This window comes from Mytilus trossulus, chromosome 5 (assembly GCF_036588685.1).
Source record: "Mytilus trossulus isolate FHL-02 chromosome 5, PNRI_Mtr1.1.1.hap1, whole genome shotgun sequence".
In the NCBI taxonomy this organism is placed as follows: Eukaryota; Metazoa; Mollusca; class Bivalvia; order Mytilida; family Mytilidae; genus Mytilus; species Mytilus trossulus.
In genome coordinates this window covers 60,389,321-60,461,409 of record NC_086377.1, presented here as the reverse complement: position 1 = coordinate 60,461,409, position 72,089 = coordinate 60,389,321, and the positions used below count along the sequence as shown (strand labels likewise).

Genomic DNA, 72,089 nt, shown 5'->3' with positions numbered 1-72,089 from the left:
AGGGTGAAGATGACACATGACAATGAATCCCGCCGTACATCCATCAATCTAGGATGAAGATGACACGTGACAATGAATCCCGCCGTACATCCATCAATCTAGGATGAACATGACACGTGACAATGAATCCCGCCGTACATCCATCAATCTAGGATAAAGATGACACGTGACAATGAATCCCGCCGTACATCCATCAATCTAGGATGAAGATGACACGTGGCAATGAATCCCGCCGTACATCCATCAATCTAGGATGAAGATGACACGTGACAATGAATCCCGCCGTACATCCATCAATCTAGGATGAAGATGACACGTGACAATGAATCCCGCCGTACATCCATCAATCTAGGATGAAGATGACACGTGACAATGAATCCCGCCGTACATCCATCAATCTAGGATGAAGATGACACGTGACAATGAATCCCGCCGTACATCCATCAATCTAGGATGAAAATGACACGTGGCAATGAATACCGCCGTACATCCATCAATCTAGGATGAAGATGACACGTGACAATGAATCCCGCCGTACATCCATCAATCTAGGATGAAGATGACACGTGACAATGAATCCCGCCGTACATCCATCAATCTAGGATGAAGATGACACGTGACAATGAATCCCGCCGTACATCCATCAATCTAGGATGAAGATGACACGTGACAATGATATTCCAACATAATCTCAAATAATCACAGAAAGAGAGACATTTTAAAACGGATACTTTTTTTCTAAATAATAAAAGAATTCTATCTTTTCATTGACTTAACAAAACATTACTTCCTATTTAATAAACGTAAAAAGCAAAATACTTGTACTTATAACTTTCAGAGTTAATGCAAAGTACGTGTACTTATAAATAACTTTCAGAGTTAATGCAAGGTACGTGTGCACATAGTTTTTAGAGTGATATATTTATTTTTTAGGAACAGAAAGCTCAATCCCTTAGATCTCGTTATCAATAATGAGATGTGAAATTGTTGTTGATTGTTTTTGTCTTTAGACATGTAAGATTTGCTAAGAAAATAAGGAGAAATAGTTGATAATATGCTGTGTATGGCCTTGTTTTACGTTGTTGTCCTTTGTGGTTAGCTGCTGTCTCTTTTTGGTAGTCGTTTATTAGATCTCCTTGTTTTTTTATTGGTATTGTAAAAAAAAAATTCTGATAGCTTTATTTTTTATTGATTTATTTGAAATAACATATGTAAAAAATGTTTTATTTCTCCAAATTCTAATAGTTTATCAGCTTAGTTCGTGTCAACCTTCATATAAGTGTGTTGAATAAAGTTCAATAAAAGTCAAATACATTTTAAGATGGTATCATGTTTTTGTTATTCTGAATTGGAATATTTATATTTTTATTGATCAATAGCTGGAAAAGAAAGCAAACTCAAATCCATTTTAAACAGATCTCTTAAAAGGCAAACAAATAAAAATCCCTGTTCAGCTTTAACACATTGCAATATTTTGGAACTGTATATAATTCATAGTTGCAGTGTTAACATTAGCATTCCCATCGTAAACAAATGAAAATTCTTAAAGTGTAGATTCCCTTTATTTTTCATAGAACCTAGTAAGGTAGGCCCTTTACAAAAACCAGTAGAGCTTCATAAAATAGATATAGGAAGATGTGGTATGAGTGTCAGTGAGACAACTCTCCATGCAAGTCACAATTTATAAAAGTAAACCATTACAAGGTCAAGGTACGGTCTAGGCTCACACCGAACATCAAGTTATAAATGACTCCTAACAAAAATAAACTAGTGTAAAACCATTCAAACGGGAATTTAAGACAATGTCACTGTGCTCTAACATGCCTAATTCACAATTGGTCTTCAGCAGTTGATTCATCAGGAATGCCACTGTGTTCTTACATGCCAGAATCACAAACGGTATTTAGCAAACGATAAATCGGAAAATGTTACTGTGTTTTAACATGCCTTAATTTGAAACGTTCTTCAGCAGATGATAAATCGGACAATGTCATTGTGTTCTAACATGTTAAACCCCGCCGTTTTTTTTGCGCCTGTCCCAAGCAAGGAGCCTCTGGCCTTTGTTAGTCTTGTATTATTATTTGTTTTAGTTTCTTGTGTACAATTTGGAGTTTAGTATGGCGTTAAAAATCACTGAACTAGTATGCATATTTGTTTAGGGGCTAGCTGAAGGACGCCCCAAAGTGCGGAAATTTCTCGCTGCATTGAAGACCTGTTAGTGACCTTCTGCTTTTGTCTGTTCTATGGTCGGGTTGTTGTCTCTTTGATACATTCCACAACAGTTGTTCTTTTCATATCTAACCCTCTTACTTCCAGTTATTTTTCAAGGTTGTATTTTGTGTGCCAGAAAATACGACAGCTCTACGTCTGTGACGTTAGATGTCCAACAGGTACATCATTCGATATGTGAAGTCATACTTTGCCAGTTACTTTTTGAACCCATTGATGAAATATATAACCATGTTTGATCTTTATACTTTCATTTAAAAATATACAGAACTGAAAAGAGGCTTGCATAAATTAAAACCTGAACATGTGTGTCCCTCCTGCATAGTCGGTGTGGAAACATGTGTCATGCGGCAGCAAGAGGGTTTAACCAAACAATGCGTTTATGTAAATGCAGCATACAGAAATTTACCAGGCCACCCTTAAAATTCTTTTGTTGCCTAACTATGCCTTGTAGATATACTCATCATAGATCAGGATTCAATTTTGAATTAACGCAAGACGCGCGTTTCGTCTACAAGACTTATCAGTGTCGCTCGAATCCAAAAAAGTTAAAAGGGCTAAATAAATGACGAAGTTAATCTTCTTGCTGCCGACGGTTTTTCAAGGTTGCATTTCATATGCCGGAAAATACGACAGCTCAACGTCTGTGACGTAACATGCCAAACAACAACGTCATTCGATATATGACGTCACGACATAATGACCGTGACATTTGGGACCCATAAAAAAACATAACACTGTTTAATCTTCTGTCTTTTAATTGAAATAGATACAACATTTATGAGAAGTTTGCATAAATTTGAACCTGGACATGTATGTTCCCCCCGGCATTGCCGGTTTAGACAAATGTTCCCTCCGGCAGCAAGAGGGTTAAAGAACATGGACTAAAAGTTTTGCCAAATACAGCTAAGGCTATCGATCCCTGAGGTAGAAAAGCCTTATTATTTCAAAAATTTTAAACTTTTGTAAACAGTTAATTTATAAATATGACCATATTAATGATAATTCATGTCAGCACAGAAGTGCTGACTACTGGGCTGGTGATAACCTTGGTGAAGTAAAACTCAACCAGCAGTGGTATCGACCCAGTGGTTGTAAGTAACCTCATCATAGATACCAGGATTACATTTTGAGTTAACGCCAGACGTCGGATTGGGAAGGTAGTGAGGGATTTTTTTATTATGCCATCATCATAAGATGGATGTTTCAGACAAGAAAACGAAATTAGAGCAGGAAAAATCCTCAAACAATATTACAACCAATTTTTGTCATTATTTTTTCTTTGGGAAGGGGCAGCATTTTTATGTGTATAGGTGCCCAGTGGCGAATACAGGGGAAGTTGGGTTCGGGGTTGGAACTCCCACTTTTTTTGGGCCGAACAATGCATTAGAATGGGGAGATATCGTTGGAACTCCTCTTTTGTCCTGAGTTGTGACCCCTCCCTCCTTTTTGGCTCACCTGACCGAACGGCCAAGTGAGCTTTTCTCATCACTTGGCGTCCGTCGTCCGACGTCCATCGTCGTCGTCGTCGTCGTCCGTCGTTAGCTTTTACAAAAATCTTCTCCTCTGAAACTACTGGGCTAAATTAAACCAAACTTAGCCACAATCATCATTGGGGTATCTAGTTTAAAATGTGTCCGGTGACCCGGCCAACCATCCGAGATGGCCGCCATGGCTAAAAATAGAACATAGGTGTAAAATGCAGTTTTTGGCTTATAACTCAAAAACCAAAGCATTTAGAGCAAATCTGACAGGGGTAAAACTGTTTATCAGGTCAAAATCTATCTGCCCTGAAATTTTCAGATGAATCGGACAACCCATTGTTGGGTTGCTGCCCCTGATTTGGTAATGTTAAGGAAATGTTGCTGTTTTTGGTTATTATCTTGAATATTATAATAGATAGAGATAAACTGTAAACAGCAATAATCTTAAGCAAAGTAAGATTTACAAATAAGTCAACATGACCAAAATGGTCAGTTGGCCCCTTTAGGAGTTATTGCCCTTTATAGTCAATGTTTAACCATTTTTCGTAAATCTTAGTAATCTTTTACAAAAATCTTCTCCTCTGAATCTAGTGGGCCAAATTAAACCAAACTTGGCCACAATCATCTTTGGGGTATTTTGTTTAAAAAAATGTGTCCGATGACCCGGCAATCCAACCAAGATGGCTGCCATGGCTAAAAATAGAACATAGGTGTAAAATGAAGTTTTTTGCTTATTACTCAAAAACCAAAGCATTTAGAGCAAATCTTAGGATCAGCTTAGGAAAATGGTTTATCAGGTGAAGATCTATCTGCCTTGAAATTTTCAGATGGATCGGACAACCTGTTGTTAGGTTGCTGCCCCTGAATTCGTAATTTTAAGGAAATTTTGTCGTTTTAGGTAATATTATTTTGAATACTATTTTAGATAGAGAAAAACTGTAAAGAGCAATAATGTACAGCAAAGTGATACCTTAAAATAAGTCAACATGACCAAAATGGTCAATTGACCCCCTAAGGAGTTATTGTCCTTAATAGTCAACTTTTAACAATTTTCATAAAATTTGTAAATTTTAACTAACATTTTCCACAGGTAAATCTTCAGGACCTGATAAAATCTTAAATGAAATTATTAAATTCAGTATGCTGTTACACTTAAATCTTTTACAAAACTTTTCAATGCTATACTAAAATCTGGATGCTATCCTAAACTATGGGAAAAATCATATATTATTCCAATTCATAAATCAGGAGACAAATATGATTTTAATAATTATAGAGGAATTGCTCTCATAAGCTGTTTGTCAAAAGTATTTAGTGCATTGTTAAATAATAGACTAAATAAACATATGGAATCCAAATATAACCACTCACAGTTTGGATTTCGAGAGAATCATAGAACTTCTGATAGCTTATTTATTCTTAAATCTATTATAAATAAATACCTTCATAAAAATAAAAAGAAAATATATATTTGCTTCATAGACTTTAAAAAAGCCTTTGACTCTGTTTGGCGGCTAGGACTAATGTATAAATTGTGTAAACTAGGAGTTGGTAAACACATCTTTAACATTATTAAAGCACAATTCGATCATACTCTTGGTTCTTTCAAACATAGGAACTCAGAGTCTAAACATTTTAGTATAGATAAAGGTGTAAGACAAGGAGATTCTTTAAGCTCCACTTTATTTAATATTTTTATTAATGACTTAAGTCAGATATTTGAAAAGCCAAACTCTACCCCTGTAAAACTTATAAATTCAGACACAGGAAGTCTTCTATTTGCAGATGACTTAATCATATTATCAGAGAGCGAAAACGGTCTGCAAAATAGTTTAAATAATCTCTCTGAGTATTGTGATAAATGGCAATTAACAGTTAATACAAAAAAATCTAAAACCATGATACTACAAAATAACCCAAGTAAAATAAATAAACCCTTTTTGAAATTTAAAGGAAAATACCTTGATAAAGTATATGAATATAAATACCTTGGATGTGTTATAACATCTAATGGCAGTCTAACTAGTTGTAGTTCAGATCTTGCAAAAAGAGCAAGAAAAGTTTTATTTGCTATTAACTCTTACTCATCAGGCTTTGGACAACTTCCTGTGAGAGTGTCTTGCAACCTTTTTGAAACTTTGGTCAAACCTATTTTAACATATAATAGTGAAATATGCTATATGGACACTTATATTCAATTTTATAGAGCTAAACTCCGAGCTAACAAAAATAGCTTAACACCAGTTGCTATTCATTTTATTGATAAAACTGTTTTAGAAAAAATCCAGCTACATTTTATAAAACAAGTACTGGGGACAAAAAGAAGCTCAACAAATCTAGCTGTTAGAAATGAACTAGGACTTTTGCCATTAGAAACGTTCATAAAAACCCAAACTATGATGTACCTATCTAGATTAAATAATGAAAATCTAAACCCACTTCTTAATGAAGCCTTTACATTAACTAAAAGTTTAGATACCAAAGGAACATACTCTTGGTATACTTTTGCAAAAAATGTGTCACAAGATATAAATATTGACATTAAACTTATTGAGGAAACTAAAACTTTAAAACAGACTAAAATGTTAAAACCCCAATTAAAAAAAAGTTATATCAACTATTATCAAACTCTTATTGATGATAAAATAAATAACTTAAATGAAAATAATAAAATATATCTATATAAATTTCTTAAATCTAATATAAATAACCAAATGCAATACTACCTATCACACCCAAGTAAAGAGACAAGAAAAATGTTAACCAAATTTAGAATAAGCGAACATTGTCTCTTCATAGAAACTGGACGATATACCAAAATACCACGAAATGAAGGAAAATGTAAAATATGTAATATCTTAGACGATGAATTTCATTTTTTCTTCAACTGTAAAATAAATAAAAATATAAGAGAAATCTTTCTAAAATATTATATACAAAAATATATAAATTTTAATACACTTAATTTTACTGATAAACTCGTGATAATACTTAATCCATCAACACCAAATGATGTAAAAGCAGTTGTTTCTATTATTAAAGAGTCATTAGAACTGAGGAAAGGAGAACAGTAACTGTTTTTATCATATTTCTTATAATATTGTCGAGTTTTCATTATGTTTCATTATGTTTGTTTGTCAGTGTATTTGCCACAACCAAAATTAGTTTTTGTATGTTTTGCAAATAAAGATATACTAAAACTACCTGGCCAAGCTCATTATAGATAGAGATAATTGTTAGCAGCAAGAATGTACAGTAAAGTAATATGTACAAACACATTACCATCACAAAAACACAAAGTTGTCATGAATCCATCTGCGTCCTTTGTTTAATATTCACATAGACCAAGGTGAGCGACACAGGCTCTTTAGAGCCTCTAGTTTAAATTTGCTGGATCCGCCCATGAGTACTGTAGGTAACATCAAACAATCTGCATTTTTTTCTGGACCTTAGTGCAAAGAGTAACATTTTATAAAACAGCTTTTGAGAAAATTAGGAAATATTTTAACCAGGTATTAGTTAAGCGAGAATCAGAACTGTCATAAACTTACACTAAAAACTTGAAAAAGTGTCAAATTTTACAACGTGTACATGTACTACCTATCACACCAAAGTAAAGAGACAAGAAAAATGTTAACCAAATTGAGAATAAGCGAACATTGTCTCTTCATAGAAACTGGACGATCTACCAAAATACCACGAAATGAAAGAAAATGTAAAATATGTAATATCTTAGACGATGAATTTCATTTTTTCTTCAACTGTAAAATAAATAAAAATATAAGAGAAATCTTTCTAAAATATTATATACAAAAATATATAAATTTTAATACACTTAATTTTACTGATAAACTCGTGATAATACTTAATCCATCAACACCAAATGATGTAAAAGCAGTTGTTTCTATTATTAAAGAGTCATTAGAACTGAGGATAGGAGAACAGTAACTGTTTTTATCATATTTCTTATAATATTGTCGAGTTTTCATTATGTTTCATTATGTTTGTTTGTCAATGTATTTGCCACAACCAAAATTGGTTTTTGTATGTTTTGCAAATAAAGATATACTAAAACTACTGGGCCAAGTTCATTATAGATAGAGATAATTGTTAGCAGCAAGAATGTGCAGTAAAGTAATATGTACAAACACATTACCATCACTAAAACACAAAGTTGTCATGAATCCATCTGCGTCCTTTGTTTAATATTCACATAGACCAAGGTGAGTGACACAGGCTCTTTAGAGCCTCTAGTTTAAATTTGCTGGATCCGCCCCTGAGTACTGTAGGTAACATCAAACAATCTGCATTTTTTTCTGGACCTTAGTGCAAAGAGTAACATTTTATAAAACAGCTTTTGAGAAAATTAGGAAATATTTTAACCAGGTATTAGTTAAGCGAGAATCAGAACTGTCATAAACTTACACTAAAAACTTGAAAAAGTGTCAAATTTTACAACGTGTACATGTACTACCTATCACACCAAAGTAAAGAGACAAGAAAAATGTTAACCAAATTGAGAATAAGCGAACATTGTCTCTTCATAGAAACTGGACGATCTACCAAAATACCACGAAATGAAAGAAAATGTAAAATATGTAATATCTTAGACGATGAATTTCATTTTTTCTTCAACTGTAAAATAAATAAAAATATAAGAGAAATCTTTCTAAAATATTATATACAAAAATATATAAATTTTAATACACTTAATTTTACTGATAAACTCGTGATAATACTTAATCCATCAACACCAAATGATGTAAAAGCAGTTGTTTCTTTTATTAAAGAGTCATTAGAACTGAGGAAAGGAGGACAGTAACTGTTTTTATCATATTTCTTATAATATTGTCGAGTTTTCATTATGTTTCATTATGTTTGTTTGTCAATGTATTTGCCACAACCAAAATTGGTTTTTGTATGTTTTGCAAATAAAGATATACTAAAACTACTGGGCCAAGTTCATTATAGATAGAGATAATTGTTAGCAGCAAGAATGTGCAGTAAAGTAATATGTACAAACACATTACCATCACTAAAACACAAAGTTGTCATGAATCCATCTGCGTCCTTTGTTTAATATTCACATAGACCAAGGTGAGCGACACAGGCTCTTTAGAGCCTCTAGTTTAAATTTGCTGGATCCGCCCCTGAGTACTGTAGGTAACATCAAACAATCTGCATTTTTTCTGGACCTTAGTGCAAAGCGTAACATTTTATAAAACAGCTTTTGAGAAAATTAGGAAATATTTTAACCAGGTATTAGTTAAGCGAGAATCAGAACTGTCATAAACTTACACTAAAAACTTGAAAACGTGTCAAATTTTACAACATGTACAATATTGTTTGATTTTACTTACAAAATGTTGAGATAATCTAGAAAGACAAATACACTCACCATAGATACCAGAATTAAATTTTGTAATCCGCCAAACACTCGTTTCGTCTACAAAAAGACTCACTAGTGACGCTTGAATCGAAAAAAGTAAAAAAGGCCAAATAAAGACAAAGCATCAACGGTCATGTTGGACGAAAAACGAGAAACAAGAAGCATCACGGTAAATCTTGCACAATTGCAGCGTACGTAGCTTATGTCAATTATACAACTTATGCAAAAGAAGAGCAAAATACACCAGAGGGACAGACAACTTGGTTTAATTAAAACATTCGTAATACAGAACCGACACTCAATTTGTTTGATAAAGGTATATCATTCAATGACACTTAAAACTTTAAAAATACCCATGTCCTTTTCTTGTGTCATATACAAACATTGAAATATAACATTTCTAGTAAATGTAGGTAAACACAAGAAAGATTCACAGTTTATCATCGCAAAATATAACCTCCTCTTGTAAAGGTTACCATCGTTTTTGTTTTGTTTTAGCATGTACAAATTCGCCTTTTTTAAATGTAAAAGACTAAGGGTAATCTCATTATTCGTACACAAAAATTAAAATAAAGTAACATAAAATTGAGAAAGGAAATAGGGAATGTGTCAAAGCGACAACAACCCGACCATAGAGCAGCCGAAGGCCACCAATGGGTCTTCAATGTAGCGAGAAACTCCCGCACCAGTAGATATCCTTTAACTGGCCCCTTTCAAAATATGTATGATAGTACAGTGATAATGGACGTCATACTAAACTCAGAATTATACACAAGAAACTAAAACATTAATCATCATACAAGACTAACAAAGGCCAGAGGCTCCTGACTTGGGACAGTCGCAAAACTGCGGCGGGGTAGAACATGTTTATGATATCGCAACCCTCTCCCTATACGTAGAAAAGAAAACGCAAAACAATACGAACATTAAAAATCAGTTCAAGAGAAGGCCGAGTCTGATGTCAGAAGATGTAACAACAGGACAAAAATAAAATGACAATAATACATAAATAATAACAGACTACTAGCAGTTAACATGATTAACTGACATGCCAGCTACAGACCTCAATTAAACTGATTGAAATATCATGTCTATTATTATGATGTATGGTTACTCAGTGTTATAATTCTTCTCTCAAAAACAGAAAACTTAATCATTCAACAAAGCATGGTCGGAAGAACATAGTGTACATTTTATTTAATACTGAGTTTGTCAAAGGGAATTAATATCAGAGAAAGCAAGGTAATGGCAATAGCTAAATTTTGTTCTTTCTAAGGATAAGATGCTATAAAAATGTTCATCACATCTGTATGGAAAGATGATTCTCCGTTTTGATTTTGAATAATTTGGAAATTTTGCAGACATCTTCAATAAGACATTTGCAATTCTGCAAGCCATGAATATTTTTTCGATCATGTTATATAAATTCACATTACTACTTTAACATTCGAAGAATATAAACACTAAGTAACATAACAAATATGATGACAAAGGAGAACCAATCAGACTTTAACCTAACAATACACAAGTTAAAAAAAAACAAATCTCTGGATAGTTTTTTGTTGTATTGTATTCAATGATTTTTGACATGAACGTTTTGATTTCCAAAGAAAATTGGACTACAATGATGTTATCGTTCTCTTTTATTTTGAGCCAAAGTGTGAAGTTTTGCTATACTTTATAAATATACTCTTTTTGACTGCTTTAAAAATTATGCAGATGAAATTAAAAATGTTTAAATATATCAATGAATTCATTGTGGCCTGAATGATAAATATGAATTTAATGAATATGAACATAAATCACATGTATAAAATTATTACACGACAATACATGAACGAAAAATTCAGGGAATTGTGCAAATGATGATACAAGCATGAAAATTACCACAAAGCATCATTATTATATACTTTTTAAGAAATAACTGCTGGCCATTAAAAAAAAGATTTTTTCAAGATGACCACGGCCATTTTCTAAAATGGCTGTTTTCTTCAGTTTGAAAATACTGATTTTTCTGGAAATTTGTTCTTCGAACTTCTTTTAGTTAAAACCAATTATCATGTTTTGGCAGCTACTTTTCTTACATAACATATTTATCAAAAGTGAATATTTGACATATCCAGTATTTGCGCATGCGCGAAAATGTTACAAAATTATTTTAAGAACATTTGAACTATTTACTATATGTTTAGTGTTTTTGGATTTCTAATGATATTATGAATTAGTTTAATAACATTTTTCAAGGTTATGATACACATGTGTTTAACATTTATGCGCATGTTTAACATTTATGCGCACGTGCAAACTATTTATAGATATCAAGAGCTATTTGCATGCACTACCAGGCAATTCTCAGGTATTCGATGGATAAGGCGAAAATGTGGTGAATCCCGGAGAAACATCAATTGTAACTGCAGCTCAGGCACTTTTAGAAATGCCTAAGCAAATTCACTGGGAATGGGCTGATTTGTACAGAGAAGATACGTTTCTCGTCATGTTTGGTGGATTGCACATTAAAATGAACTCTGGTGATATATTGCGTGATAGGTGATGGACATGTTGTCTTACTGAAGCCAATATTGCAAAACAAAGAACGGCACATTGTTTATGTAAGTTCAAATGTACCAAGGACTAGACAGGCACATCAGACAACTGCATGGGTTTTGCTTGAACTGTTTATTTCGGATTATGAAAGCTTAACTCAAAATATATAACTATGTCATGACTCTGAGACGTCCAATGATTTAAAAGACTGGTGTAAAGAAATAGAGTCATCTCGATCACAGTTTCATTCCTGGCGTTCGATTATAAAATAAGAACTTCTTCTGATATTGCTTTTATGCTCATTTCATGGGTCAGGTTTCGTACTTTATAAACAGTCCATTTAAAGCATGATAGAGTATTGTTTCAGGTCTTGATTGTGTAAATTAAGTTACCGACCATCTCCAAGATATGACTTCCCTTCCTGAACATCACCCACAGGTGGCTATGGAATTTCACTGTACGTAAGACCAGCAATTTTTTTTCGTATACCACAATCAATCAGACACAAAAGCAGAATAATGCAATTATGAAGGGCGATGTTGGTGCTCTAGGATTAACCGAATTTAGACAAATTGATGGTAGCTGGACCAGGAGTCTGTATACTAGAGGATGAATTTGTAAGATATTGTGGTTCGGGTCATTCTATAACAGATGAACGACCTAATGAAGACTCTACGAAAACACAAAAAAGATACCTTTAAACACCTTTAAAGGCTTTGGAAAGTGATGAACGAGTTAAGAAATTTATTTCTAGAAGAGTCGTCAGATTTGTAAAAAACAAATTACTCCATTAATAAATCGTGGAACAGGTAAGATATGTAAATAAACTCCAAGATATTGGTTCAAACAATACGAAGATCGTTTAAAGCAAATGCAGAACGAAGGCGAACCTGTTTTTTATAACCAAATAAAAAATAACAACTTCCCATTTGTGGCCGCTATATGAAACTGGAAACGTCTTTGTCTAAATCAAAGCTAGAGAACCTTAAAAGTGTGAAACTTTTCTAGAATTTTATTTTTTGTCACAGTAGACAGTTTTACTTGGAATATTTCTTTATCCATAAAACCAACTGATCCTTCGTCTTTATCTCAGGATGTTTCTTGAAATAGAGGTAGTAAATCGCTGCAAATGGGTTTACTTGAAACATTCTGCAATTTGCTGATCCAAATTCGGACGCATTTATCGTTGGTGGGGCAATAAAATAGTTAATTCCAGGTCACAAAGTTGGGCAAAAATATTTGATGATTATGCAAATGATGTCATACTGTCTTACATTTAATGTTGCATCGATAAGTATTCAAGAGAAGATATTGTATTTGATGAATTGATGAACTAAATGAATTATTAAAAGACTGTGACAAGTCAAAGGCAAGGTTTTTGAGCCAGTTGGATAGGTGTTGGTTCTGGTAGAACACCATGGGTTAGGGGTAGTTTTCTCTGTGAAGATGACAACTAAACGAAATTGTTCACGTTTTTTGCTGATCATGACATAATTGCTTCTTAAGAGACTAATAAAAATGCGTATGTTACTCATGGTGAAAATATTCTTTGCAATTTCAATAAGGATACTTCATATCTACCCCTTGTTATCATGAAGAAGCAGATACACGTATGTTTGTCCATGTTCGGCATGATTATGAGAAGTGTTGTAAAATGTAATTTTAGGTTGTACTGACACAGATGTAATAGTATCGAGAATAGCAGCAATTGCAAAACTAGGTAGAACACATTGTGGATAGGTTATGGAAGAAATAAAGACTTTTGATGGCTTCCTGTACGTGACATATCAAATGCGTTTGGTCCTTGTGTAGCTGCTCTTGATTTTGTCTATGCATTCAGTGGATATGACACTTTGTCGAATTGTAGTGGGAAGAGAAAGAGCTCACCTTGGCTAACAATGGAAGATTTTCCAGATGTAAAGGTATTGTTTTTGACTTACGTATTAAGCGAGGCACAATGTGAATTGTTTGCCAGGAGGCAGCGGCATTGTGATTCAATTCCCCCTACAAGATGTTATTTTTCAGAGCACACCACAAGAGAAGTAAATCAAGGGAGGGGTGTTGGGCTCAGCCTGATTCATGTATTCGACAGGTACATTTACCAAGTCATGAACACTGGGGTTGGATGAAAGAAAAAATCAATGACAGTTTGAAACCGAAATTGACTTCTTTGATTGCCGTTGCATCCTCACGTGTCAGAAACTTTTGCAATGAGGAGACAAAAATCCAGATGTGTTGATGACTGTAAATGATACCGTTCTGGCCTTCCTTGTACGGGTTATTGTATAGTCAAAAGTAAAAACACAAAAATACTGAACTCCGAGGAAAATTCAAAAAGGAAAATCAAAAATCGAAAGGCAAAATCAAAAGTCCAAACACATCAAACGAATGGATAACAACTGTCATATTCCTAACTTGGTACAGGCATTTTCTTATGTAGAAAATGGTGGATTGAACCTGGTTTAATAGCTAGCTAAACCTCTCACTTGTATGACAGTCGCATCAAATTCCATTACATTGTCAACGATGTATGAACAAAACAAACATACTCAAAGAGTAAAAATGTCAAAAATAGGGGTACAGCAGTCAATATTGTTTTATTATCTAAATATCACTATAAAAACAACAAATGTAACGAAGAAGCACAAAATGGCATACATCAAATTTAACATACTCATTTTGCTTTTCTTCAACTGTCAGATAATTATAATATAAGCAACCTGTCTTCCTAACCAAACTAGGCATTTAAACTTAACAAAGAGTGTTATAACTTGTTAAGTTGATGGAAATTATAAAAATATTTTCTACGTTTTTGCCTCCAATTTGGAACTGAAAATCACGATTTTTCTTCATTTATGTGTTGTTTTGTCGTAGGTATGAACTATTTTTAATGTTTTATCATTACTTATATTGGATTATACCTATATCACATCTTTCAAGGATTTACATCCCTTGTGAAATTGCTTGAAAGTATAAAAATTGAAATTTTTGACTTTTTTGCCGGCATTTTGAAACCAGAAGTCACCTAAAGTTTCATTAAATTGATGTATTGTGAAGTCATAATTAAGGAACTGTCATTTGATTTTTATCAAATCTAACATTGGATTTAACATAAAACACACCTTTCAAAGGATTTACGAATTGTTGCCAATTTGTAATGACGCCGTTTCCAAAATATGTGGTGACCATCTTGAAATTTTTTTTTTTTCTGGCCAGCAGCGGATTTTTAATAAGTATCATTTAGTCAACCTTTATACCAAATTTCTTGCTTGTATCACGATTTACATAATTGTCAAAAACAACGTCCTTTACATCTGGAAAATAACTATTGCAGCCCCACCAACGACAAATCCGTCCGAATTTGGATCAGCATATCGCAGAATGTTTCCAGTAAACCCATTTGCAGCGATTTGCAGCGATTTACTACCACTATTTCAAGAAACATCCTGCGATAAAGACGAAGGATCAGTTGGTTTTATGGATAAAGAAATATTCCAAGTAAAACTGTCTACTGTGACAAAAAATTAAAAGTCTAGAAAAGTTTCACACTTTTAAGGTTCTCTAGCTTTGATTTAGACAAAGACGTTTCCAGTTTTATATAGCGGCCACAAATGGGAAGTTGTTATTTTTTATTTGGTTATAAAAACCAGGTTCGCCTTCGTTTTGCATTTGCTTTAAACGATCTTCGTATTGTTTGGACCAATATCTTGGAGTTTATTTACATATCTTACCTGTTCAACGATTTATTAATGGAGTAATTTGTTTTTTTACAAATCTGACTACTCTTCTAGAAATAAATTCAGCACTTTACAAAGCCTTTAAGGTGGTATGGGAGTCTAAAATAAAAATGATAGAATTTGTTCATACTTTGCCAAAACGTAGTATCTATTGATATATGTTGAAAAATATAATAATAAAAAATGATAGGTCACCGCGCATTTTCTCAAGCTACAGGATTTGACAAAATGACATATTTTGAATGGATTATACAGGAAAAAACTCCATTTTGTGATTAGAAACTAAACAAAATGATAGAATTGTTAAATACTTAAGGAAAAGACAGCTTTCAGACAATGCTTTAAGAATATCAAAAGAAAAAAATAGGGTCAATGTACGTTTTTTTCCGGCTAAAATATAAAATAGAAAAATTCCATGTAGAATCCTTCAGAAGATGCACTGTTTTAGAGTTACCTCCCCTTAAAAAGCCAATTTAGTTTTTTTTTACAAACAATCAAAAATAATCAATATTTGCAAAAATATTAATATTTATAAGTTATATTCTTATAAATTGGTTCTTTTAAATGAAAATTCATATTTAATATATGCATTCCTTCATAAAATTTTGCTAACTTGATAGAAAATCTAGACCTTTGTTTCCCGTTTTATTACAATCCAAGATGGAGGAAGACACCCATACCACCTTAAAGGTGTTTAAAGGCATCTTTTTTTGTGTTTTTGTAGAGTCTTCATTCGGTCGTTCATCTGTTATAGAATGACCCGACCCACAATATCTTACAAATTCATCTTCTAGTATACAGACTCTTGATCCAGCTACCATCAATTTGTCTAAATTCGGTTAATCCTAGAGCACCAACATCGCCCTTCATAATTGCATTATTCTGCTTTTGTGTCTGATTAATTGTGGTATACGAAAAAACAATTGCTGGTCTTACGTACAGTGAAATTCCATAGCCACCTGTGGCCGATGTTCAGGAAGGGAAGTCGTATCTTGGAGATGGTCGGTAACTTAATTTACACAATCAAGACCTTAAACAATACGCTATCATGCTTTAAATGGACTGTTTGTAAAGTACGAAACCTGACCCATGAAATGAGCATAATACCAATATCAGAAGAAGTTCTTATTTTATATTCGAACGCCAGGAATGAAACTGTGATCGAGATGACTCTATTTCTTTACACCAGTCTTTTAAATCATTGAACGTCACAGAGTCATGACATAGTTATATATTCTGAGTTTAGTTTTCATAATCCGAAATAAACAGTTCAAGCAAAATACATGCAGTTGTCTGATGTGCCTGTCAAGTCCTAGGTACATTTGAACTTACATAAACAATGTGCCGTTCTTTGTGTTGCAATATTGGCTTCAGTAAGACAACATGTCCATCACCTATCACGCAATATATCACCCAGAGTTCATTTTAATGTGCAATCCACCAAACATGACGAGAAGCGTATCTTCTCTGTACAAATCAGCCCATTCCCAGTGAATTTGCTTAGGCATTTCTAAAAGTGCCTGAGCTGCAGTTACAATTGATGTTTCTCCGGAATTCACCACATTTTCGCCTTATCCATCGAATACCTGAGAATTGCCTGGTAGTGCATGCAAATAGCTCTTGATGTCTATTAATAGTTTGCACGTGCGCACAAATATTTAACACATGTGTATCATAACCTTGAAAAATATATTAAACTAATTCATAATATCATTAGAAATCCAAAAACACTAAATATATAGTAAAAAGTTCAAATGTTCTTAAAATAATTTTGTCACATTTTCGCGCATGCGCAAATACTTGATATGTCAAATATTCATTTTTGATAAATATGTTATGTAAGAAAAGTAGCTGCCAACACCTGATAATTGGTTTTTACTAAAAGAAGTTCGAAGAACAAATTTCCAGAAAAATCAGTATTTTCAAACTGAAGAAAACAGCCATTTTAGAAAATGGCCGTGGCCATCTTGAAAAAATCATTTTTTTGAATGGCCAGCAGTTATTTCTTAAAAAGTATATAATAATGATGCTTTGTGGTAATGTTCATGCTTGTATCATCATTTGCACAATTCCCTCGATTGTGCTTGCTAATATCTTCCACTATATAAAGAGTTGAAAAATCAAAGGTTTTAATGTTGGTCAATGTTTTAATGATTGAGATTGTAAATTCACCAATAACTCTTTTGAATTTTCCAGCATCCACATCTGATTAACACCACTTCTTGAATATGCCGTTTCGGAATAATTATGAAGTCCTTCTATGACTGCAATGAGTATGGCAATAAGAACTTTAGAAAGGGGTTTAGTGGAACACTTGGAAGAACTTGCAATATAACTGTCCTTATAGGGATTCTTGTAAAGCTTAGGAATCTAATATAAGGATGAAAGATCCTGGTCTTCATCCTTTGGATTAACACCAATGGAGATTAGAACTTATTTGTGTTTTTCCAGGATCTCCGGCTTCGTAAGCGTACTTAGTGTATATGTAAGATTTCCAAGTGTGTTATTTATTCCCAGTTCCTTAATCAGGCAGTCAATATAGTGTTTCTTGCAAACAAAAACAGTATTGTTTGAGGCTTTGTCAGCCGGAACGACAACATATTTGTCATGGAGGCAAGACAACTCATTTATGACATAAGGGTCTTTAAAGATGGAAGGAGCTTTGGTGCTTATTGACCCTTTAAGCTTACTTACTCTTATCTGAATCAATGACCTCACTGATTTTACCAACTCCGAAAGAGTGTCAACCTCAACCTTTTCTCTTTTTGCCCAGTCTTTTGCATAACCCTCAACAGAATCCATTATTAGTTTGATGTTCTGCTTCCAATTGATTGGCTGTGGCTTTCTGTATTCCGGACCATTGGACAAAAGTTGTCTCAACTTGTAGTTGTTGACTATTTTTAGGTCTCCAGAAATAATATGGTCAGCAGGATTATACACGAAAAGGGAATGTGAACAGGCACAATCAGGTGGTTTAGCTTTGGGGTCATCAATATTTAGATTCTGCAACACTTTTTTGTGATTAAATTTTTTAGATGCAACAGGGTTGGTGTAGGAATACGATACTATAGGAGAAGATTGATCCTTATAATTTTGAAAATTCAGAATTAATAAGGCCTTCTTATACAAAGTTGTAATGAAACCTTGTTGACAAATTATTTCTGCACCAATCGATGGAACAACTAAAATATGTATCTACCGATATTGACATTTTGCTGTTGTAGAGCATGTAACAATCAGCTTATAAAATGTACAAAGCGCAATGAATACATAAAAGAACAAGCTCAAATCAAGAGACAAATTTATTCCGATGAAACATAGCGACAATATGAATTCATAAAAATGTAACCAATGACTTCTATGTACACTTCACTTGAAAGATGTGCACAATTTCTAATAACACGATAATTACATTTAATTTAATGTCATGAAAGGCGATATATTACAATAACTGCGACTTGTATCTATTTTCCATCTTCATTAAACACGATAATCCGCTGTCAAGTCTTTCTCCTAAATCACATTCATCCGCGTATTCTCTCCCGCTACGACATTCAATATGGTGCTGGAATGCGACTTCTACGTGGAGACATTCGAGTGATTCCCAGTGGTGGTGGTGGTGGTGGTGGTGGTAAAGGATACATGTAACTGTACGATTAACAAATAGAAAAACATGTCAAATCAAATTATTCATTTTCTAACCATCTATTAAATACTTCAATCCATAAAATAAAGTTTAAAATCAATATAAATTTTAATGTTTAAGAGAGTATAATAAAATGACGCTCAGATCAAAATAGTTATAAAGACAAACAAGTACAACATTGAAGAGCATATAGCGCTATAAAACCAGGTTTAATCCACCATTTTTTACATTTGAAAATGCCGTACCAAGTCAGGAATATGACAGTTTTTTTCCATTCGTTTTTGATGTGTTTTGTTATTTGATTTTGCCATGCGATTATGGACTATCCGATTAGATTTTCCTCTAAGTTAAGCATTTTTGTGATTTTACTTTTGGAAGACCCAAAATTCCCCCCCCCCAAATTTTTGCCAAATCAACTAAGGTAATATATTACTGGGTAAAGAACATCTTTAGTTTGTTTTCGAAAATTCAAAGTATTGTAACAGGAAATTTATAAAAATTACCATATGATTTATATTCATGTCAACACCTTAGTGCTGACTACTACTGGGCTGGTGACAACATGATCACTTATACTTAATAATATTTTTTTTTATTTCAGACAGTGCAAGGGTCTGTAGACTGAATTTAAATTTTGACATCACTAAAGAATTATGGCAATATTTATAATACTATACTTTCAATGTGAATCACTACAAATACTTATATCACATACAAGTATTTTCTCAAATGACTACAAATTACCATAGATTGAACCTGACTTAAATTTGAAACATCACATGACCAGATGATTCACCTAGAACAAATTATAAAGCCAAAACCAATGACCTATATAAAAATGTATCTTAAAATAGAAAAAAACTAATAAACTTACTTAGTTCTTCTTTCATAGTAATCATGGTAATGGTCATAATATGGATTCCTGTAAAAACAAATAAGTTTATGTGCAGAAAGTGAAAAAAGTCAAAATACTTGTGACTATCGATATCATTTTCAAATTTGAACTTAAAGATAAAACTTTATTTTATTAGTTAATCGTATTCATGCAATGAAAGGTTTAGGCATTCTGAATTAGAGTCATCTTTCCTTATCGTTCTTTAAGGAATGACTGCAAGATTTTTTTTCTATTTATGAAAAATGTGGTGCACACTGAATAACCTGATAAGCAGGTTATTTTAAAGTTAGAACCACATATTTGATAATATTTCGAATAGACAGAAACAAATAATTTTAAGGCTTGATAAATCACGAAAAGCGTTGGTGACGTCACATGACAGAACTATGTTTATTAGATGATATCAGCTTGTCCTTTCGTCTCACCACAACATTAAATATCTTATTGTTCTGACCATCAATTCCGCCAAGCAATTTTTAATACAATTGTTTAATAGTCATTTCTGAGCTGTCCTCTGTTTTAGCGTCTTTAGCGGTGGGTTTCTCCATATCCCCAAGTGATTCAACTTCTGCCATTTCAATGTTCTTGTCCTTGTTGACCTCGATTCATGCCATTTCACTGATATCTGTTCAAATGATTCTCATTTCACAGTTTAATATCTCAAATGGCAAAATATTGCGAACCAAGAAATAAGATAGGCACTGAATAATATCTTAAGGCAGATAAAACCCAAATCACACCTTTTATGTGTGACCCAAGACAACAAATGGTGCAGCTTTTAATGGAAGCTACTACTGCAGCTTTTTATGAAAGCTACTACTTTTTGTATGAAATGACGAGCAGGGCAATATCAAAAAGGACAGGACTGGGACAGATACTAAATGACACTATGCATCAATAAAATACATATATTCATGTCAATTCCCAACAATGATTGTTTGCTTATTTTCAAGGCAGTCATTTTGAAAATAGCCGCCATTTTGTATTTCAAAAATAGATCAAAAAATAATCTTGCTAAGTACGCCAAGTCATTCAAATATGTTGATTTTTGTTCTTCCAGCTTCAAATCCACTGTGTTTTTTGCAATAATGGGGAAAAAAATTAAAACGTACGGCAGCCATCTTGAAATAAAACGCCATATTAAATTTGGAGGGTGGATCTTTAGCTAATATTGCTCAGTACACAAACATATACCATCATGCCAAAATTGGTGCTTTCCTCATTATTTGAGCATTTTTTTCACCGATCGGCCGGACTATAGAGAAAAGACCCCTTACATTCATTGACAAAAATTTATATGATTATCCATTATGTTATATTGACTTGAGATACAATACTTTTGTCTATACACAAGAGCAAGCAGAACAATGTAATACAATGAAATAAACTTAAATAAACTACATTTGCACAATAATTTACACAATCATTCTTTCTCACATGCAAACTGTTAAGATAACCCACATCATTAAAATCATGAAAATTTTGGTGGATAGTTCTCATAAATACTAGTATATTTTGTTTGTAAGTAAGTTATTATATATTAAGACAATTATTTTTCAGTGGAAATGTATCTGTCATGCAAAATGTTCCTCAACTAGTTACCGGCTATTTCAATCGCTTAGAAATGTCATCAAAAATATCAAATTTCAAACGTCTACCTGCTTCAATTTTCCCATATACAGCACAATTAAAGTACCAAGCACTATCAAGTTGATTACTATCACGAAGTCTAGTAATCAGTTCCATGTTGGATTTTGTAACATCATCAACTAGTCTAAAAGTGCATTGTTTAGGCATGTTTTTCTTTTCTCTCATAATGCGGTATTTCACCTCAGAGTTGAGGAGTTTTAAAATGACTGGTCTATGTTATCCTTGTTTACCTGGTATCCTATGCATAGCTTGGATTTCATCAGGTCGAATGTTTACCTTCAAAGTGTCTTTAACAATTCTACTTTTAAAGATCTCTCATAAATTTTCATCATTGTTTTCTGGGAATTTTCATCATTGTTTTCTGGGAAATTCATCACTTTTATGTTGAACTTTCTACTATACTGCTGATTATAGTTAGCCATTTGTAATGCTTGTTTGGCAATAATACCATTATCTTAAACATTTATCTGAAGTTCATGGATCATTTTTCTTTGGCTAGCGATCAACTCTCTTAATCCTTCATTCTCTTTTGACAGTTCTTCAACAGCTTTTGTCTGCCTATTTGTCTTATCTTTAAATTATCATAAATTTCTTTTTTTTTTATGCTATCAACCAATTTAGTGACAATTGAGGTCACTATTGTTTCCAAATCATGTTTTCTTACAATTTTGTTCAGTGCTTTGTCAAGGTATGTTCGTTTAACCACACCCTCAATGCTTTCCTTTAATCATGGTGGAGATTTGACAATTCAATTGTCATATCTACACTATTATCCATTGAAACAGCTGTGTGAGTTCTTTTAGCTGGATTTCCTTTATTACTACCTTATTTTTAGCTGTAGGCAATGTCTGTACAGTTTGTGCATTCTTTTTGTTACCTTTTTTCCACCTGGCATTGTTAAATTAAAATAGTACTCACAAATCTAATTCCAAAAAATTTCCAGACAAGTAAATAGAGGACTTCAAATTATAAACAGTTTTACTGAAATGTTCTCACTACATTTTTTTAAAATATCTCTTCAAAACTTCCAAGGTTGAAAATCCAAAGGAGTAGGGACATTAAGGCCTGGATTTGGCCCAACAAAATTAAATGTTTGATATCTATTTCAAATTGGCACATAATGTTTAGAAATGCATAGGTTAAAGAAATATTAAAGAAAAACATAAAGATGATTTTTAACTTATGACGTCACAATTACGTCATAATATGTACTATTTTAAAAAAAAAACGTTGAAAAATACCGATTTTATGCAGTTTTCCATCAATATTTCTGTTATGGAAACATCGTGCCGTGGCTAGAAACAACAAATAATTTAACAGAAGCTTTATTATAACTATTGACATGATCCCACCAAATATAAAGTTGTTTCTTTGGTGCGCACATACTTTTTCAATCTAAAATATACATAGAATTTGATGAAAAACAAGGAAAATCACGAAATTTTACAAAATATGCAAAATAAATCATAAAAGTTACATCACTGTGTAGAGATAATGATACTGAACATCCTCATAAGAATATAATGCTTTTGGTATGTCAAAAATCACATAAAATTGCCAAAATACTGAAGAGCCCAAAAATTAATTGATTTCCTGGGCGGCCATCTTAAAGGTTTTTTTCCCTTGGAACTTGGAAAGATAACGATCAAATTTCAATTCCAACAGTGGTTTTAAAGAAGCTTTACCATTTCTCCTTTAATGAGTTAACACTATGAAAAATCTATAACTATTGTTTGTTAGTGTTATAACATAAAATCTTTGTTTTAAACTTCATATAGAGGAACTATTCTAAATAAATGGTGTTAGTTCATCTTAAAAATAGTTGCACACAAAAAGAAATTTTATAGAACAAAATCTTTCTATCATCAACTCAGTAACAGTTATTATATGAATAAGGGTAACTTGACCAATATGTGCATACTTTATAATATTTTGCATTTCTACCTTGTTCCTCCTAATGCTCCATAATAGTCTGGAGGGGGTCTTGCGTAAGAAAATGGATCTCTTGGAGGTAGCAGAGGTCGTCTGTCATAGGGATCCGGATATGGTCTGTATCTATCAAATCTGTTCATCGGTGGTGGTGGCAGGTATCTGTCTCTGTAGTACGCATCATAGGGGTCTCTAGGATAAGGATCACAGGGATACATGTCTCTCATTGGTGCTGTTGATCTGTCGTTATAAATCCTATACGCAATCATGAAATAGCTAATTCTTTTATTCACTTTCAAATTATTTATATGGTTATAAATTTGTTGATGGGTAAAGTGTTTAGTGTGTAGTGTCTTATATTTCCCGTAAATTGAGTATGCAAAAAGTAAAATATTTTACAAACCTTTGCTTTTAGCTTATCTATCACTTGTCTACCTTTTCATAAATATACTTTTTTCAAATTGTTGATGTTCTCTTCTTGTCAATATTTCTGTTTACATTTACATAAGTCATATCAAATTATTAATGTTCTTTGGACTACAATTTCAATTTCTGTCCTTTTTTCTTCTACACTTATACAATTTCTTATAAATTAAAAGTATTTGGGCTGTTGTACTTTATGTGTGTGATCTAAACTAGAAACTTTCATTTATGTCAACTTTATTGCTTGTCTACTAAATACACACATGAATATCATACACATTCACGCCAGCTCATTGCAAACGATTATAAGTTTGGTCAACTTATTTTTCAGATGCGCTTTAATACAGTAAAGTTAAGCAGCTCTATATCAGTACACTCAGACTGTACATTGTATACTTACGGACCCTTAGGGTAATCTTTTAACCTGTGAGTGAAAAAAAAAACATAAGTTATTGAATTGACATTATTTTACATTTTCTTTTATGTTTAACGTGTAATTTATCTTGTCTCTTATTATATGCATGTGAATTTAACTTATATTAACTTTCAATTAAAACTTTTAAAATCTTAAAACTGAGAGAACAAACTGGTAAATTTGTATATTCTATTGTTATTAATTAGGCATTTTTTTCAGATTTGAATATTGCACAATGTTCATGCCGTGCCAAATAAGAGTTATGTTTTTTTTTTTCATTGTAGATGGTTGTAGGGTGATCTATTAGATGCTTATATACACATCATTTGAACTCTGGTGAACAGAGTTTTCTTCAAAACGTCTTATTTTTATAATATGTGTAAATTATATGCATACCAATGACCTTCTTTTTCCCATTTGTTACATCCACCTTTACCACCCATACCGGGTTTCTGTCGGACTTTACTGTGTGATAACTACAAAATAAAAGTTTCAATTGGAGTTTAACCATAGATTTGAGAACTTTATCACCTTTGATTAATACTAAACCAGACAATATTGGACAAAGGCAGTAATAAGTTATTGCGGCTTGAAAAAAATGCATTAACGTGTTCTTTTATTTTCATTTTCAGTATATTATTAGTAAAGAATTGATATTAAAACTACTTTAACACCGCTACATTTTGCATGACTTTGTGCTGTCCCAAGTAAGAAAAATCTTCTTATTGAGTTGCTCAGCATCTTCTATTGTTTATTGCAAAGTGAATAATTCCATTGAATAAATACAATGCTTTTTGTTCTTGATGATGTTTATTCAATAGGAATTTTTAGATTTCTCATTAAAAAAGCAACACTTCATTAATTTATTCTGCTCCCTATAATCAGGCCATAATCTTGCTGACGAGAGGACGATTTTATTTGACAATGAATTTTGAAAATCACTAAAAAAACTCACCGGCTGACCGTCTATGCTGGTGGACGTTTTGTCACCGAGGGTATCACCAGCCCAGTAGACAGCACTTCGTTGTTGAAATAGTATTAATTATATGGTCATCTTTATAAATTTCCTGTTACAAAACTTAGAATTTTTCGAAAAACTAAGGATTTTCTAATCCCAGGAATAGATTACCTTTATAGCTGTATTCGGCACAAATGTTTTGAAATTTGATCTTCAATGCTCTTCCACTTTTTAATTGTTTGGCTTTAGAACTATTTTGACCTGAGCGTCATCGATGAGCCTTATATAGACGAAACGCCTGTCTGGTGGATTACATTATAATTATGGTACCTTTGATAACTATTTAGCGAAGGCAAATAGCTATCAAAATCAATATTGGGGAGAAATTTTTTGATTATATAGTCACACAGGTAAACAAAAATGGCCACTGTCAGGGAAACACTAGATTCTCAAAACAGCCATGTACTATTAAATATTGTTGAATGTTAAATCAAATAAATACAACGGCAACTTGAAACATCCTCGTATTCAACATTCAAATCTATTAAAACCGGAAACTGAGCGTCTATTTGAATTATCAATTTACAATGATGTTTGCATCTCTAATGGGGTCGTCAGCTTTACAGTAAATTATCCATATGACTAAACTCATCATAGATACCAGGACTAAATTTAGTATATACGCCAGACGCGCAGTCCAATAGCACCCCTTATATATATTTTGCAAGCAGAACCAATGGCATGTGCAATACGAGGTAACAAGGAAATTGAAGGGATTCAAATACCTGGTGAGGGGGGTAAAAGTATAGAAACTAAATTATGCATGTTTGCTGATGACACTCAGCTTTTTAACAAAAATGAGAAATCAGTAGAAAAATCTTTTGATGTCCTAACGCTATACGAAAAAGCTTCGGGATCTAAAACTAATTTTGATAAAACTACAGGTTTACTTATATGATCTCTTAAAAGGAAAAAACTAAAATTTAATCAAATTAAATGGATTACAGGTAATGTAAAAACCCTCGGAGTAAATCACGGATATGAAATTGATAATGATGCTATATGGCAAAGTATAATAGAAAAGATTAAAAACTGTGTCCACGTTTGGAAAAGCAGGAAACTTTCATTTAGTGGTAAAACCTTAATAGTAAAAAATTTCATATTGCCCATGTGTAGTTATGAAATTGAAATGCGGGGAATTCTTGAAAAATATTCAAAAGAAATAAACAATATTATTTGGAATTTTATATGGGATGGGAAAGTTAACCAAATATAAAGACAGGTTTGTTGTCTTGATATAACAAAGGGCGGAATGGGCATGATTAGTATAGACTTATTCATTAGAAGTAAACAAATAAAGTCTCTTTATCGCATTCTCCATGAACCATTTGAAAGCCGGAATGCGATTGGCAAGTATTGGCTTCGAAAATTTGACAACAAGTATAATGATCAGTATTTTTTATGTAAATGTTCAAATATTAGGGGACTAAATCTTAAAAATATTCCTTTATTTTATCAGAAAATGATTTTTACATGGTCTAATTTTCTAAAAATTGGAGATAATCCCAAAACTAAGAACGAGGTACTTAATATGAGACTATTTGGTAATTCAAAAATTTCATTTCAAAATAAGCCATTGTTTTTTTCTTCCTTTCTAAATAGTAACATTAAATATATCAAAGACATATGGAATGTAGAAACCAACAAAGATACACTTTTCTGTATCAAATTTCTTAAAATTTGATAGAACTTTCAAACAATTACAACTTTTTATTTCTAAATAATGAAAGTGAGCGAAGCAGAAATATTATAAAGTCAACCTTTCTATTTTGTCGATCAATGTGTATACTCTGCATACGACATCTGTCGAACGGATGTTTGGAGTTTGCATTTCAAAATGCAGTTGACATCAGAAAGCATTGATTTAAAATATGTTTTACTTGATAATAAGATTGTTTTATCAACTTTTAACCTTATCTGCTACGGAAAAATTAACTGCGACGAAAAATGGATTTTTTATGATTTTTTGAAAGCATCAAACCATAGTCAAAGGTACAATAACCACAATAGAATATAGGGGGAAAAGAAAAAAAATATGAATGTTATTTTCAAATGGCCATTTACAACAGTAAACGCTGACTTAATTTTTTTGTTGAATAATCATACTTGGAAATCCTAATAAATCATTTTTGTAAATGTTCAATTGTTATGGAAATATTTTATCACATTTAAAGAAAAAAGGATATATTAAAATTACAACAGGGTATACGTGTTTCCCGTTTACATCAATGATAACAATTTATAAGATTTATCAATGAAATAGCATGTGTAATGATTAATGTAAAAAAGTAAATGTCGTCCATTCTTGTGTATGGGTTATCTTAATTCTTATATTTTTTGTAATAAATAAGTTTTAATTCTAAGGAATCGTATGATCTCGGTTTCGGTTCATGAACTGTGAAAAAAAGGTCAAGGTCAAATAAAACATGCGAGACTGACAAGAACTTCATAAAATATTTCCATACACTTAATAATAAATAAATCCCAATGGGAACAAAATGTGCCCCTCTACTTGCCGACTTGTTTCTTTATTATTATGAGGCTGGCTTCATGCAGGAACTTCTTAGGAAGAAAAATAAGAAGTTAGCAATATCCTTTAACTCTACTTTCCGCTATATAGATGACGTTCTTTCACTAAACTATTCCAAATTTGGTGACTATGTGGAACGCATCTATCCCATCGAATTGGAGATAAAGGATACTACAGATACAGTTAAGTCGGCTTCATATCTTGACTTACATCTAGAAATTGACAATGAGGGTCGGTTGAAAACAAAACTTTACGACAAAAGAGATGATTTCAGCTTTCCAATTGTGAACTTTCCATTTCTAAGTAGCAACATTCCAGCAGCACCTGCATACGGGGTATATATCTCCCAATTGATACGATATTACCGTGCTTGCATTTCCTATCATGATTTTCTTGATAGAGGGTTACTGCTCACAAGGAAGCTATTAAACCAAGAGTTCCAAATGGTGAAGTTGAAATCATCCCTTCGTAAATTTTACGGACGCCATTACGGTTTGGTTGACCGTTATGGAATAACTGTTTCACAAATGATCTCGGATATGTTCCTTACGTTGTAACTACAATCCCCTTCCCTTTCATGAATGTGACCTACCGAATTAGACTATTTACCGGATTTGTAATCACATAAGCAACACGACGGGTGCCACATGTGGAGCAGGATCTGCTTACCCTTCCGGAGCACCTGAGATCACCCCTGGTTTTTGGTGGGGTTCGTGTTGTTTATTCTTTAGTTTTCTATGTTTTATCATGTGTACTATTGTTTTTCTGTTTGTCTTTTTCATTTTTAGCCATGGCGTTGTCAGTTTGTTTTAGATTTATGAGTTTGACTGTCCCTTTGGTATCTTTCGTCCCTCTTTTAAATATAGATGACCAATCACATAGTATTAGGAAAAGAAACAAACCTCAAAAACTTATCTTTTCCACTTAACCATTGAAATGAGGTAAATGTCAGATGACATGAACACTTGACTATCAGCCAATGTACCAAATATAGAAGAGCTATTGCTTATGGTATCTTGTATATGGACTTGACCATGAAAACTTAACCTTGCTCACTGATCCATGCAAAGAGATCGAGGATAAGTGAAAACTGTCTGCCGGGCATAAGGACCTTTCAAGGTACGCTTATACTAAATATAGTCAATGAACCATGACAATGAGGTCCGGGACTATGGACATATAACAGACAGAAACTTCGTAACATAAGGCATCTATATACAAAGTTCGAAGCATCAGGTATTCTAGCTTCTAAAATATAAGAAAAAGTGTTTTTTTTTTGTAAAAGTTAACAGACAAGAAACGACAGATTACGCACGACGGACGCCAAGTGATGAACTTCTTGTTTAAAAAGTTGAAATAATAAAACAATTATATTTTACATAATCGATCAAATAATGTTATTGAGATCTTCTTTTGTGTGTGTTTCTTTGCAAAACATCTCACTATTTGTATCAAAAGCAGAAACAAAAACTTTAGCATCACTTGTCATTATCTGAGAAGTAATATAAAAGTTTATCTTGAACAGTTCGGAATAAAGACAGAAATTCTAAAACATCAGTATGTGAATCCTTAAGGCAAAAATTGTTTCTGGTTATAATCATTCCCTTCTGGTATTTATGTTGTCTTCATATGTAAAAAACATTATTTGCAATGTCTCACTACAGAGCTTGGAATTGATAAAACTACTGGTAATCCTAAATATTCTTTAATATCATTTACCAAGGACGAAATTTTACAAAATCATAAATCTGTCCTTCTTTCTTTTGGTATCAACATCAAAGAAAACGAAGAAAACTTGCCTTCATTATACTGGATACCTAAATTACACAAAACTCCATATAAAGAACGGTACATAGCTGGGTCTTCAAAATGTTCGACTAAACATCTTTCTAAAGTACTGACTACTATTCTTTCTACAGTTAAAGATGGGATTCAAAAATATTCTACCAGTGGTGTTAACCAGATATGGTTTCTAAAAAATTCGAAAGGTCTACTGCTTAATCTTCGATCACAATCTTTGCAATTTTGCAGCAACATAAAAACTTTTGATTTTCTACGCTATATACTACTATTCCCCATGCTCAGTTGAAAGATCGACTTCACCATCTCATAAAACAGAGCTTTTTCTATAAAAATGGGAATCGTAGATACAAATTTCATGTTTTGGATTATAATAATTCATATTTTGTGAAGAATCAAACTGAATCTTCCAAAACATATACTGAAGATGGTACTATCAAAATGCTGGACTTTTTGATCGACCATATATTTGTTGAGTTTGGAGAATTTATATTTCAACAGACAGTCGGTATTCCAATGGGTACTAATTGTGCACCCCTGCTGGCAGATTTGTTTTTGTACTCGTATGAAGCAGAATTCATTCAGAACCTTCTAAAAGACAAAAAGAAAAAGCACCTTGCGAAATTCGTTAATTTTACTTTCCGATATATTAATGATGTTTTATCATTGAATAACCTATATTTCAGCCAATACTTACATCTCATATATCCCAGTGAACTTGAAATTAAGGATACTAGTGATACTAGAAGGACTGCTTCAAACCTTGATTTTTTCCTCAATATTGACGTAGATGGACGACTTCACACGAAAATCTATGATAAACGGGACGATTTCAACTTCCCAATTATCAATTTCCCATTTCTCCGCTGTAAAATACCCTCTGCCCCTTCGTATGGTGTTTACATATCACAATTGATACGTTATCCTCGTGCTTGTCCACATTATACGGACTTCATATACAGGAGTGTGCTCCTTACGCAGAAACTGCTCCAACAAAGTTATGAGGAGGACTGATTAAATTGACACTCCGTAAATTTTATGGACACCATCACGAATTGGTGGATCCATACGATGTGTCTTTGACCAAACTAGCTAAGGACATTTTTACCACATGGCAGATTGTGGTTTGTCATTATGTCGCCTAATCTTGTAATTACCAAACGTGACTTATTCCCGATTGTGACTGTTTTGCTGAGTGTGAATTTGCATTACTATAAGACGTCTAACGGTACTTGTCTATCCCAAATACATGTATTTAGTAAAATGTTTAATGTTATATTTGTAATTCTCATCGGATTTTGTCAAATGTGTTGACGTCTTTTTTATTATATTTATGTGTTATGGCAAAGAAAATTAATCACCGCCTATCAATCCATGTGTTCTTAGACAGTAGATGTTATTGTGTCCTGTTAAATTGTTCCCTTTAAAAAGTTTTGGATTCTCATATATTCTATGTATAATTTTTGGACTAGTTTGAATCTCGGTCTATTTCTGTAATTTATTCTTACATACTTTTGATTTTTTAACCCTGTATGCGTACATTGCCTATGTAAATTTTTAAATTCTTTGTATGCACATTGAACGACAAATTTATGTGACGTATATAATTTTTCTGACGTCGGACACTCAAGTAGATCCATGTGTTCGTGGATAGGTTTTTGTGTCCTGTTAAATTGTTCCTTTTAAAAGTTTTGGATTCTCATAAATTCTATGTATAACTTTTGGACTAGTTTGATTTCTGTAATTTATTCTTACATACTTTTGAATTTTAACCCTGTCTGCGCTCATTGCCTATGTAAAATTTAAAATTGTTTATAATCCAGGTACTTTGGATAACTATTGTATGCACATTGAACGACAAATTTATGTGACGTATATAATTTTTCTGACGTCAGACACTCAAATCAATCCATGTGTTCGTAGATAGTAGATGTTGTTGTGTCCTGTTAAATTGTTATACGATGATGACTGATGTTCCCATATTTTGACTATTTTATTGATTGTGACTGTTTATTTAACGCATCATGTAAATGTAACGGAATTTGATGAGACTGTTATTAAAGTGAGAGGGTTAGCGCTATAGAACCAGGTTTAATCCACCATTTTCTACATTTGAAAATGCCTGTACCAAGTCAGGAATATGACAGTTCTTGTCCATTCGTTTTTGATGCGTTTTGTTTTTTGATTTTGCCATGTGATTATGGACTTTCCAAATTGATTTTCCTCTGAGTTCAGTATTTTTGTGATTTTACTTTTTATTAGATTTGATTTTGTTCAACGTAATCAGTACGAAATTTTACGTTTGAAGTTAGATACAAAACAAACCGGACATAGCTTTATAATATAGTTTATTGCTACCTTAGTTTGCTATTAATAAGTATTGACATGTGCATTGTTATTAAATGCAATATCAGTATTTAGTTCAAATATAATCTTAAATCAATCCTAATTCTATCTTATTCATTCAAATGTGACGTCATTTTGTATTTTTTGATGATCTGTTTTACAAATTCAAATGACGTCATTTTTTTGTCATTTTTACAATTTCAAATATGACTTCACTTGGCGTTGAGGTTTAAACTTATTCGGATGTGTCTACTTTTTGTGTTGCAAATGTATGGAGTACTACATTGTACTATATGACATTTTCAAGATCTTGTATAGCTGATCATGTTTGCTGTTTATTGTATGTAACTATATTTATGGTTTTTCAATTAAGGCAAATGTTATAAAAAAAAAATGTATTTTAGTTGTTTCCTGTAATTAGTTAATACTTCAGTTTTATCATGTACATCTTTTGTAAAGTCATTTTTTTAAGATATTGTGTAGCTGATCATGGTTGCTGATTATTGTATGTATAGTCAGTTAATACTTCATTTTATCATGTACATCTTTTGTATAGTCATTTTTTAAGATCTTGTTTAGCTGATCATGTTTGCTGTTTATTGTATGTAACTATATTTATGGTTTTTCAATTAAGGCAAATATTATAAAAAAATGTATTTTAGTTGTTTCCTGTAATTAGTTAATACTTCATCATGCACATCTTTTGTATAGTCATTTTATGAAATTTACTGTTTGCAAAAGTATAAATTATTCTAAATAATAGGGATGTTCTGGTAACTAATAGAAAACCCTGGCCGTTTTCGGCATACCTTTTTGATCTTTTGGTCCTCGATGCTGTTCAACTTTGTACTTGTTACGGCTTTCAAACTTTTGTATCTGGGCGTCAAAAGTAGGTCTTGTGTGGACAAAATGCACTTCTGGCGTATTAAAATTTTGAACTTGTTGCCTTTTTTGGCTGTTGTTTTTGTGTTTCATTGTCAATTGTGTTCTCCAATTTATTTATATTGTAGTCCTGTGGTGTTGTGTTGTCATTTTGATGCTATATTTCTCATGGCCATAAAAGAAGGAGGTCTGGCATGCCACAAAACCAGGTTCAACCCACCATTTTTTTCTTTAAAAATGTACCAAGTCAGGAATATGGCCATTGTTTTATTATAGTTCGTGTCTGTGTTTGTTACATTTTGACGTTGCTTCGTTTGTTTTATCTTATTTTTTAGTGTAAATTCACATTGCGATAACACGTGTCACTGTTCTTGCCTTTCCCAAATTCATGTATTTGGTTTTGATGTTATATTTGTTATTCTCAAGGGATTTTGTCTGATGCTTGGTCCGTTTGTGTGTGTGTTACATTTAAGCGTTGTGTCGTTGTTCTCTTCTTATATTTAATGCGTTTCCCTCGGTTTTAGTTTGTTACCCCGATTTTGTTTTTTGTCCATGGATTGATGAGTTTTGAACAGCGGTACATAAAATTGAGAATGGAAATGGGGAATGTGTCAAAGAGACAACAACCCGACCAAATAAAAAACAACAGCAGAAGGTCACCAACAGGTCTTCAATGTAGCGAGAAATTCCCGCACCCGGAGGCGTGTATACTACTGTTGCCTTTATTGTGTATTTACCTTAATCATAAACCTGCAGTTATGTTTGCTTGTAGATCCATCTTAGTTTTACTATATGACATTTTTTAAGATCTTGTACATGTTGTATAGCTGATCATGTTTGCTATTTATTGTATGTAACTATATTTATGGTATTTCAATTAAGGCAAATATTATAAACAAAATTCTATGGGCTCCACGAAACTCATGATTCTGTCCAAGTTTGGTAAACCCCAGGAGAATTTATGAATCTTATAAATGTTTTAAAAACTTTAACTGCAGACTGTATGTAATACCAGGTATTAACTGACAGAAAAACTAAGTTCATTTATAAGTAATATACCGAAAAACAGGAAATATTTTTTTTTTACAAAATTTCATTTTATAAACTACCTGTTGATCCTAAACAAGCTTCTTTTCAAGTTTAATACAAATCCAGGGTAATTTAAGAAAGTTATTAAAAATTTTAAAACTTCAACCACAGATACACAGGAGTTTTGTGTTAAAAAATTTACTTCTGGATATTATTTTATGATCAAGTTTGTTAAAAGTCTAGGATAGAAGATTTAAGTGATTAAAATTTTCAAAAACTTTAACCACAAAGTGAATATACCATGCCGAGGACGGCATGTAGGATCACTATACCTTGCTTTTACAAATAATTTCAGGGCAATGCATACTATGAGAATTCATTTAGGAAAGTTTATAAAACCTGCTCAGATTCCTGACCTGAATATGATTTGATTTAAGTCACATAACAAGTCATTGATGATACTCTTGTAATAAGTCAACAGGAATGTATAAATGGTAAATACATTCATTTTAGGATGTGTTTGGTGAAAAGGTTGTACAAATTCAAATAAACATTCATGAATCATTCAAAATACAATAATATAAAACATAAAATAAATACCTCAGACTATTAAAACAAAATTGAAAAATTCTTTCCCTTCATGGCTTTTAAGATAATAATAAAGAAGTCAAAAAGGGCAATAACTCCATTAAGGTGTCATCTTAGAGTTTTGGTTTAATTTGCTCTGATAGCCATGTTTGTTGGCAGGCTAGATTCATTTTGCAAACTAAATATATTCAAGGAAAACTTTGATCAAGTTTGGGGATTTTTTTTTTGACCTGTAGTTTCAGAGAACATTTCTGTGAAAGTTAACGGATTACCTATATCAATGATGCCATATGTCAGACGTCATTAAAGTTATTGCATAATTAAACCAAAAGTTTAATTTTGATGCACAGTTATCGTAATGTAGTAAAGACATGCATCATTTTTACTTTTTTCAAATCATTACTTTTTCACACTGTGCAGATGTTTAAACTATTTATCTGAAATAACTGTTTTATGGACCTTCCTTAAGTTTTATATGACGTCACAGGAGTCTGAGAAATATTAATTTAAAGTAAAAATTACTAAACTTTTTGCAATATACAAAGGTATACCATATATGTTTGAACTTTTATTTTCCATACATTTTTATCTTGAAAAGTATACCAGTTAAATATATACTTCATCCTAGGTAATTTCTTTCTTTCAACAAGTCTTTTAATGGGATCAGTATTATGGTGAATTCCTACTTAATATACTTTAAGGTTCAATCCTTCACATATCAATAAAATAGACAGAGGTCAAAAGAAGTACATGCAATAATATTTTTTTCAGAAAATGTATCCAACATAATTGTAAAGGACCTAGAACTGTGGACTTTTTCAATCTCACAAATATCTTTGTTAATAAATAACTGTATGCATACTTCACTTTTCTCTGCATCTGTATCTTTCTGTGCAGTCTCTTTTGGTGCTTCCTGTTCTTTCATTGTACTATCTGTTATAGCAGTCTCTTTTGGTGCCTCCTGTTCTTTCTTTGTACTATCTGTTAAAGCTGTGAGATGCATATAAGTGTTTTCTAATTGTGGGTCTACAGATTCTTGATTACCATATTTTTTTCCTTCAATCCCATTTGTCTGAAATAAAAATGCTGAATTGCATTTCAAACATTTGTACACTACCACTATGTACTTTTGATAATACGTTTCAAAAATTGTAGATGTTTTGTTTATTCTGTATAATGCCGATGATTGGATGACAAATCTTGAATCATGAATCAGTCATATTAAAAAGATTGGTTTTGTGATCTGCAAATAAAGTATCTTAAATGGCTGTAAAACGTGCCTGTCTCATGCGTTCATGAAAACTGAAAGCCTTGGAATAAAATTACTTTTCCAAATAAGTCAACATAAAGCATGTATATGAACAGCAAGCTCTTACCTGAAGGAATAGGGTATTTATCTTTGTTAGTTTTAACCCCTCCTCTATAATTCAAACTTCTTTTATTTTCTAGGGCTTACTTGTCATCAAAAAAGTTGTTGCAGTACCCCTTTATTTCTCAATTCTATTTTTAATAAAACTTTTCTATAGCAACATACAGATGAACCGAAGACCTTTGCATTGTCATAATTCTTTTCTTTTTCCAGCTTTATCTTTTTGATCTGTCCACCTTTCTCTTCAATTTTTCGTTTAGATGGTTGTTCAGTCCTTTCATTATTATGGTGTTCTCCATCTTCGGCAGATTCAGAATCACATATAACAATAACTGTATCTTCTTGTTCATTCATATAAGATGTCCTCTCTTTATTCCGTTTCTGACCTTGATCTTCAACATTATCTGCAAAGGCTTCATTGTTTTAACTTGGTATTATTTTTAATAATGGAATTTGCATTATTTTAGTATTGCTTGCGCTTAAATTTTTTGATGAATTCATGTTATAAATTCAAAGTTTTGTAAACAGGAAATTTATAAAAATAAATGCATGTTGATATTCATGTCAAGTCACATGACACCTGCCAGTTGGACATGTATACCTAACTGTCCTTCCATACACCGAATATAGTAGATCTATTGGATATAATATCTGAGATATGGACTAGACCACCAAAACTGAAACTTGTTCACGGATTCATGAAATGAGTTCGAGGTCAAGTGAAAACAGTCTGATTGGCATAAGATCTTTATAAGTTACGCACATACCAAATATAGTTATCCTATTACTCATAATAAGAGAGAAATTAACTTTACAAAAATCTTTTTTAAGTATTCACTGAGTCACAAAAATAAAATGGCCCTGTACTAGTTTATCATATGTGAGACATAAATAGGCAGACAAACAGGAGTGAACACTTTTTAGACCAAAATGTTATGTAAAATTGGAATACCTCTAACCATAGCAACCAAACATTAAGGGGATTAAAGGACCGTTTATCAAAGTTATCAATATGTTTTGTAAGCCATTTTGATCGATTCGTTATTTGTGCTTTAAATCAAATTTGACCAAAATTTGTTAAATCCTTAAGGACATATTTTTATTGATACAGAACGCATGTGTCCCCTGAGAGAACCACAACCTTTACCAGGAAAACTTAAATGACAAGTTCTTTAATATTTAGATTCAGTGTTTATAGCTTACCTTTTACTGATTCAGTGTTATCATCATTAGGCTCTTGTTTGATAGTAAGAGCTTTCCAGAAATTTTGTCTGTTTGGTTCTGAATTGTCACATTCTTCCTTAATCAGCGGTTTAGTTTTATCAAAGGGACACTCCTTCTGATGAGTAATTTGCAAACTTAACTTTAATGATGCATCTCCTGCGAAATTGTCTGAAATGAAGGATTAAAAAATAATGCTTCAAAAAGAAATTCGGCATAATGGCATGAAGTCTCCAAAACAATTTGATGGAGACTTCATTTAAATAAAAGCACCTATGAGTATGGTAATTAACTTGTTAAAGATTATAATTTTGCTTGAGATGTTACTCACTGAACAAATAAACAAAGAAAGAAAAATCTGGCAATCCAAAACAGTAAAACAGTTGTTTAACCACTAACAATAGATTTCCTTGTAGATTAAAGACTCCCTTGTAGATTTCGAAAAAGAACAGTATAATGACGCTACAAGGCAGCACGCGCACCCGTAAAGTGGAAAGGGATTAATGATTTAATACAAGTTGCAATAACTCGTTTCCCAAATCCAATGCAAATAAATGTTAAAACTAAACTAATAGACTTTGGCTGGGACAATTCCTGGAATATTTAGTCATATACATGTACATGTAATTCTTGGTTGTCTAATAATAAAAAAAATCAAAACCAGCTGATATTGTATATTGTATTGGTCAAATTATGCACTTACTGCTGGTATTAGATTTATGAGATGTTCCACAAGAAGGACAAAAACTGGTACCAGCCGTCAACACTGTGTTGCACTTTTCTCCATTATCATTAGTACCAGAGCAAACTATGTCTACAAAAAGAGCAGAGTCAATAATCCCTCCGCAGCTGCAACAGTATTTAAATCCTTCCAGTACAATGTTGTTACAAGACGGACAACGTGTAGTCTTAATAACAGGAACTATCATCTGCACTTCAGTACCACACCCTGTACAAAATGTGGCTTCAGTTGGAATATCTGCTTCACATAATTCCTTTTGGCATTTCATCTTAAATGATAACCTTCCTCCTGGAAAAACAACAGAAAGATATCTTTCTTCAAGTTTTTGTATATATTTTCAAGCCTTAAAACTATCAATTTTTTTTGTAATGCTATTTTGAATAACTTGACGGATGAATTACTTGTTTGATTAATTCTTGCAGAACATCTAGTGGCAAAAGGGGCGGAAGATACCAGATGGAAAGTCAAACTCATAAATCGAAAATAAACTGTACCGCCATGGCTAAAAATGAAAAAAGACTAACAGACAAATAATAATTCACATGACATAACATAGAACACTCAAGACTTTGGCAACACTAACCCCTATAAGAACTTGGGGTGATCTAAGGTGCTCCGGAAGGAAAAGCAGATCCAGCTCCACATGTGGCACCCGTCGTGTTGCACATGATACTTGTATTACAAACCCGGTAAATAGTCTAATTCGGAAGGTCACATTCATGAAAGGGGAGGGGATTGTAGTTACGACGTAAGGGAACATATCCGATAACATTTGTGAAACGGTTAACTACCTTATGATGGTGAACGTAAAATTAACGAAGGGATAATTTCAACTTCACCGTTTCGAACTTTTGGTATAATAGCTTCCTTGTGAGCAGCAACCCTCTATCAAGAAAATCATAATAGGAAATACAATCAAGGGAATATCGTATCACATTTGGAGATATATACCACGTATGCAGGTGCTGCTGGAATGTTGCTATTAAAATTGGAAAGTTCACAATTGGAAAGCTGAAATCATTTCTTTTGTCGTATAGTGTTGTTGTCAACCGACCCTCATTGTCAATTTCTAGATGTAAGTCAAGATATGAAGACGACTTAAATGCATCTGTCGATGTCTCTGCTGGTGGACATTTTGTCCCCGAGGACATCATCCGCCCAGTAGCAAAACTACATTATTACCACTGGGTCGATGTCTCTGCTGGTGGACATTTTGTCCCCGAGGACATCACCCACCCAGTAGCAAAACTACATTATTACCAATGGGTCGATGTCTCTGCTGGTGGACATTTTGTCCCCGAGGACATCATCCGCCCAGTAGCAAAACTACATTATCACCACTTGGTCGATGTCTCTGCTGGTGGACATTTTGTCCCCGAGGACATCATCCGCCCAGTAGCAAAACCACATTATTACCACTGGGTCGATGTCTCTGCTGGTGGACATTATGTCCGCGAGGACATCATCCGCCCAGTAGCAAAACTACATTATTACCACTGGGTCGATGTATCTGCTGGTGGACATTTTGTCCCCGAGGACATCATCCGCCCAGTAGCAGAACTACATTATTACCACTGGGTCGATGTCTCTGCTGGTGGACATTTTGTCCCCGAGGACATCATCCGCCTAGTAGCAAAACTGCATTATTACCACTGGGTCGATGTCTCTGCTGGTGGACATTTTGTCCCCGAGGACATCATCCGCCCAGTAGCAAAACCACATTATTACCACTGTGTCGATGTCTCTGCTGGTGGACATTATGTCCGCGAGGACATCATCCGCCCAGTAGCAAAACTACATCATTACCACTGGGTCGATGTCTCTGCTGGTGGACATTTTGTCCCCGAGGACATCATCCGACCAGTAGCAAAACTACATTTTTACCACTGTGTCGATGTCTCTGCTGGTGGACATTTTGTCCCCGAGGACATCATCCACCCAGTAGCAAAACTACATTGCATGAACTTCAGAAGATCAAACAGGAAACTGGCTCGGACGTCGCCCAGTATAAAAAGGTCCGAAACAGACATCACCATGGACACGGTGTCGTCTGATATGGCAGGTGTCCCCTCATCACCAGACATGACAAATATCTCAAACGCGACTCATTCAGATCATCGTCCTAGTGACAATAGCAATATTATACATATACAGCCATGTTCAGTTCTCCTTAAAGACATTTTGGTTTTTGATGACACAGTACAACACTGTAGCATTTCAAAATGTGAGACCAAAGGCTGCAAAACTTGTGCTATTTTAATTACAGATGCTGAATTTACTAGCAATTTGACCAAGAAGTCATATTTTACCAGAAGTTACGATGATCTGAATTGTAAATCGATAAATGTCGGCTACGGATTAGAGTGCAACCTTTGCCGGTTGATATACGTCGGTGAAACGAAAGGAAGGCTAAACAAACGTATGTGCGGTCATAGATCAGACATTAACCTCAATGCTAACGACATTCTATACCAGCATTTCAATCAACCCGATCATTCCATCGTTTCTATGACAGTTCGCATTATCGAAAAGATATACCATAGCTCAAACAATCCTAATCTTTCAACGACTCTCCGTAGACAAAAAGAAGACTACTGGATTATACAATTGGGAACTGCAACACCGTATGGCTGCAATGACAAAAATGATGGTATAGGTATTCTATCTAGTCCTTCGTGTAACTCGGTGAATGTGAATGAATATTTTCAACTCGACTCCTCGACGTAGACGCAGTCATGGTCATCGTCATTATACATCTTCTTCTCTGCATGATGTCTCTATAAATGACTTGCTGCCATTCATACAAAAGCCGTTAGGTATTCATCACATTCGCACGAAACTTTATTTATTACCCCTTTCAAAACTTCATTCTCTGTTCAAGTTATGTTTGGAATCCACTGTTACAAACCCTCATTCAAACCAATACAAACTTCAAGCTATAATTTCGGATATTGCAAGTCACAGACTTTTCAACCCAGTTCGCATTGGAAAAGATGAAAAGATCTTTTCTAAATCTTTCCTTTGCCAACAAAGGTCTCGATGGCGTCAACCTATACCTCGTTATTTCAAAGACCAGTCTGTACAAATAATTTCTGATACCTATACCAAACCTATTGCAACTAAAATTTTCAATTACAGACGCGTTTAAACCTCCTGATTGCACTTGTGCTTGTTCCCAATTCACATATAATCCTGCTGGCCACGTTATTACCGGTGACCTTAACATTGTTAATAACACTTCTCTATGAAATGTGTTATCGAAAGGTCCGAAATATCGTGAGCCTAAATCCATCAATTGGAAATACAACTTTAAAATGTTGATGGATTCAGTCGAGGATTATGCCAGACAATGGGCTAAGCTCAACATATACCCTCACGACACTTACCAAAGAGGAAATCCTGGATAATCATATGTTTCTTTGTTCCTTTGGTATTTCAACCAAAGATTAAGAACTGGATCTTCCATCACTGTATTGGATACCTAAACTACATAAGTGTCCTTACAAACAAAGATATATTGCTGGGTCTTCCAAGTGCTCCACGAAACCTCTTTCTAAATTATTAACATCTATTTTATCAGCAATCAAAGACGGGCTTCAAAGTTATTGTGAAACTGCCTATTCTAGAAGTGGCGTGAATCAGATGTAAATACTTAAAAATTCCAAAGAGCCTTTAGAGTACATACAATCTAACTCTCTTTCATTGTAACAGTATTAAAACATTTGACTTTTCTACTCTTTACACAAGTATTCCACATTCCAAACTAAAAGACAAATTGAAAGAGTTGGTATTACTTTGCTTCATAAAAAAGAATGGCCAACGTAGATACAAGTATCTTGTCTTAGGGAGGGATAAATCCTACTTTGTAAAGAATCACTCTGATTCAAACAAAAAATTCTCTGAAACCGATATTATCAAGATGCTTGATTTCTTGATTGGCAACATATTTGTTACGTTCGGAGGACGTGTTTTTCAACAGACTGTCGGCATCCCAATGGGAACAAACTGTGCCCCTCTACTTGCCGACTTGTTTCTTTATTATTACGAGGCTGACTTCATGCAGGAACTTCTTAGAAAGAAAGATAAAAAGTTAGCAATATCCTTTAACTCTACTTTCCGCTATATAGATGACGTTCTTTCACTAAACAATTCCAAATTTGGTGACTATGTGGAACGCATCTATCCCATCGAATTGGAGATTAAGGATACTACAGATACAGTTAAGTCGGCTTCATATCTTGACTTACATCTAGAAATTGACAATGAGGGTCGGTTGAAAACAAAACTTTACGACAAAAGAGATGATTTCAGCTTTCCAATTGTGAACTTTCCATTTCTAAGTAGAAACATTCCAGCAGCACCTGCATACGGGGTATATATCTCCCAATTGATACGATATTCCCGTGCTTGCATTTCCTATCATGATTTTCTTGATAGAGGGTTACTGCTCACAAGGAAACTATTAAACCAAGAGTTCCAAATGGTGAAGTTGAAATCATCCCTTCGTAAATTTTACGGACGCCATCACGAGTTGGTTGACCGTTATGGAATAACCGTTTCGCAAATGATATCGGATATGTTCCTTACGTCGTAATTACAATCCCCTTCCCTTTCATGAATGTGACCTACCGAATTAGACTATTTACCGGATTTGTAATCACATAAGCAACACGACGGGTGTCACATGTGGAGCAGGATCTGCTTACCCTTCCGGAGCACCTGAGAATACCCCTAGTTTTTGGTGGGGTTCGTGTTGTTTATTCTTTAGTTTTCTATGTTGGGTCATGTGTGCTATTGTTTTCCTGTTTGTCTTTTTCATTTTTAGCCATGGCGTTGTCAGTTTGTTTTAGATTTATGAGTTTGACTGTCCCTTTGGTATCTTTCGTCCCTCTTTTGTATCCTTTATCTCTATTTCGATGGAATAGCTGCGTTCAATATAGTCACTAAATTTTGAATCATTAAATGAGAGAACATCATTTTTATCATTCATGTTGTAAATTATCTAGTGGTGAGGAAAATCAAAGATTCTGATTTTTAAAATTGATTCATTTATTATTATTATAGTCTTTATTGCAAAATTACACCCATACGGGTCAAGCAATACAAACAAGCAATTATATATTTTAAATACAATGCATTATAATGCAATATCATACAATATAATAGAATATATTTTGAGAGTTTAATTATAAATGTATGTTTAAACACAAACGTGAGCATACACAGTCATCTCAGTTCCAGAATCTATGACAAACGAGATGATTTTGATTTTGAAACAATAATTTTCCCCCAACTTAATACCAATATACAAACTTCACCTGCATATGGGATATACATTTCCCAACTTATTCGATATTCAAGGGCTTGCAGCTCTTATTCAGACATTTTATACCCACTCGTTCTATTTGAGCAGTCAATATCCGTTGACCGTATATTTCTATGTCATATACAGTCACTGACCAGATACCACTTTTCCTTATCAATATTTAAATAGAAATTGCCGAAATTATAATTAATAATTCATACGACCTATTCAACCTGTTCTTGTTTGCAATGCATACAACGACTCAAACCTTATTTCTTTTTCAGTTTTTAGAAGAAAGAAAAAACAACATATTTTTGTTTTGAAAACTATAAATTATTATGTTTTATGCTCATTGCTGATATTTTAGTTCATTATCAAACAAATTCGTTCACCATCGATTTCGGATTTCAACATGTAATGTACATTTCATTGTGTTGTATATTTCACCGACTGCATGATTTGAGACCTTTTTATAATAGGGGGAAGTTTACCAATATTTATATCAAATAATAACATTAACACCTTCAAAATAATATATGAAATGGGAGATGGCAAGACCAAAAAAGATCAGTTGGCATGAGATGTGGAGAATGGACGGACAGAAAATAAGCTTCCTACTTCGATCAGTATACGACGTACTACCAACACCAACAAATCTAACAATGTGCACACTGATTGAAGACCCTTGTTGTAAGTTGTTTGGTAAGCCAGCAAATCTAGAGCATGTTTTGTCGTCTTGAATGACAGATTTGAAGGATGGCAGATACACATGGCGCCATGACCAAGTCCTTCGAGAGATAGCAGCACACAGAGGAGGAAGAGGACTAAGATAGAGAAGAGACCAAAGTTCATCAACTTTATAAAGGGAGGTGGAGAGTCATCCAAATACACATACAGCAAAACAAGTGGTATCCTAGCAACTGCAAATAACTCGGTGATGCAAGCAGACGTTTGGAGAAAGACCACCTTCCCCAGAGAGGTTTTAACAACAACCCTCTGACCAGACATTGTGATGTGGTCCAGAATCAGCAGACAGGTCATACTTGCAGAGCTTACTGTGCCATGGGAACCGAGACTAGAAGAAGCCCATGAGAGAAAGCTAGCGAAGTACCAAGGATTGGTAACAGACATTTAAGAGAACAATTGGAGGATATGGTATTTTCTAGGGGAGGAAGGATGTAGAGGTTTTGTTTCGCAAACTTTTTGAAGAGCCTTGGGGTCCCTAGGAATAACTGGACCAGTAAGAAGAAGCTTGATAAGAAAAGTTGGAAGACAGGCAGAGGAATCTTCTGGTTCGGTATGGAGGAAGAGTCAAGGGCAGAGGAAAGGCTAGCCGGTTCCTGATCAACTCAGTCGGCGCACCCCCTAGAGATGGTCGTGGACAGCGTCGAAACAGTCGAAGAGAGGGGACCCACCTGATGATGGAATCAGCTGAGCAGTGGAAACTCTGTATTTAAGGTAGTTAACAACAACTGAAAATGTGTTTTTTTTAAGATTGCAGTCTATGTAAAACGTCAAAAGTGTCTGAGCAGAACGTTGATGGACCAGGGGTATGTCAAAGAACGTCTCGTCCGTTTTCTAAAAAAAATTCATCGGAAGGTACTAAGACCTTGTTGATAAATATTCCGTATCAACTTCACAAATAATACATGATGATCTTGATGCTATACGCGTTATATTGTTCTTTTATTTGTGTTTGTTCCATCATTCATGTTACTTTTACTCTTTGTTCTTTTTTATGTGATATCCAATTTACGTGGCTCGGTACATCATACATATCTTTCATTTTTGCTGGTGTGTTTTGTATATGCGACTTTTTGTGTTTCCTTCTTTCTTATAACGTTATTCTGTACTTTAAAAGATCCTGGCATTATGTTATTGATCTATTATATGTCATAATGTTATTGGTTTTTTTTTTGAAAATTTAATAATAATCTTTATTTGTCATATAAGTAACATTATACTTGTGACATAAACAAAAGTAACAACAACAATAAAATAACTGAGTTGAACACACACATATCTATATATATACAAGTAAAACTAACTAAGAGTCCCCTGTCCTCAGCTCTAAAGACTGTTTTATAAAGGAACCTGTTTTTTTTTCACTTGGTTTATATTAGAAGGATTTAGTAGAATTACTAGTTTTTGTGTATCAGATAGATTTGGAAACATAGGATTATCTATTGCCATGTCATTAAAAAGTTTTATACGTAAAACGTTATTAATTTGACAGTGGAGGAGAAAGTGATTTTCATCTTCTAAGGTTTTACAAGTTGGACATGTTCTATTGTCTCGAGGTATTTTTAGATATCTGCCCTTTTCAATGAGCAAATTATGGTCACTAATTCTGATTTTTGTAAATAAACGTCTAGTTTCAAAATTTTGATATTTAAGATAAAATTCTTGGTCTTGTTTGACTTTAATATTTTTGTAAAGAAAAAGTTGGTTATTTTCGTTCAAACTATTTATTTTATTTTCCAGTAGTTCTGTATAAAATTTACTTGTAGTATTCTTAATCCAAGTCTTTAATTTGTTAACTTGTTCCATGTTTTGACAGGACATTACTTTTTGTGTATCAATATTCATTTCTTGTGTTGAGTCTTTTATAAAAGTGAACCAAGTATAAACTCCTTGTGAATCAAGGTGTTTACTTAATGTATAACTTTCTTTTAGTAACGGGTTTATGTTTTCAGTATTTAATCTAGCCCAATAAAGAATTGCTTGTGTTTTTATATATTTTTCTATTGGTTGTCTACCAAGTTCAGCTTTAACGCCTAAATTAGCAGATGTTTTTTAGTACCTAGAATATATTTACAGAAATTAACATGAACCTTTTCAAAGGGAGTCTTATCCAAATATTGGAAATTATCTATATCTTTGTTTTGAGATTTTAATCTGCCTTTTGCTCTATAATAAGATTGATATGTATCCATGTATGATATTTCAGCATTATATGTTAAAATTGGTTTTATAAGAGAATCAAAAAGATTACAGGATACCTTAACAGGGAAATTTCCCCAAAAGGCTGCATGTTTTTTAATGAAAACAGAGCTTTCCTAGCTTTTTTGGCTAAATCTGTTAAACTTGCATTTAAATTTCCGTTATTTTTTATCAGAGTGCCCAGAAATTTATATTCTGTAACGTTATCAATTTTTTCATTATTAAACCTTACAATGTATGGTTCCAGTTTTGTAGTTCTTTATTCAATGATCATTGTTTTTGTTTTTTTAGTATTTAGACATAATTGCCATTTTTCACAGTAATTTGATAAGTTATTTAGGCTATTTTGAAGACCTTCTTTACTTTCCGATAAAATTATAAGGTCATCAGCAAACAAAAGACTTCCTATATCAGAATTTAATATTCTCAAGGGTGTTGAACCTTTATGGTCAAAATTTTCAACTATATCATTAATAAATAAATTGAAGAGTGTGGGACTAATACTGTCCCCTTGTTTTACTCCTCGGTCAATGGGAAAGAATCTAGAATGTTTATCATTATATTTTAAAGATGCTTCAGTATGAATAAACTGTTGTTTTATTATTTCAAACATATGTTTCCCTACACCCATTTTAGCTAATTTATAAAGCATTCCAATTCTCCAAAGGGAATCAAAAGCCTTTTTAAGATCTACAAAACAGACAAAAAGTTTTCTTTTATTTTTATGAATATATTTATTAATCAAAGTTTTAAGGATAAATACACTGTCTGCAGTTCTATGATTAACTCTAAATCCAAATTGGGCATTAGTTAATTTTTTTTCCAAAGTTTTAATCATTCTTTGATTTAAGATGCTACTAAATAATTTGGATATACAGTTGATTAAAGAAATTCCTCTGTAGTTGCTTGGGTTACATTTGTCACCAGATTTATGTACTAAAGTTATGTATGCAGTATTCCATGAAGTTGGATAGTGTCCTGTTTTTAACATAAGATTAAATAATTTAGCATATGCTTTGGTAGTTACTGGACTACTAAATTTAAATATCTCGTTTAACACACTATCTGGACCACTTGCTTTTCCATTTTTTAAGTTTTTTAAAATACAATTAATTTCAGAGCAAGTAATAGGCCTGTCTGTTTCAGGGTTATAAGAAATATTATCTTCAAAAATTTTCAGCTTTTGCTCAATTTTGGTTTGAAAATCATTATTTATTTTTGAAAACTTTCCTTGATTTTGGAAATGTTTAATTGTGCTTTCACTGTCCTTTAACATTTCTTTTAAATCATCATCTCCATCTATATTTTTGTTTTCTAGTGATTTTAGTATTTTCCAGTATTCCTGAGGATTTTTATTCATTGAATCTGAAAGTTTATCAAAGATTTTCTTTTTATATTCTATTTTTTTTTTCAGTTTTATTACTTTTCTAAATGATTTGAGTAAACAAAAATATTTATGTTTCAGTGAACAGTTAAAGGGATTTTGTCTTAATTCTTTTCCGACTGCATTTATTGACTTTTTATATTCATATACTTCATTATCTGACCATTTTTGTTTCTTTTTTTTGTTTCTTTTATAGTTTGGTATACCTCTTACATGTCTTAATGTACAAGATTTTTCTGTTAAGTTGCATAAAATTAAATCAAGCTCACTAGCTGCCTGATCTATCCCATTTTGATTTTCACTATATTTCTTTGTTTCAAAGTTTATAATTTCATTTATAAAATTTTCAGAAGATATAGTTTGAATTAATATATTTTTGGAGTTATCGTTCCACTTATAAGATTTCATTGTTTTCCATTTGTCTTCTGGAAATAGATACCGTTTTTCACTTATATTACATTTAAGAAATATTTCAATTTGTGCATGATCTGAAAGGTAGTTGATTTCATTAGTTTTAAAGTATATTACTGAGGTCAGGAGACTCTTACTTACAATAGCATAATCTACTGTACTCAAGCCATTGGGCATACTTTGAACGAAAAAGGACAAAAGTATTTCATTCGCGCAGAAGTATCAACCATATATGGATTCTTAAAAATTCTAAGAACTGCTGAAAAAATTTCTTATCTCGGTCAGTTTCGGTAATTAATTCTAACATAACTTTTGATTGTATAACCCTGCATACCACCATTATCCATGTAAAATTATAATTGCTTTGAATAGACATTAAACGACAATATTTTTAGTTGTGACGTTTGCAAAAAATATGAGGGTATCATCAGTCCAGTAGCCAGTACTTCGGTACTGGCATGAAAATACGGATTTTTTGTGTTACTAAGATTTGCTGTTACAAAGCTCTGATTCCTTTCACGGATTTGGCTATACTTTTTTGACCTTTTGGATTATAGCTCTTCATCTTTTATATAAGCTTTGGATTTCAAATATTTTGGCCACGAGCATCACTGAAAAGACATGTACTGTCGAAATGCGCATCTGGTGCAAGAAAATTGGTACCGTAAATTTTATTACTACCACTGGGTCGATGCCTCTGCTGGTGGACTATTAGTCCCCGAGGGTATCACCAGCCAAGTAGCCAGTACTTCGGTCCGGTACTTCGGTACTGGCATGAAAATACGGATTTTTTGTGTTATTAAAATTTGCTGTTACAAAATATTAGAAATTATTATAAATTAAGGAATGTATCTCCCTCATGCAAAGCTCTGATTCCTTTCACGGATTTGACAATACTTTTTGGACCTTTTGGATTATAGCTCTTCATCTTTTATATAAGCTTTGGATTTCAAATATTTGGCCACGAGCATCACTGAAGAGACATGTATTGTCGAAATGCGCATCTGGGGCAAGAAAATTTGTACCGTTAATTTTATTACTACCACTGGGTCGATGCCTCTGCTGGTGGACTGTAGTTCGGTACTGGCATGAAAATACTGATTTTTTGTGTTATTAAAATTTGCTGTTACAAAATATTAGAAATTATTATAAATTGAGGAATGTATCTCCCTAATGCAAAGCTCTGATTCCTTTCACGGATTTGGCTATACTTTTTGGACCTTTTGGATTATAGCTCTTCATCTTTTATATATAATCTTTGGATTTCAAATATTTTGGCCACGAGCATCACTGAAGAGACATGTATTGTCGAAATGCGCATCTGGTGCAAGAAAATTGGTACCGTTAATTTTATTACTACCACTGGGTCTATGCCTCTGCTGGTGGAATATTAGTCCCCGAGGGTATCACCAGCCCAGTAGCCAGTACTTCGGTCCAGTACTTCGGTACTGGCATGAAAATACGGATTTTTTTGTGTTATTAAAATTTGTTGTTACAAAATATTAGAAATTATTATCAATTAAGGAATGTATCTCCCTCATGCAAAGCTCTGATTCCTTTCACGGATTTGGCTATACTTTTTGGACCTTTTGGATTATAGCTCTTCATCTTTTATATAAGCTTTGGATTTCAAATATTTTGGCCACGAGCATCACCGAAGAGACATGTATTGTCGAAATGCGCTTCTGGTGCAAGAAAATTGGTACCGTTAATTTTATTGCATTTTGTGACACCAAACACGCGAAACAAGGAATGTGTTTTTTAATTAGATAGATGTTTTTTGTGTTTTTGAATATGTTTGTTTGTCTTGAGATTGTAACACAATTATGGCTGCTGTGACCATATTTTGACTATTTTGCCGATTGTGTCTGTTTTGTTGAACGCATAGTTGTAAAAACAAAAACCGGAATTTGATGCGACTGTCATAAAAATGAGAGGTTTAGCGCCTATTAACCAGATTCCATCCACCATTTGAAAATGCCTGTACCATGTCAGCAATATGACAGTTTGTTGTCCATTTGTTTGATGTGTTTTATCCTTTGATTTTGCCATTTGATTAGCGACTTTCCGTTTTGAATTTTCCTCGGAGTTCAGTATTTTTGTGTTGTTACTTTTTAACTCCGTCAGGCGAAACAAAAATTGTATCTTTATCATAGGAAATTGGATAGTCAACTGAAACAAATGTTTTTGATCTTACCTGGGAAGTTGTACATATATTATGACGCAATCTTAAGGCTATGATTTAAATTGGTTTTAGATATAAATGTCAAGTATAAACTATGAAATTATAACCTTTTTTTAAGATATATAGCGAACTCAATTTGTTACCGACAGAGGGGCAGACTAATCACTATACGGTGACAAGCTTCATACAAATATTCTTCTGTCAACGCTCTTACACCACAATTAATTTACAAAAAAACATTCAGTCAATAAGTATATTTAGTTAAAGAAACATAATGCCTGGCTGCATACGGTTCTACACGAAGATATATAAATGTTTTTTTTATGATTCGTATTATGTACAGATGATAGTTGATACTGGTGTGTTAAGCCATTAGTTGTTAGCTGAAATAACAGGTCGGAATAAAAAGATACTTATAAAATTTGTCTTAAACTGGTGTGATCAGTAAATATCAACTTTATGTTGTCCATTATGTTGTACATCATTTATTTTTCGTGTATCTCCTTATGTTCTCAAAAGATTTTTTCAGATTTTTTACCATGCAACAGGTTTCCCTTAGATCCAGGATTTTTGTAAGGGGGCGAAGTAAGTGATCTTTTTTGGGACCTTTTCTTGGTTAAAAACATAAATTAAGTGTAAACGATTCACTTTTTTAATGGTTCCTGACGTGAGTATGCATATTTTATAGTTAAAGTGTTCCCCTCATTAATTGTCGATTATAAAATGATTGGATGGATCCAAAGCTATGTACTAATATATTTGATGTGGGAGTTGCAAGTAAAAAAAGGACATAGAAAATTTTCGTCTGTTGTATGTTTAGATAGCGTAACCTCACAGATTTGTTGTTGTAAACACGAATAATTAAATATACGCGGACTATAGTTTCAATCGCTATGTAAATTTCATATAATATAAAATGGAAAATGGAAATGGGGAATGTGTCAAAGAGATTCCCCATTTTCAATTTTATATTATATGAAATTTACAATAAGACTTACACGAGTAAAGAAAGACGAAAAACAATTTGTATCCAACTATATGGTTGAAATGTTTCACCCAACAAGGGAAGTGACGGTTCCAAACCAACCAAAGGCTTCGAGTTAGTCTGAAATGGCAACGAATTTAGGAATGAAGATCGACAAATAGAGTCATAAAGGTAACACCACACCCAGCAGACAGGTTGCAGTCAGGCCTTGAAAAACGTCATCAACATATCAGTTCGGCGAAACAGACATTCCGGTCAGATATATTGGATCTACATGTAAAGCCCGGTCCCAAATTAATTACGCCCGCTTTTATTCATCAAAATATTACTTCCACGATCATAATAGACATATTCGTTTAATGCAAATTAATTTTGTTGGACATTTTTGTGTAAAAGCAAGATTATTGTTTTCAATCCAGATACGGCCAGCATTTTTGATTAAGGCAAAAATCAGGGTCAAATATCTGAGACTGCCTCTTCGAATCAATTGGTCCGTACCTTAGACTTTATATGTATCTTGAGCTTACTGACTGGGGATCATTATTCAGCTATTTTATTAATATAGACTCGGGCGTAATGGGTTTAAACATGCTTTCGTAAGTAAATAATATTGCTGTATATATATTTTTTTTTCTGAGAATGTAATATAGAGTATTACTTTCTGTTTGGCAAAGTGTTACTGTAATTTGAATTTCACAATGACTTAGTGATGTTTTTTCGACGCATTGGTCAACTCCATCGTAGCGAAGTACATGAATTTGGCATTCTCAATAAAATATTGCAGTAGATATGAGCGAAAAATATCTTTATAAGTAAAGAGCTACTGCATGAAAATTTAATACACGGGAAATAGCAAAGTTCACGAAGTCTAGTCTGATTAACAGTCATTTTACAAAAAAGATAAGGTGCTAGCAAAGAGAGGGGCGTACGCCCTCTACGCCCCATTCTGCGTCCGCCACTGGATTGGCTACGAAGTAACTACACTTGGTCAGCAGTTTACCACATAAGTAACATGCATGCTATGTTTGGTTTCATTCCATTATGTGGCTCTCTAAAAGAAGACATGTGTATGAATTTCCCATAGGTACGGGGCGCCGAATGGGACTCTTGTGATTTTGTACTCAAAATTCAATTTTGTACGGACAAAAGTGACTTTTGTTCAACAAAAATGAGTTCAGTTTAACAAAATTTGTATCATACTACAAATTTGAAATTTTGTCATACAAAATTATCTATAAGCGGACAAAAGTCACTTTTGTCATGACAAAATTCATTTTTGTTACACAGACTTGACTTTTGTTACCTAATTTGAAAATTGAGCGACAAAAGTCAATTTTGTATTTAAATTAGTTTAGTTCGGTTTCTGTGAACTAATTTGCATACAAAATCGACTTTTGTTACACAAAATTGACTTTTGTTACACAAAATTGACTTTTGTTACACAAAATTGACTTTTGTTACACAAAATTGACTTTTGTTTCACAAAATTGACTTTTGTGAGACAAAATTGACAAAATTGACTTTTGTCTCAACAAAATTGACAAAATTGAATTTTGTCTCAACAAAATTGACAAAATTGAATTTTGTCTCAACAAATTTGAATTTTGTCTCAACAAAATTGACAAAATTGAATTTTGTCTCAACAAAATTGATTTTTGTCTCACGAAAGTCAATTTTGTCTCACGAAAGTCAATTTTGTCTCATAAAAGTCAATTTTGTTGTTACAAAACAAAAATGAATTTTGTCGTCACAAAATTGACTTTTGTCTCAACAAAATTGACAAAATTGACTTTTGTCTCAACAAAATTGACAAAATTGACTTTTGTATCAACAAAATTAACAAAATTGACTTTTGTCTCAACAAAATTGACAAAATTGACTTTTGTCTCAACAAAATTAACAAAATTGACTTTTGTCTCAACAAAAATGACAAAATTGAATTTTGTCTCAACAAAAATGACAAAATTGAATATTGTCTCAACAAAAATGACAAAATTGAATTTTGTCTCACAAAAGTCAATTTTGTCTCACAAAAGTTAATTTTGTTTCACAAAAGTCAATTTTGTCTCACAAAATTGAATCTTACCGTACACAATTGACTTTTGTGATTTAATTTCCATATCAGGTAACAAAAGTCAATTTTGTATGCAAATATGTTTATATTTGCATACCTTTAAGACAAAATTGACTTTTGTCATGACAAATATGAATTTTGTCTACAAAAATGAATTTTGTCATGACAAAAATGAATTTTGTCATGACAAAAATGAATTTTGTCTACACAAATGAATTTTGTCATCACAAAATTGAAGTTCTCACAAAACAAGTCTGTAGCACATAGTTTTGTAAGACAAAAATGATTTTGTTATGACAGAATTGAATTTTGTACAAAACCACAAGAGTCCCATTCGGCGCCCCGTAATAGGTCCTATTTTACACTAAGTCCTCCGCTGGCAGTTGTCTTGGATGATGGATCGGCTACAAAGTAACAACACTTAGTCAGCACCTCATAAAGCATCCATGCCATGTTTGGTTATATTTCATTCAGTGGTTCTCTATATGAAGTTCAAAATGTAAAAGATAACGACAACGACGACGAACGATGAACGACGGACGCCAAGTGATGAGAATACCGGAATTGGCCCTTTGGGTCAGGTGAGCTAAAAATGAGAAGATCGACTGCCTCGTTGAACAAAACACAAAACTTTTCAACGGTGACTTCGATTGCGTTAAACAGGTAGTCCTTAATTATTTTCTCGGAAAGTACGTAATAATTATTTTTTTCTGGAATCATTACAATTTTCCCAAAAAAGTAACGCATTTATTTCCTGAAACATAAACTTTTTTCCCCAAAAATATTTAATGTTTTAAAAGTAAAACGCCGTTGAATTCTTAGATTCCTTACAAATGATAGTGTTTGCTACTTTTAGTAATTTTACTACTTAAGATTCATTATTAATCATTCATAGGAGACAATATTGTTTTATGAATATGGTTAAATATACTTACCACTTATAAGAATCATTTTTGTATTAAAGGACATGACTTTAATAGTATTCCTTGATGACTTGAAAATCTGTTCAATTGACTGCAAATATTAGAGTTGAAACTAATTCATGTACACAGGTAAGGTGATTACGTCTCATCAAATCTAATTTCTTTAATTTGTATCAAATATTTGTGAAAGGCTGCTAGCTCTAGGCAATTAAATGTTTTAAAAAGAAATCAAATGAGAAAACTTGATACGTATTACACATATGGTAACATTCGGCAATCCTCGGTAGAATCCGCTACTCTCGTTCTATGAGAGTACGGAATCGGTCGAGTTGAGAAGTCAAACTTTGGTTACTGCCCATTTACTTGAAATTTTTGTATGGAGACAAAGTATAAGAAATATAGAAAACAAACAGGAATGAGCACTTCGTTTTAATAATTAAGACCATGTGGACCTCATACGAAACACACGTGTGGATTTAGAACTTAAATTCTTTCCATCACAAAAAAAATCTCATCGAATACGCTCTTGAATTGTCTTGGAAACCTATTAAACAATTAATAAGAAATGTTCATCATTTATCTAGTTGTTATAAAAACCAATCCATCGTGATAAGTTAAGGTACGTGAACACTCGGCTGACGCACAGGGACTCGGTTAGCAGATTAACATTTTCTTCTAGCAATGTGCAGTTCACAGGTATGGATTGAATTTCCTTCCTGATGAGACTAGTATATCGACCCTCATATATATATATAGCTATATATCTCTGTCATCTGTCATTCTGACTAAATCAAATACCAAATATTTCATTATAAAGGTTTGAGTTAACTGAGTGAAGGGTACGATTTTACAAAATAGAAAAACACATTGACGTATTAATACCTAACAGTGTATCTCAAGTTTGTGTTCTTATGTGATTTTATAAGATAGGAAACACATTGACGTATTCATACCTAACAGTGTATCCTCAAGTTTGTGTTCTTATGTGATTTTATAAAATAGAAAAACACATTGACGTTTTTATACCTAACAGTGTATTCTCAAGTTTGTGTTCTTATGTGATTTTATAAATTAGAAAACACGTTGACGTATTCATACCTAACAGTGTATCTCCAGTTTGTGTTCTTATGTGATTTTATAAATTAGAAAACACGTTGACGTATTCATACCTAACAGTGTATCTCCAGTTTGTGTTCTTATGTGATTTTATAAAATAGGAAACACATTGACGTATTAATACCTAACAGTGTATCTCCAGTTTGTGTTCTTATGTGATTTTATAAAATAGAAAACACGTTGACGTATTCATACCTAACATTGTATCTCCAGTTTGTGTTCTGATGTGATTTTATAAAATAGAAAACACATTGACGTATTCATACCTAACAGTGTATTCTCAAGTTTGTGATCTTATGTGATTTTATAAAATAGGAAACACATTGACGTATTCATACATAATAGTGTATCCCCAGTTTTTGTTCTTATGTAATTTTATAAAATAGGAAACACATTGGCGTATTCATACATAATAGTGTATTCTCCAGTTTGTGTTCTTGTGTGATTTTATAAAATAGGAAACACGTTGACGTTTTCATACCTAACAGTGTATCTCCAGTTTGTGTTATGTGATTTTATAAAATAGAAAACACATTGACGTATTCATACATAATAGTTTATTCTCCAGTTTGTGTTCTTATGTGATTTTATAAAATAGGAAACACATAGACGTATTCATATCTAATAGTGTATTCTCCAGTTTGTGTTCTTATGTGATTTTATAAAATAGAAAACACGTTGACGTATTCATACCTTACATTGTATCTCCAGTTTGTGTTCTTATGTGATTTTATAAAATAGGAAACACATTGACGTATTAATACCTAACAGTGTATCTCCAGTTTGTGTTCTTATGTGATATCTATATCACTAACGGAAAGCTGAATACTAAAATTTATGATAAAAGGGATGATTTTTCATTTCCTGTCGTTAATTATCCGTTTTTAGATGGTGACGTTCCCTTGTCACCATCTTACGGTGTTTATATATCTCAACTTGTACGATTCGCTCGTGTATGTAACAATGTTTTAGATTTTAACGAGAGAAATTTATGTATTACTGAAAAATTATTACACCAGGGTTTTCGATATCACAAACTAGTCAAAACATTTACTAAATTTTATCATCGGTATAAAGACATCATTCGTAAATATAGCTCAACATGCAGACTTCTTATACGTTCAGGTATTTCACATCCAATTTTTTATGGAAATATTCTTTATAAAGCACAAAGGTGGCAGTATTCACCTCAGAAACTTACAAAACCTTTGAATAGACTTATTAAGAAGGGATATAATTACGATACTGTTGTCAAGTCATTAAAGATTGCATATTTTGGCGTTAATATTGAGTCACTGATAAGGTCTTTGCGTCGGAACTAAACACATTTATTCTAAAAACAGTTGTTGGCATGACACGGGTTATATTCTTCTCATATATGTTATGATGGTATGATACTAAACCCCTAACGGGAAGGATTGTGCCTGATGTTCATATGATGAAATCATAATCTTTCAGTCAGTTTAATTGAAGTCTGGAGCTGGAATGTCAGTTACATGTAACTGCTAGTAGTCTGTTGTTATTTATGTATTATTGTCATTTTGTTTATTTTCTTTGGTTACATCTTCTGACATCAGACTCGGACTTCTCTTGAACTGAATTTTAATGTGCGTATTGTTATGCGTTTACTTTTCTACATTGGTTAGAGGTATAGGAGGAGGGTTGAGATCTCACAAACATGTTTAACCCCGCCGCATTTTTGCACCTGTCCCAAGTCAGGAGCCTCTGGCCTTTGTTAGTCTTGTATTATTTTAATTTTAGTTTCTTGTGTACAATTTGGAAATTAGTATGGCGTTCATTATCACTGAACTAGTATATATTTGTTTAGGGGCCAGCTAAAGGACGCCCCCGGGTGCGGGAATTTCTCGCTACATTGAAGACCTGTTGGTGACCTTCTGCTGTTGTTCTTTTTATCTGGTCGGGTTGTTGTCTCTTTGACACATTCCCCATTTCCATTCTCAATTTTATTATAAAATAGGAAACACATTGACGTATTCATACATAATTATAGTGTACTCTCCAGTATGTGTTCTTGTGTGATTTTATAAAATAGAAAACACGTTGACGTTTTCATACCTAACAGTGTATCTCCAGTTTGTGTTATATGATTTTATAAAATAGAAAACACATTGACGTATTCATACATAATAGTGTATTCTCCAGTTTGTGTTCTTATGTGATTTTATAAAATAGAAAACACGTTGACGTTTTCATACCTAACAGTGTATCTCCAGTTTGTGTTATATGATTTTATAAAATAGAAAACACATTGACGTATTCATACATAATAGTGTATTCTCCAGTTTGTGTTCTTATGTGATTTTATAAAATAGAAAACACGTTGACGTATTCATACCTAACAGTGTATCTCTGACCAGTTTGTGTTCCTATGTGATTTTATAAGGAATACCTCATAATGTAATGCTGATTTTGTTCATTTTTAACTCACCTGGCCCGAAGGGCCAAGTGAGCTTATGCCATCACTTGGCGTCCGTCGTCGTCCGTCGTCTGTCGTCTGTCGTCGTCGTCGTAAACTTTTTCAAGAATCTTCTCCTCTGAAACTACTAGGCCAAATACTTCCAAACTTTAACTGAATGTTCCTTAGGGTATCTAGTTTATAAATTGTATCCGAAGTTTTGATCTATCAACAAACATGGTCGCCATTGCTAAAAATAGAACATTGGGGTCAAATGCAGTTTTTGGCTTACCTGGACAGCAGGTCAAATATGCCCTCATACTAGTATCTTAATTCCATATTTAAAGAAATTTTCAACAGCGGTATACTAGTGATGTCATATCACCCCAAGCTTTCATCTCACATCAAAATTACCCAAAGTTATCTTGACTGACAAGATTACATCTACATTGTAGACATAGGAACTATAATTGTTTAATAAATATTTACTAGGACTACATTATCATATTTCTTTCAGTGTGTGTATATTATCGATTTATCAGTTTGACTTAACCCTTAACAAAATTGTTCTCGTGTGTCTCTGTAAATTATCGATTAATCAATTTTACTAAACCCTTTACAATTTGTTCTCGTGTGTCTCTGTAAATTATCGATTTATCAGTTTGACTAAACGCTTTACAAATTGTTCTCGTGTTTCTGTAAATTATCGATCCCTTAACAAAATTGTTCTCGTGTGTCTCTGTAAATTATCGATTAATCAATTTTACTAAACCCTTTACAATTTGTTCTCGTGTGTCTCTGTAAATTATCGATTTATCAGTTTGACTAAACGGTTTACAAATTGTTCTCGTGTGTCTGTAAATTATCGATTTATCAGCTTGAACCCTTTACAAAATTGTTCTCGTGTGTCTCTGTAAATTATCGATTTATCAGTTTGACTAAACCCTTTACAAATTGTTCTCGTGTGTCTCTGTAAATTATCGATTTATCAGTTTGACTAAACCCTTTACAAAATAATTATTGTTCTCGTGTGTCTCTAAATTATCGATTTATCAGTTTGACTAAACCCTTTTCAAAATTGTTCTCGTGTGTCTCTGTAAATTATCATCACAAAGATAAGAAAAGAGGTATGATTCCCATGAGGCAACTCTCCATCAAAGATCTAATGTATAGGACGGTTGTCGCACGACCTTCAACAATGAGCACAACACAGACTGCATAGCAAGCTTTAGGGACCCCCAAATGTCAAAATGTAAAACATTTGTGTAAAACAATGAAACAATTCAAAAGAGAAAATTAACACACTGATTTTATATTATACTGATTATTACAAAACACTCATCGAAAAATAATAAAAATACTGCAATATATGACAACAACATGTATCTTCATGTAATTAACGTGATTCAATTCTGTTCTAATGTAAATTCTGCAATTTACAAAGACGAATTAAAACCTTCACCACAAAAACCAGTCATGGAGTTTTGTTATCACCTGTATGTTTTCTCATGTGTCTGTGTAAATTTCCAAGCTTACTCAGCCCTTTATCACATACATCACAGTTATGAGGTTTATGCTGACTTGAACCCTTGCCACACATATCACATTCATAAGGTTTATCTCATATACATATATGTGTCCTTATGTGATTCTGGAAATTCCAAAGCTGACTAGATCGTTTACCACAAACATCACATAAATTAAGGTGTATCTCCCATGTGTGTTCACATGTGATTCTAGACATTCCGAAGCCGACTAAATCGTTTACCACAGACATCACAGTTATCTTATGAGTTTTATCTCCTGTACGTGTTTTCATGAGACGTTGTTACTTACTAATGTGTCTCTCCCATATACATCAGTCATGAAGTTGTTCATCTGAATGTGTTAGAATGTGTTTTTGTAAATAAGCAAGCCGACTAAACACTTTACCACCTATACATCACACTAATGAGGTTTATCACCTGTATGTATAAAAAATTATCATGTGACGTTTTAAATTACTAGGAAGTGTAAATTTTTGGCAACATACATTAGTCATGTGGTTTATCACCTGTATGTATTCTCTTTATATGTCTCTTTAAATCACTATGCTGCCTAAACCCTTTACCACATGCATCACAGTCATAAGGTTTGTCGCCTGTATGTATTAACATGTGACGTTTTAAATTACTAGGATGTGTAAACTCTTTGCAACACACATCATAGTCGTGAGGTTTATCGCCTGTATGCATTCTTATATGTCTCTGTAAATCACTATACTGACTAAACCCCTTACCACATATATCACATTCATGAGGTTTATCCCCTGTATGTGTACTCATGTGTCTGTTTAAATTACCAAGCTGACTAAACCTTTTACCACACACTTTACATTTATGAGGTTTATCACCTGTATGTCTCTGTAAATTACCATGTTCAATAAACCGTTTACCACATACATCACAGTTATGAGGTTTATCACCTGTATGTATTCTCATATGTGTTTGTAAACTATCAGACCGAATAAAACTTTTACCACATACATCACAGACATACGGTTTATCACCTGTATGTATTCTCAAGTGTCTCTTTAAGTCTTTACTTTTACTTAATTCTCTGCCACATACATCACATTTGTGAAGATTTTTGCCAGTGTGTGTTTTCACATGTCTCTTCAAGTCACTACTTTGACCAAATTCTCTAGGACAAACAGCACAGTCATGAGGTTTTTCACCAGCATGTGTTCTAATATGTCTCTTGAAATCATCACTTTTACTGAATTCTCGTCCACAAACATCACATTCATGAAGTGTGTCAGTCTGCATGGTTTGTGTTCTTACGTGTCTCTGTTAACGGTGTTTGCCATTGGTTGTGACGAAATCTTCTACCTCTTTTTCATGTGAATGTACAACTCTGTAAGGAACAAAATAATAAAATATAGACATACACCGTTTGATGCTTTCCTGCAAATTACACATAAAATATTTATTTTGACTTTCTCTGCATTCATCTTTTATGCATCTACTTGTTTGGGTAATTTAATTCCATACTACATGTACCTCACTATTTCTTCATTCATAAAATAATAATGTTGGTAAATGTAAACATGGTTAACTATTAAAAGGCAATATTTTTACATACATACAATGACATAACTTTTAATACTTTTCATTTATTATGATTTGGATCATGTGAATGCAGAGGAAGATTTAGGGTTCAAGGGGCCCAGGGAAAAACAAGAGTGCACACACTGAAATGTCTCGCCTTCTTTACTAATCATTGATATTATGTTGATAGTCCTAAGTATAAAGCTTTATTACAACCATGACAACTGTCACATAAACTTAACATTAACCAAGATAGCTACACAAAGACCAATGAACCATGAAAATGAGGTCAAGGTCAGATGAACCATGCCAGGAAGAAATGTACAGCTAACAATCCATACAACAAATATAGTTGACCTATTACTAAAAGTTTAAGAAAAATACACCAAAACACAAAAACTTAACACTGTGCAATGAACCGTGAAATTGAGGTTATGGTCAAATAAAACCTGCGGGACTGACATTTAGATCATAATATATTTCAGTACACCAAATATAGTTGACCTTTGGCATATAATATTAGATAAAAAGACCAAAACTTTAAAAAAAATAACTTTGACCACTGAACCATGAAAAGGTCAGATGACATCTACCTGCTAGACATGTACACCTTGCATTAATTCCATACAACACATATATATAGTAGACCTATTACATAAAGTATGAGAAAAACAGACCAAATCACAAAAACTCAACTATAACCACTGAACTAGGAAAATGAGGTCAAGGTCAGGTGACTTCTGCCAGTTGGACATGTACACCTTACAGTCCTTCCATACACCAAATATACTAGCCCTAAATTGCTTATAGTATCTAAGATATGGACTTGACCACCAAAACTTAACCTTGTTCACTGATCCATGAAATGAGGTCGAGGTCATGTGAAAACTGTCTGACGGGCATGAGGACATTGCAAGGTACGCACATACCCAATATAGTTATCCTATTACTTATAATAAGAGAGAAATCAACATTACAAAAATTCTGAACTTTTTTTCAAGTGGTCACTGAACCATGAAAATGAGGTCAAGGACATTGGACATGTGACTGTCGGAAACTTCGTAACATGAGGCTTCTATATACAAAGGATGAAGCATCCAGGTCTTACACCTTCTAAAATATAAAGCTTTTAAGAAGTGAGCTAACACCGCCGCCGCCGGATCACTATCCCCATGTCGAGCTTTCTGCAACAAAAGTTGCAGGCTCGACAAAAATTGGTTGGTTATAATGGGAATCACTAAAACGTAACGGGAGCCACTCTCTTAGGCAGACAGTGGGCACTCACTTATGAACATTTCTGGATCCGCCAAAGGAATTGAAAGTTGTGACCGCAAATTTGTCTCATTTATATTCATACCACTAACCATGCTAAGGCTGCAACCAATTGATTTTCTGAGGGGCTATGGTGGTTTTTTTCTGTGCAAACTTTTTTTTTGCCTACGGCGAGAAACAATCTATTTAGTACGGAAGCGTATTAGCGCCACACATTTTTTTTTTTTATTTTTCTTCCTATGTTTGCGTTATAACGCAAACCTTTGCGTTATAACGCAAACCTTTGCGATATAACGCAAACCTTTGCGTTATAACGCAAACCTTTGCGTTATAACGCAAACCTTTGCGATATAACGCAAACCTTTGCGATATAACGCAAACCTTTGCGATATAACGCAAACCTTTGCGTTATAACGCAAACCTTTGCGATATAACGCAAACATTTGTTTTATCTTATTTCTTATTTAAGATTCAAAGGAAACAGTAGTTATTAATGGAGGAGGCTGGATATAATAAAATTTATCACCTTTGTAGTAATTGCAAAGTAAACTACTTGAATAATTAGATCATATCAATGACTAATAATGAGCATAATAATATAAGAAGATGTGGTATGAGTGCCAATAAGAAAACTCTCCATCTAAGTCACTATTCGTAAAAGTAAACCATCATAGGCCGAATTACGGTCTTCAACACGGAGCATTGGCTCACACTAAACAACAAACTATAAGGTCCCCAAAAACGATATCCAAGTTACTACTAGTATATATATTACAAAGAAAATTGAGTAAATTGAGGTTATACCTAAGAAAAAAATCAACCCTGCTAATATAGCTATAACCGAATATAAATATACTTCCAAAGTAAGCTCTCGTTTGAGAACTGTGTAAAGTAGGTTACATTCAAACAAGCTACCCTTTGGCAATAAATGTAAAGAATGAAGATGTTTCATTAATAAAATTATGTTCTCTCTATTCAAATTGCTACCCAAGCATCTTAAAAATACTTCATTATATTGAAATGAAAATTCAATGACTTTCTATCAAAGAATCTTGATCATATTCTGAGATTTTAAAAAAATGTTTCCTTATTAATAATTCATTTTAAAGCAGAAAGATCATTTTGTCTATTTGACTTGGAGGTTTCACAATTGTATGACATTATTTTTGATCTTTCAATTTTAATATGACTATATACTATATCTATTTTCTTGTTAAATTATATACTTTTCTGATGCACAAATCAGTCTTAATTTATGTATAATTGCACTTCAATTATTCCATTATTCCTATGCATATTTATTATAATGATTTGGCCTTGTATGTATGTTTCTTTTTTTATCTACTAGTAAATCACATCCGAAATGAATGACAGACGGACATATATACAAAACTTAATGAATAATTGAAATAAAGATGTTTGCGTTATAACGCAAAGGTTTGCGTTATATCGCAAAGGTTTGCGTTATATCGCAAATGTTTGCGTTATAACGCAAAGGTTTGCGTTATAACGCAAAGGTTTGCGTTATATCGCAAAGGTTTGCGTTATAACGCAAAGGTTTGCGTTATATCGCAAAGGTTTGCGTTATAACGCAAAAGGTTTGCGTTATAACGCAAAGGTTTGCGTTATATCGCAAAGGTTTGCGTTGTAACGCAAAGGTTTGCGTTATAACGCAAACATAGGAAGAAAAAATAAAAAAAAAAAATGTGTGGCGCTAATACGCTTCCGTAATTTAGCGACAAACCGAAAACATTTTTTTTCTTTCAATTTTAGGGAGCTACCATTTGATTTTTATGGGGGGGCTAGGATGAAAAATGTTGTCCTGCTTTTTTTTTTAGCTGTAATCTCTGTCCTGCCTTTTTATTTTTCACTCTGTTCGGTCCTGCCTTTTTTTTTTAATTTAATCTGACTTTTTTTTTTACCTAAATCGTCGTCCTGACTATTTTTTTTTTGCAAGTGTCTCATCCTGCCTTTTTTTTTTACTCAAAACTCCTGTCCTGCCTATTTTTTTCAAATTTCATCCTAGCCCCCCCATAAAAATCAAATGGTAGCTCCCTTATCATTACATATAGTGGCAGCTCAGGGTGAAACACACATTTTTTTCTCAGGGTCAAAAACAAATTATTTTTTTTCACCAAAACCTGGAAACAAACTTTTTTTTCCAAAAAAAAACCATAGCCTCCCCAGAAAATCAAATGGTTGCTGTCTAATCACATCTTCTTATTTATAACAAGCAGAACTTTGAGTATTGCATGACAATACATAGTGCCGTTACAGTTGAAAAGAATAATGTAATGGAACGAAATTCTAACTTGATCTACATGATCTATAACATGTATAACTTCACGTCTTGTCATGATGTGAACTACATAAAAATATCAAATCAATATCTTCAAGCAGAAAGGAAAAAGTCTAGAAAAGGGACAGACAGACAGAGTTGGACTACTGGGCTGTCAGACCAATTGGGTATTGAAACTTATATGTGTAGTGTTGGACTAGCGGGGTGTCATAATAGTTGTGCTGTGTATTGATGATCAAGTCAAAGGTTTTTCTCATTGTTGAAGTTCAAACGACTATAATTGCTAATATGATTATAATATATTAACATCTACTTCGTTTTAATTTTGGTGGATAATTAAAAAAGAACAATTATCATAATACAACTAGAGGCTCTAAAGAGCCTGTGTCGCTCACCTTGATATGTGTATTAAAAAAAGGAAGCAGACAGTTCATGACAAAATTGTGTTTAGGTGATTGTGATGTGTTTGTACATCTTACTTTACTGAACATTATTGCTGCTTACAATTATCTCTATCTATAATGTACTTGTCCGTGTAGTTTCAGTGGAAAATGTTACAACGAAATTACGTCCTCCATGCGGGATACACAATGATACATGTATACATGTACAGAAGTTCACAGTTAGCAAACTTGGCTTTTGATTATATAATTTTTTTCAGAACTGCGTTTGTATATAGTTGTATGAAATTTGTGTCTTGTTATTAAATCAGTTTCGTTTCAAACCAATCCCAAGTTTTAAATTTTTCACCCTAATCCAACAACAAACCATTGAACTATAATTTTCGCCTTTGACACTAATTATCTGAGGTAAAATTGAGAATGGAAATGGGGAATGTGTCAACTTAAAAGCAACAACAACTCGACTATGGAGCAGACAACAACCGAAGGCAACAATGGGTCTTCAATGTAGCGAGCACCCATAGGCGTCCTTCAGCAAGCCCCGTAACAAATATGTATACTAGTTCAGTGATAATGGACGCTACGTTAAACTCCGAATTATTTACAAGAAACTTAAATTAAAAATTTGTAAGGGTTCCGCGGAACCCAGTGTCTCGCCTACTTTTGCTGTAAATCGCAGGCTCAACAAAACTGAGGAAAAAAGTCAATAAAAATATTCCTCTTGATACTATCTTATGATTGTGAGAAGCTAATCTGTCCAATTTTGGTAAAAATCTATGATAGTTTAATGAATATAATAAATGTTTTGAAAACTTTAACTGCAGACTGTATGTAAGGTAAACTGGAAGAAAATTAAAGTCCATTTAAAAGAAAAATACAGAAAAAATGGAGTTCTGTTTTTACAAAATTTACTTCTGGATACTATCTAATGATCATAAATAAGCTTCTGTCAAAGATTGGTACAAACTCAGGATAGTTTAAGAAAGTTATTAAAATTCTAAAAACTTTAACCACAGAGTGAATGTAATGTTACCCAGCAGAAAAACTAAGTCCATTTATAAGTAAAATACGGAAAAATGAATTCATTTTTTTACAAAATTTACTTCTGGATACTATCTTATGATCATAAACAAGCTTCTGTCAAAGTTTGATACAAACCCAGGATAGTTTAAGGAAGTTATTAAAATTCTAAAAACTTTAACTATTAAAATTCTAAAATCTTTAACCACAGAGTGAATGTTATGTTTCCCTGTAGAAAAAACTAAGTCCATTTATAAGTAAAATACGGAAAAATGCATTTATTTTTTTACAAAATTTACTTCTGGATACTATCTTATGATCATAAACAAACTTCTGTCAAAGATTGGTACAAACCCAGGATAGTTTGAGAAAGTTATTAAAATTTCAAAAACTTTAACCACAGAGTGAATGTTATGTTTCCCCGTAGAAAAAACTAACCCATTTATAAGTAAAATACGGAAAAATGCATTTATTTTTTTACAAAATTTACTTCTGGATACTATCTTAATATGATCATAAACAAACTTCTGTCAAAGTTTGGTACAAACCCAGGATAGTTTGAGAAAGTTATTAAAATTTCAAAAACTTTAACCACAGAGTGAATGTTATGTTTCCCCGCAGAAAAACTAAGTCCATTTATAAGTAAAATACGGAAAAAAATGGAATTTTATTTTTACAAAATTTACTTCTGGATACTATCTAATGATCATAAAGAAGCTTTTGTCCAAGTTTGGTAGAAATACAGTATAGTTTAAGAAAGTTATTAAAATTTAAAAAACTTTAACCACAGAGTGAATATTTGTGGACGCCGCCGACGACGACGCCGACGCCGACGGAATGTAGGATCGCTTAGTCTCGCTTTTTCGACTAAAGTCGAAGGCTCGACAAAAATCATACAAGATTATAAAGGCCTGAGGCTCCTGTCTTGGGACAGTATCTTTAAAAACATCAAAACCACTAATACGTAAAACTATTCAAACACAATTTGTTGAATAATAATATTCATTATATGTTATTATTACAAGTATTATTTTGTACATATGAAAACAATAAGCAACAAAACTATAGAAGACTTAAATTTAATAAATCCAGCGTATATTGCTGTTTTTCGTGTAACAATAACGCAATGAAACCGTAGCCTCAATAATTATTGTTACATTCGTAATTAGTCGGTTCCTTACCCAACTTTGCATTCCGGCAATTAGTCTCCAATGTAACAATAATATTTTTATTCTGGTTACATTTCCATGTAACCGTAGCCAGTGCCAACAAAGAAAACACTTCTGAAACACGCAAATATAGCCCGATAAATCGATAATCAGATTATCTGCATATTGATATTGTAAAATATCAGCTGCTTGACATTATATGAAGGCTTTTTGATCTCGTTCGCTACGTTCACTCGACAAAAAGCTTCATATTTATATTATGTCTCGCAGCTGATATTTTACGATATCCCCATGCAGATAACCTGATAATCGGTACTTTGTTTTACTTGTTGTAACGTCGGTTTTAAGGGCATACGATACAGTTACAGGGGAGGTAATGACGTTGCTAACGTAAAATGTTATTTTCGCGACGTCAAACTGTGACATATCGGGAAAAGATGCATTTTTCGACTGATTTTTATCATTCAAACTGATTTAATTTGAAAACGAGTTCATGGACCCCTATTTTTCAAAACAGCAATTTGTTTCATTTTGCAGGGAGATTTTGCGACCAAAATTTTATAAAACTGTAAATAGAGGATTTTTTAAAATTTTGATAAACATACAGCAAAAAATGACGTATTTTCCTCAATTCATGAACATTTTGATAAATTGGAGTTATTTCTGAATTAAAAATGTATAATGTTTTAAAATACTTATAAAATACAGACATTACCGATTATTTAACAAAAAACAATTTGGGTTTATCTTTTATAACAAAAAAGTTATGCCTTTCTTTCGAAAAAGAAAATACGGTCACAAATATGAATTTTGAGCAAATATACAAAATTTCGACCTCATTTTACTCAAAAAGTAGCACATGAAGGTATATTTTTTATTACATATTTGATTTAATCAGGTAAAAAACAGCCTATATGCAAATTTTCACGAACTTGTAAATACAGGATCAAAACTGTATCGTATGCCCTTAAAAGCTCTTTAGAGATAATGTTTGTAATTGCAATGCTTATACCGACCCTTAATAAAGCTTAAAGTCTCATGTCTAATGATTGTCTTTTTACATATATATATGTTTTATTTACTTACCTTTTCTTCACCAGGAGAATATAAGTAGAGGGAAAGAAACCAACATGTCTTCTTACCTACCTTACCTGTAAGTTTCGCCTAGGCCAGGTGAACCATAAAACCATCAAATTATCACACTAGATAAGTTTTCTCGTTATACCAAACCATTAGTTTTTCAATAAATGGCACATTTTTTGTTCATCCGGCAATAAACTGCATGTTCATTAGTTTTAATTATTTAACTACAGATCGTATATACCCGTTTTGCCGCGTATCATCCGGCCCTTGCATCTATTTTACTAGCCACGTCATATACAGAACAGAAGATATTTTACATGATCAGTGTTGGTAAAGTTTTGTAAATTTAATAAGGTTTTTTAGTGGTATCCTTTGTTTATTTGTGAGATTAACATTAACCATTTGCTTTACCCAATTCTGATGTGGGTTTTTTTAACAACTTGAACTGTCCGGGGTTGTCGTCAGCATGGTCAGTAGCGAACAAAACGCAAAATTTGCAATAAATTTCGTCCTATGAAGTTGAAAAGACAATGCAAGGGAAATAGTGCAGCCACGCATATAAGAAACATCTTTTTAACCCGTACATATCACGTTTTTGAAAAGGAAAATAACTAGCCTGGATTCCAGTTTTCATTTAGAATGCTATATACATTTGAGCACTAGGTACAAATGTGGAAATACAGTTTGCAATATTCTTAATATGATAGGGTAAAAAAGTATTTTTCTTCAAATCAAGATAAAAAGGCGTCGTCTTAATCATACAAGAGTGCATACGCTGAAATGTCTCGCCTTCTTTACTAATCATTGATATTATTTGATGGACCTAAATATAAAGCTTTATTACAACTGTCACATAAACTCAACATTAACCCAGAAAACGAAACAATGATCAATGAACCATGAAAATGAAGTCAAGGTCAGATGAACCATGCCAGGCAGACATGTACAGCTAACAATTCTTCAATACAACAAATATAGTTAACTTATTGCTTATAAATTAAGAAAAAACAGACCAAAACACAAACACTTACCACTTAGCAATGGACCGTGAAAATGAGGTCAAAATCAAATAAAATCTGAGTAACAAACATATAGATCATGAGATATTTCCATATACCAAATACAGTTGACCAAATGCATAAAGTATAAGAAATATAGAGCAAAACTAAAAAAAACATAACTTTGACCACTGAACCATGAAAATGAGGTCAAGGTCAGATGACACATGTCAGCTAGACATGTACACCTTACAATCATTCCATACACCAACTATAGTAGACCTATAGCATATAGTATAAGAAAAACAGACCAAAACACAAAAAGTTAACTATAACCACTGAACCATAAAAATGAGGTCAAGGTCAGATGACCCCTGCCAGTTGGCCATGTACACCTTACTATCATTCCATACACCAAATATACTAGACCTATTGCTTATAGTATCTAAGATATGGACTTGACCACCAAAACTTAACCTTGTTCGCTGGTCCATGAAATGAGGCCGAGGTCAAGTGAAAACTGTCTGACGGGCATGAAGACCTTGGAAGGTACGCACATACCAAATATAGTTATCCAATTACTTATAATAAGACAGAATTTAACATTACAAAAAATCTTAACTTTTTTTCAAGTAGTCACTGAACCATGACAATGAGGTCAAGGACATTGGACATGTTAATGACGGAAAGTTCGTAACATGAGGCATCTATATACAAAGTATGAAGCATCTAGGTCTTCTACCTTCAAAAATATAAAGCCTTTTAAGAAGTTATCTAACGCCGCCGCCACCGGATCACTATCCCTATGTAGAACTTTCTGTAACAAAAGTTGCAGGCTCGACAAAAACTAACAAAGCCGGTAATAAAATATAGGGATACCTGCCTTTTATTTCGTACCGAAAATTCACCATTTCGTACCCTATCGACCAATGCAACTAAGATTTCGTACCTCAAGGACTTTAAATATGTTTATCATTATTTTCGTTTCATATCTTTGTAAAAGAAATTAGTTCTAAGTTTAAAACTCTGGCTGTTAGTTGATATAAAACATCGAATACTCACAACACATTAATTATATGTATAACCGGTATGTGTATACATGTCTCTCTATAAGAGTTCGGGCTGTAGGAAAAATGACTGAAAACTTTGAAATACACTGTGATTTAATAGGTTTATCACCGGTATATGTACACATGTCTTTTTGTAAGTTCTGGCTGTCGGTAAAACATTGAACACTTACACCATATTGATAAGGTGTTTCCCCAGTATGTGTTCACATGTCTCTCTATAAGTTCTAGCTGTCAGTAAAATATTAAACACTCACACCATATTGATAAGGTTTTATCCCCCGTATATGTACTCATGTCTCTCTATAAGTTCTAGCTGTCAGTAAAATATTAAACACTCACACCATATTGATAAGGTTTAATCCCCCGTATATGAACTCATGTCTCTCTATAAGTTCTAGCTGTCAGTAAAATATTAAACACTCACACCATATTGATAAGGTTTAATCCCCCGTATATGAACTCATGTCTCTCTATAAGTTCTAGCTGTCAGTAAAATATTGAACACTCACACCATATTGATAAGGTTTTATCCCCCTTATATGTACTCATGTCTCTCTATAAGTTCTAGCTGTCAGTAAAATATTAAACACTCACACCATATTGATAAGGTTTTATCCCCCGTATATGTACTCATGTCTCTCTATAAGTTCTAGCTGTCAGTAAAATATTAAACACTCACACCATATTGATAAGGTTTTATCCCCCGTATATGTACTCATGTCTCTCTATAAGTTCTAGCTGTCAGTAAAATATTAAACACTCACACCATATTGATAAGGTTTAATCCCCCGTATATGAACTCATGTCTCTCTATAAGTTCTAGCTGTCAGTAAAATATTAAACACTCACACCATATTGATAAGGTTTTATCCCCCTTATATGAACTCATGTCTCTCTATAAGTTCTAGCTGTCAGTAAAATATTAAACACTCACACCATATTGATAAGGTTTAATCCCCCGTATATGTACTCATGTCTCTCTATAAGTTCTAGCTGTCAGTAAAATATTAAACACTCACACCATATTGATAAGGTTTTATCCCCCGTATATGTACTCATGTCTCTCTATAAGTTCTAGCTGTTAGTAAAATATTAAACACTCACACCATATTGATAAGGTGTATTCCCCGTATATGTACTCATCTCTCTCTATAAGTTCTAGCTGTCAGTAAAATATTGAACACTCACACCATATTGATAAGGTGTATTCCCCGTATATGTACTCATGTCTCTCTATAAGTTCTAGCTGTCAGTAAAATATTAAACACTCACACCATATTGATAAGGTTTTATCCCCCGTATATGTACTCATGTCTCTCTATAAGTTCTAGCTGTCAGTAAAATATTAAACACTCACACCATATTGATAAGGTTTTATCCCCCGTATATGTACTCATGTCTCTCTATAAGTTCTAGCTGTCAGTAAAATATTAAACACTCACACCATATTGATAATGTTTTATCCCCCGTATATGTACTCATGTCTCTCTATAAGTTCTAGCTGTCAGTAAAATATTAAACACTCACACCATATTGATAAGGTGTATTCCCCGTATATGTACTCATGTCTCTCTATAAGTTCTAGCTGTCAGTAAAATATTAAACACTCACACCATATTGATAAGGTTTAATCCCCCGTATATGAACTCATGTCTCTCTATAAGTTCTAGCTGTCAGTAAAATATTAAACACTCACACCATATTGATAAGGTTTTATCCCCCTTATATGAACTCATGTCTCTCTATAAGTTCTAGCTGTCAGTAAAATATTAAACACTCACACCATATTGATAAGGTTTAATCCCCCGTATATGTACTCATGTCTCTCTATAAGTTCTAGCTGTCAGTAAAATATTAAACACTCACACCATATTGATAAGGTTTTATCCCCCGTATATGTACTCATGTCTCTCTATAAGTTCTAGCTGTCAGTAAAATATTAAACACTCACACCATATTGATAAGGTGTATTCCCCGTATATGTACTCATCTCTCTCTATAAGTTCTAGCTGTCAGTAAAATATTGAACACTCACACCATATTGATAAGGTGTATTCCCCGTATATGTACTCATGTCTCT

The 72,089-nt window shown here is 33.0% G+C and overlaps 2 protein-coding genes across 5 annotated transcripts in view; both read right to left on the bottom strand.

Moving 5' to 3' along the window:
• Positions 1-18,744: 18,744 nt before the first annotated feature.
• Positions 18,745-54,260, bottom strand: LOC134719769 (RNA-binding protein lark-like). Of its 4 annotated transcripts, none has more exons than XM_063582728.1 (10): positions 54,089-54,260; positions 37,828-38,154; positions 37,107-37,295; positions 36,069-36,307; positions 35,397-35,606; positions 24,738-24,817; positions 24,327-24,350; positions 23,519-23,758; positions 19,904-19,951; positions 18,745-19,031 (listed from the first exon to the last, which is right to left on the bottom strand). In XM_063582728.1, the coding sequence occupies exons 1-10, from the start codon at positions 54,120-54,122 to the stop codon at positions 18,938-18,940; spliced, it is 1,485 nt and encodes a 494-aa protein (XP_063438798.1). In that variant the 5' UTR covers positions 54,123-54,260; the 3' UTR covers positions 18,745-18,937. The 4 variants fall into 4 exon arrangements, with proteins under 4 accessions (XP_063438798.1, XP_063438800.1, XP_063438801.1 ...); XM_063582730.1 differs by having other exon boundaries at positions 36,084-36,307; XM_063582729.1 differs by having other exon boundaries at positions 18,746-19,031; positions 23,519-23,743.
• A 5,381-nt stretch (positions 54,261-59,641) lies between these two features.
• LOC134718137 (zinc finger protein 836-like) overlaps positions 59,642-72,089 on the bottom strand; it is a 20,568-nt gene continuing 8,120 nt past the window's right edge. Inside the window, exons 2-3 of the mRNA XM_063580628.1 lie at positions 64,282-64,334; positions 59,642-60,436 (exon numbers count right to left, since the gene is read on the bottom strand). Of these exons, the coding sequence (XP_063436698.1) occupies positions 59,642-60,436; positions 64,282-64,334 (848 nt within the window). The remainder of the gene's footprint in view (positions 60,437-64,281; positions 64,335-72,089) is intronic.

What these genes read in the sequence shown, in the direction of transcription:
- LOC134719769 (XM_063582728.1), bottom strand. Translation starts at nt 54,122, where the DNA reads ATGTCCTTTAATACAAAAATGATTCTTATAAGTG. An exon ending in TCATAAATCTAATACCAGCA is followed by an intron (nt 37,296 to 37,827) that starts GTAAGTGCATAA and finishes CCTTCATTTCAG; the next exon opens with ACAATTTCGCAGGAGATGCA. An exon ending in TGGGAAAAAGAAGGTCATTG is followed by an intron (nt 24,351 to 24,737) that starts GTATGCATATAA and finishes TTTCACTCACAG; the next exon opens with GTTAAAAGATTACCCTAAGG.